This window comes from Diadema setosum, chromosome 11 (genome assembly GCF_964275005.1).
Source record: "Diadema setosum chromosome 11, eeDiaSeto1, whole genome shotgun sequence".
NCBI lineage: Eukaryota > Metazoa > Echinodermata > Echinoidea > Diadematoida > Diadematidae > Diadema > Diadema setosum.
In genome coordinates, this window is record NC_092695.1 from 12,925,438 (window position 1) to 12,981,420 (window position 55,983).

Below are 55,983 nucleotides of genomic sequence, written 5' to 3' on the forward strand. Positions count from 1 at the left end.
CAAGTTTCAGTTTTCTAAATAATGTATCATCACTCGTTCGTATTCCCTGATACAAAAACAAACAAACAGAGTTCTTCATAAAAAGTAAACAAAGATGAGTGAGACTTATTCGTTTCTAGAAAGCCATGAAAAATCATCTCTGAATGATAATGTCATTGTCTTCGCCTGATATGCTTATCAGGATCTTATATTCTTGAGTTAAGATATCTTTGCTGTGTTTTGGAATCAACTAATAACTAATAAATTACTTATGTGATATCTGAATTACCTATGATTGAAATGTGCTCACTGAGCTGAGATGACGCAAGAATTCCCATTGTATGGATATTTGATTTGGCTACGGACATCTTATTCACCTTGTAGAATTTTGGTTTTGCTGAGTGGACATCAGGTCTTGATTTCCCTATTGACATTTGAATTACCTAATGTGACACTTGCTCTGATATTGCGGATATTAAGGGGCTTTCCCTTCAAGTCCTACGAACTGTTTGTTACCCTGAATCCTGGTGAAGAAAACCTCAATATCTTAGAGCCATTGCCCTGACGAGATATCAATAAACAACGAAGAGGATTTAAAAACCCTCACTTTCAAAGGTAGAGAACATTGACCTATCGCATCATGTGCGTCATCGGTACCTGTGCTTCACTGTTGTTAAAGCCAAATGACTACGATTATTAGGCAATTTCAGGAAGTAAGCCTAACAGGTAAAGGGGATTCGCGTTTTTGTTGTTCTTTCCTTGGTCACCATAAAGCAGAAATGCACGAGTACAAATTGAACTTGGATGGGCGGTCCTTTGATTTGGTTCCAACCAATCAGAGAGTGAGGATTTTGAGCGAAATTAGAGATCATATTGAACCAAAGCCAGATTTAGATGAGCGCTCCGTTGATTTGGCTCCAGCCAATCAGAGCATGAGGATTTTGAGTGAAAGTTGAGATCTTACTAAAGCCACGCCCAAGCGTTTCGTTATAAATCGTGTGAACTTGAAGTGTCGTTTCATCAGGCAACTGAACGGTGAGCAACCAACTCCTTCAACACTGTCGACCTTGAAACTTCTTTCAACTATACGATTTCACCATGGAGAAATCAGGATCACAGGTGAGCTTTCTAGACTGATAATATCACAAAAATGATTTTACAGCATAATTCGCACTTTTATGTGTGTGTGTGTGTGTTTTGTTTTAAAAAATTAAATTACTCAACTTGTGGACCCCAGTTGGATGCAGAACGATTTATCAAGCTATTACACAAACTTTTCCGTATAAACAATGCATAGTGCAGTGCGGTCTCATTGCAATCTTTCAAGAAATATACAATTCCCCTAAAACAAACAGCACTATAGAATGTTCAATTCCTCGCAACTGTTCCAGAAAGTCAGCAATGAAGTACCAGATTTATATACAGTGGTATCCTCGGCAATGAACATAATATTATTGTCATGATATCATGATCAACGTTGATATTCATTTATCTAAGATCTTCGCACAGTTAAAATGATGGTACAGTTAAGTGAGACCCACCATTTATTAGGATTGCTTTGCTTTTGCATTTCTAAGCCATTTCAAAAACAATTTTTATAGAGTAAACTTCGATTTCCTCTTAGAATTATAAGCTCTTTAACATTTCATCTCAAGTCGTTTCTCAATATCTCGTAAAAAGTTAAGAGCTGAATCACGTCACGTCACGTCAACAAATACTATACAATCACTTTGATATCTCCGGAGTTCATTTCTGTTTATTCAAACACCTCAAAACTAACTATCGACATCTTCCATGTCTTCTCTGGCCTATTGTTAGTGCGACAACTCCTCGTCTCTGCCAGCGTACTCCGAGATGGGGGCAGATACGGCGTCACCAAGAGCCTCGCGATTCGCCTTCTGGAGGATCCCCTGTACCGCTGTTCTCATAACAGCTCTGCTTGTAGCCGGTGCCATCACAATCGCTGCAGTGGTTCACCAGGGGAGTGCTCAGTGTCAGGAACCAGCCAAAAGTGGTCGCCTAAATGGGGCACGCGATCAAGTCCTCGATCATGATGCAGTGAGTGCAAAGAAACTTCACATACTTTATATAGATTCCATGATGATAATGTTAGATATTATGGTCATGGTGAAAATGGTGATCATGATTTTTCAAAAATTTCGTAGCATTAATTTAACTTTAAAATTATTTTATGTTTGCATGAATAGGCCTTAATAGAATTTGAAAACTTCCACTCTGCATGCAGGTAATCATATTAAATCATCGATGGCATGAAAGTTCTACAATGCAGATTACATATCCATACAAACGCTTTCACGGAGACTAAGAAAGCTTAAAAGACAAAATAGATATAATAGTGTGACTATTACGACTATTTTTCTCCGAAATGAAGAGAATATCTACTCAGAAATTAACCCCAAAATTAATCAATTATGAACTTCATTTTTATCTGATCAAACCGTATCACTTGGTTGATTTTCATGCTGTGGTAAGAGGATCGTTATACAGAAACAGTTATAATATTGTGATGTAGGCTGACTTCTTAATAATTCATACGCTGAAATTGTGCCTCTCAGTCCTCTGTGTAACATTGTATCTGTTCATGCGTTTCACATGAGACTGACTTTTGACAGGTATTGGCTGAACCTCTTAATAATAATCATGCCCAAACACAAGTCACTACGTCATAATACGACTCATCCGAAGAGTTAGTTAAGGCCGTTTAAACTGATCACGTGATTTGCAGGTTAGGCACTTGGAGCTGAGGGGCGGAAACGGGGAGTCTGCCTCCGAAACCGTGACCTACAACAGCGTCCTCAACACTGTTCTCATCAACGCTCCTGGTAACTTCAGCGATGGCTCGCCAGCGACGATCGCGATCGACTTCGATCGGGTGAGCTTGATTTCAGGTTGCTTCCTCTAGAGTTACATTATTTTTCTTGATGTGCAATAACAACATGATGAAGTACATATTACATAATACAGAGCGTGTCAAAAAAAAAGAAGAAGAAGAAGGTAATCTAAATTTGGAGGGCTACCGTTTCATAATAATTGTCAGCTATGGAGAGTGCAATGTTGGTTGTAAGGAATGAAGAACTCTTCCTCTTTCCATTGATACCTAATTATGTTGATAAAGTTTAATTCATGTATGACTGAGAACATGAACTTGAAAGACAGCAATGCCCCTGTGCACTTTCAAGCACCTCCACGCACATTCACCACCATCACACATCAGAGTTTAGTTTCCCCTGCTATCTTCGCAGCAGAATTTGTATTGTTACGAATTTTAATACGTTCCTACCTTTTCCTCGGGCCGGCCATCTTTTCAAGCAATGCTTACAATGGCGGCCCTCTGCATTATCGCTTCTTAAATGTAATATTGTTATTGTAATCCCTGCTGCATAGACATGCATACTGTAATATTATATCATTAATTTCCTTTTATATCGTTGTTTATGCAAGTCAAACGACTCTGTTTCAAATATACTTTGTATGTTTCCCATGTTCATGATTATGTAATTTATGTATATATTGATTTGCAGAAAATAAAGTATCTATCAAACAAACAAACAAACAAAATCGCATTTTTTCCAAGTTTGAGTGTTATCGTGAAGGAACAATTAATGTCCCACTGAAGTGATAGGATCTGTCAATGACGTTTAACAATCTGGCGCACAGTCTAAGGTGAAATAGTCGAACAGTTTTCTGTTTAAAAACAAACAAACGATTTTTGCACATTATCCGCAATCACGGGGGGGGGGGGAGGAAGGGTGCAAAATGATTGTTTTTCCCCAACATTTTCTATGAGTGGGAGGGCAAGGGGCATCGACATCCCCTAATAACTAAGTAATTCACCATGTTGTAGGAAATGGCTATAAGTTCGTCCTTTGGTTTTGGGTCTTTTAGTTGTTTGTTGTTGTTTTTTTTATTTTGTTGTTGACGCATCCCTCATGGAGTTCCTTTGTACTTTTCAACCATATCATTATTGCTTCTATGAATCCCTCTGGCAGAATGTGGTGTTTATGAATATCCATGATCAGAACACGTGCGTGGCTTTCGCCCTTGAAGACAAACTGGCACAGATGGCAGAGAACTTCACCAGGAACAAGGAGCATAATCAGGTATTATTGAAAAGTTTATGTATGCTATTGTGTATGTCCATGTGTTTGCATGTTTACATACATTTTTACATTACATATTTACATACATTGTATTATATATATATATATATATATAATTATATATATGCATACATATATTATATATGTATATATATATTGCATAATATACAATATAATATAAAATGTTAGCGTGCTTGTTAGTGTGTGTGTGTAAAGTAATTCAACTGAAGATGCTCATCACGTGGTTACGTGAAGTGGGGTTATGACTACTCACAGTTTTGAAACTCAATCAGTGTTTGACGTATAGGTTGAAAAAGGAGATCCAACTTGACCTTCTGTTTTATAGTAGGAGAATCTGTCATATTCCAAGTACCTTTTGATCCGTTGGCCCCTCAAAACAAGCGCTGTCTCCATTGTACATGCCTGCTTCTATTTCCATGAACCGCTTAGTTGGTGTCGATTTCAGTTTATAGAGCCGATTTAACGGACTACTTTGATTTTTCCCCCTTGCATTGACCATTTTGTTCAGGTCATCGACTTGGTCTCGGACAAGATGGAGACGGAGAATTACCGTGTCTCAGGAACAATCCCGGAGGGCTACGTCCAGGCCGCAAACGGGCCTATCATCCGAGGGATGTGCAGCGGTCGAACGTCTCAGTGGCTGGAGGTGGAGACCGATGGCGCGATGCCAGGAAGGCAGAGACGCGACCGCACTTACGTCTGCGTAAAAGTGCTTGGCATCAAATATTGCTACTGGCGGTGGTACGGATAAGACGGTCTCATTCGCTCGTATTACTCTGCTGTCTCAAATTGTAAAGTCTGTTAATTAAAGTTCATGATTGTGTGCCCCTTTTGGCAACCCTGAAAATCAGTTTACCTTCATAAGCTGGTATATTGTATAGAGGTAATTAAGAACTTTCCTCAGAATGATAAAACTGGAAATTTCTCTATGATGGAGGGGAAAAAATAGATTTCCATCGAAATTATTTGGACCCCGAAAAATTCAAAAATCCTTGGTTCGAAAGGAAAGCGTATTTTTGAGTGATATGTGGTTATTTTTCATTTGTTTCCCAAATGACTCCGAAGTGAATGATCGTAAGATTTCATTAAAGATGTTATAGGAGACATGTTAAGTATTCTCTAAAACATGTAGACATTCATGCCGTTTGGAAAATGGATGCACGACTCTTTAGTGAGAATGAAATTCACCGGAAACTGAAGATTTAGAAAGATCTGATTTGTCGATTTATCCTGATAGACCCTTCTTTGTTTATTTGCTTTTTGTTTCCATAAACACAGAGAGAGGATGTACACGATCGAAATACTACAAATCTTACTGAGTTGTATAGTGTATACCACTACTACTTCTATATCTATATGAATGATACTATATAATATTACATATAGACTTTGTACGATGTTCCTCTAGGAAAAGGCTTTGTTATCAGTACTCGTAGATACTAATACATAAAGTATACGGCAATTGTTATTGCACTTTCACGTTTCGCTTTTAAAGGGGTCGTATAGTTTTGGTTGAGACCTAATTTCAGATTTCTAACATTTTTTGGTGAGATGATGAGAAACCTCTTATGAAATATGAAAGAGCATGTAATTCCATGAGGAATTCAACGTTTATATGATGAAAATTGGTTTTGAAATGGCTGAGATATCCAAAACAGAGTGATTCTGATAAGTGTGGGACCAACACTTTATTACGATAGCTTTGTTTTACTTTGTTTTTGGATGTTTCAGACATTCTAAACCCGATTTTCATCAAATAATCTTTGAATTCCTCTTAAAATGGGATGCTCTATACTATTTCATATGTGTTTTCTTGGTATCTCACAAAAGCTAAAAGCCCAATTCTCATCTCCACCAATACTGTACCATCCCTTTAAAATGGCAAAACTACGATTGGTAAGATAGGACTGGTATAGTAAAAGTGGTTTATGATGTCAGTTGTATAACCTTTGCTCTGTTCATTTGCCAATGCTTTCGATGTTAACTCTGTACCAAAATCGGCAGAAGATGTACAAATGAGACAATTGATTTCGATATAAATCCCTGAACTAAGATAGTTGTGTCTGTTGGTAGTGCTATTAAGTGTAGATTTGTGTGCAGGCACATTGTTGAAATCCAATGTTTGAAGTTTTCGTCAAATAGTACTTAAAGGTTTCATATAAGTTCCAGATATAACAGCTAAGTAAAATAAATTGGTCGGTAGCTTGTGCTACAGAATCACTTTATTGGAAGCCATATTCATAAACACGATTTACCAACACTGTCCAACATTTCAATCGAATCCTTTACTATAGAGTGGCAAAGTAGGTAAGTTAGTGCTGAGTTTAGCTTGTTATGTTCCTCTGTTTCTGCTGAAATTAACCGGAGTATTGATTAATGCGCCACGTGGCACTGATTACCACGAAATAATTTAAAAGAAAGTATTTTGAGAATGTAGTGTCCCGAATAAATACACAATGACTCGATCTAAAGTGCCGCATTTGTGTCGTATACAGTATTGTATCCGTAATACTTATTCGTAACATCTTGCACATGACGAGCCGTCGACGGGATTTCAGAACGAATTCGTTTTCTTGAAAGGATCGTATTACAGCAAGTACAATACCCATACAACTCATCTGGCAACCAGTGCGGACATTAATATTCTCGACAGAGGACAGCGACCCCTCGATTTTCGACGATACAGGTTTACGGGGGGGGGGGGGGGGGTCCAGGAATTCCGTGTAAAGGGAGGGCGCAAAAACAACAACAACAACAACAACAACAACCCAAACCCCCCCCCCCAAAAAAAAAAAAAAAAAAAAAAAAAAAATCTGGTGCCACTTCCGTACGCCGCTCCCGGATCCGATACAACCCGATACAATGGATGAAGTAAAAGTCACATTCAATGACTACTTGGACGTAACCGTTGCACTCTTGCCTATCTATAAGTATACGTGCATACGAAATCAAATGCTTAGTTGCGAAAATCGCTTGCTTAAAAATGAAAGTGCTTAAAAGCGAGCCCATCATGCATCGCACTTATTTGAATGCACAAACTTAGAATTCCATGCCCAAACACGAAATTGAATGCTCACAACCGAATTTGAACTTATAACCACTAACAATTTGGGTGCCTAAAACGAATTTGAAAGCATTAGACATGAAATCGTTTGACCAAAGTCACTTCACCGCTTCAAACATACGAATGTGAACGCATATAAAATAAATATAAATAACATTCTTACGAAAATTGCCCTGGAAAACCTAAAGTAAAGTCAGACAAAATAGAGAGAAAAGTTAATGCAATTTCGATGTTTCATGTTTTGTTACTAAAGAGTAACAGTAACTGTAAGTTCTATAATGATCACGTATCCAAACGATCTGAGACGAGTTGAGAATTAAATCATTTTTGAACCTGTAAATTGCACTTTGGAGAAGCGACATTTTTGGACCCATGAATATATCACACGCGATGAACATAATGATTGATAAGAGAAACTAAACATTAACTTATTTAAACTCAAAGTAGGTTTGCTACATTTGATTTGATTTGATTTGATGAGTGATTTTCTGCCTTTTTCCAAATCACACATAACAAAGAATACACATATTTTAGAAATTAACGTTACACGACATTTAAGCAAGCATATACTGTCTTGCAAATTAATTCAAGGTACATATACACACACACACACTATGAACATGACAGTATTCGATGTATAAGACGTGTAGCATATCATTCACAAAAAAAAAAGTTCGGAGGCGAATCGTTAAATCAACACTTGTAGAGTATGTAAATAATAATTGATTATTCATTCGGAGTATATCACGTCGTTTCATTAAACGAATTTTAGAAAAAAAGAATATAACAGGGGGGATTTGAATAAATTGATTTTTAAAATTCAATACTTTTTTTTTTTTTGGTTATTATAATAACAGAAAAGCAGGAGACCGCGATCATAAGCAGCAGCTTGACATGGATCGAGGCCTCGGGGTAAAATTCGAGACTTAAAATCGAGTTACATATCTGTATAACGGACGTGTCTACAAAAATAGAATCAATAGTCAAATCCAAAATATTGTAATAATTTATGAAATCAAAAGTAAAGGGGGAATTCAAAATAGTTTTCATTTATTTGTTATCAATAGGCATATTTACCATAATACTGTGCTGAGGTGAGTGCTGTGCTGAGCTGTGCATGCGATGAAATACAATTTTGTTAATTTAATGTTTGGGTATATATACCTGATTAAATTGATTTTGGTTTATTCTTTGTGTCACATGTATGTCTTCTACATACTTCTGTATACAATATCAACAATTTTGATGCGCAGCAAAGTACTAAAACTAATACTATATCAATATAAACTGTTTGTGAGTGAACGTAAAAAAAAAAAACCCAAAACTTCTTAACACTCATACATCATTATATTTCGATAAAAGATATTTTTTTCATAAGTGCCTTAAAAGAATGTAATTTGGTGGTTGTCTTAATTTGCTCGGGGAGATTATTCCAAACGTCAGGTCCATGATGTCTAATTGACTTGTGAGCTATCATTAACTTGGGATTGTGGAGGTGATAATCTTTAGAATGTCGAGTTGGGTAAACGTGGACGCTGGAGTTCACAGTGAATAGGTTGTGGAACGAGGAAGGGAGGGTGTTGGATTTGTATTTGTACATGAATATTGCACTTTGTAATGTATGAATATCATGGATTTTCAAAGTTTTCAATTTAAAAAATAATGGTTCAGAATTTGCAAGATAATGTGAGTTGGTACAAATGCGGAGTGCTCTTTTTTGGAGAAGATGAACTGATTGAATTTTTGTCTTGTTAGAATTTGCCCATACCATATTGCAGTATGTGATGTATGGTAAAATCAGTGCATTATATAAAATAAAAAGAGACTTTTCTATCAAAAAATCTTTCAGTTTGAACAATATACCTATTTTTCTTGATACAATATTACTTATATCATTTACATGTTCATTCCAGGTAAGATTAGCGTCAATAATTACACCAAGAAATTTAGTAGACTTTTTTCTACAAGGGGTAACCCATCAATATATAAATTACATTCAATATCAGAAGAATGAACATTTTTGAAATGTATAAAATTAGTTTTATCAATATCTAAAGATAATTTATTGCATTTGAACCAGGAAGAAACTTTACCTAATTCAAGATTAAATGTGTGAATAAGTATCTGTGGATCTTTATGTGAATAAAATATATTTGTATCATCTGCAAACAAAATGTAAGTTAATATTGGTGAAACATTAATTACATCATTAACATAAATAAGAAATAACAGAGGGCCTAAGATAGACCCTTGTGGTACTCCACAATTGATTTTTAACCTCCTGGAGGAACATGAATCAAATTCAACATATTGCTCACGGTTAGATAAATAATCGGTGAACCATAGAAGAGGTATTCCTCGAACTCCATAATGTTTTAATTTGCGGATAAGAATTTTGTGATCAATAGTATCAAATGCCTTACTCAGGTCCATAAAAACTCCAACAATATGTTCCTTATTAATAAAAGCTTCAATTATCTTATCACAAAGTTGAGTAATAGCGTAATCTGTAGAATGGTTTTTCCTAAATCCGAATTGATTCGGAATAAGAATTTCATTTTTATTTAAAAAAGAAAATAGTCTTTTATAAACAATTTTCTCTATAATTTTTGATATGCTTGGGAGAAGGGATATTGGGCGGTAGTTTTTTAGTTGTGTGTGATCGTCTTTTTTATGGATGGGAACAGTGGCGTATCTAGGGAAAACGGCGCCCGGGGCAAGCACGAAAATTGCGCCCCTAATTTATGAAAAAGTGTTCAACCCCTACCCCATCCGGGTAGGGACTTTAAACCAAGTCCACATGATGCTTTTTCAAGCACTTAAAAGGGATCTTTTGAGGGTGATTTAAATGTAATGAATTTTGCTAGATTTTGGCGAGCGAGCGCAGCGAGCGAGCCAAAAATTTTTGTATTTCAGCTTACAAAACATGGGATTCTTGTCATTTTTTGCTTACGAAATCTTACAATTCTAATCAAGATTATATGACGGCCTTATATAGATAACGATTTATACCAAAACACTGAGGACTTGAAAAAATACTCTAAATTAGTGCGCGCGAGTGAGCTGAAATTTGTATGATATATGTCCTCGTCATCATCACGTGTTGTTCTTATCTTTTTTATATAAATTTTGGCGAGCGAGCGCAGCGAGCGAGCCGAAAATTTTTGTATTTCAGCTTACAAAACATGGAATTCTTGTTATTTTTTGCTTATTAAATCTCACAATTATAGTGACGACCTTATAGATAAAGATTTATACCAACAAACTGAGGACTTGAAAAAATACTCTAAATTAGTACGAGCGAGTGAGCCGAAATTTGTATATTTCTGCGTCATCATTACGGTTTTTTTTTCTTATCTTTTTTGATTTTTTTTTTTTGCGCCCCCCTCCCCCGTATGTTCGAAACCGTTGGCGTCCTCTTTTGATCCAATCGGCGATCGCTTCAGAACGAATGAAATTGCAGTCGCTGCTCCATGTAACATTTTCCTGCTGAATATAAAATGACATGAGTGAACACAATAGACATTATCATTTTGTCCGCGTCATCGTCACGTTTTGTTCTTATCTTCTTCTTTTTTTTATACAAATTTTGGCGAGCGAGCGCAGCGAGCGAGCCGAAAATTTGTGTATTTCAGCTTACAAATTATGAAACTCTTGTCATTTTTTGCTTATTAAATCTTACAATTCTAATCAAGATATAGTGACGGCCTTATAGATAACGATTTATACCAACAATCTGAGGACTTGAAAAAAAAAAATACTCTAAATTAGTACGAGCGAGTGAGTCGAAATTTGTATATTTCCGCGTCATCATTACGTTTTGTTATTATCTTGCTTGATTTGGTTTTTTGCCCCCCCCCCCCCCCATTCTCCCTCCCCCCTCCGGGCGATTTTTTTCTTCTTCTTCTTTTTCTTCTTCTTCGTTTTTTTCTTTTCTTTTCTTTTCTTCTTCGTTTTTTTTCCCCGTTTTTTTTGCGCCCCCAACAATGTTAACTATTTCATGGTATGAAGTTGGTGAGAAAAAAAGAGAAATATCAAATGATTCAGAAAAATACTGCATAAAATCAATATCGGTTTCATTTATGGAAGATGCTAAATTTGATCCTATATTAATAAAATAATCATTAAAAGAATAAACAATATCAATTGGGTCCGTAATTTCATATCCATTTTCAAATACATGAATACATGTATTACATGACATTGTGTGCCGAATTGTATACCTCTATAAATTTGGTAATTCTGTTAGAATCGCAGCGATTGAATTTATTATAAAATCTGGTATAAAAAGATAAATAACAACATTGTTGTTGTCCCGATATGAATAAAATGCTGAATGTGACGTCATCACTTTTAATTTGCATATAGTGATTATGACTATTATTTTTACTGCCCCGTGAAAACTTTTCAGTTGGTGTGACTAAGCTCTAGAATTTTTACTCATCAAAGCGAGATTGAGCATTTTGTGGTCCCAGAACAACTTTCCACGTTGACACGCATGCTCGATTTATGATTAGTCTATATTTTGTTAAAATCATTTTGAAGAAGTGGAGTATACGTCAGACGAATATGCCAACAAACCAAACAAAGACTCCGATGTGTAAGTGGTCCTATATTTAGTTGGTTTATTTGTGTTTCTGTTTCTTATTTAGTTTTTATATTGGCTACATTTCTTATGTTATTGTTTGGTCAATAAATATTCATTTCATTTCATATCATATTGTCATGTCATGTCATTTCATTTCATTTCAAAATCATGTCTTCTTTGGTGGATATGTTTAATATCAGAATCTTATAGTTTCGTGGTATTTCAAAACAGTATAAGATTACTCATGGTTGCGCTTTGATTTAACAACTGTAGTTTGAAAAAGTCTCGAGATTCAAGTGATTCTCAAAGAAGGAAAATGTGATCATTAAAAAAAAAAAAAACTTTAATGGATTGATATTTCAAGAAACCTTTCCCTCGGGGTATACATCTTTTGTCTGGTATATTCTTTCACATGATCCAAATTTTATCTCTCCGAGATAAATGCCCTAGTTTTTATACTCCAATATCATTCCTATGTAACGTGATACAAAAAGTTACATTATTGAAAATCAGCTCACAAGCGATATACAATCATAGCAAGAGAGAGAAAAATATTAAATGGCACATATGCCAATTATTCGTTTATATCCTTGGCCTGGAACTTTGTAACTAATTCTTCAATATTCACCCACAATGTTTCACACTTTAGTGCTTGCATGATCTAAAGCATTTTTCCACGCCCCCCCCCCCCCCCGCCCCTAAAGGACAGACCGATTTGACGTAGAGGGGAAACATGAAGATATATGGGACACATAATGGCGGTGTAGCAAGAAAGACTAATACTGAATGCTTGTGTAAGAATTTATGGATAGTCCAGGGAAAGTCTTCATAGCTAGGCTACTATCAACAATGCCTAGAAGACACCCTCTTCGTATGCACATTCGAGCACTGTGAACCAGTAATGCAAATGCCATGTAAACATACTAGGAGGGGTAGACCCCGGAAGAGCATGGAAACCCTGGACGCTTATTATTTGCTAGCCTGCACCTGCACGCTGGCCATAAGCTACTACAATGTACTTAGTACTCTAATCCGTCATAGTAAACTTTAACAACCACGGTTTGACGAGTCCTGATATCACAATTTAGCCGACGAGTCTGTATTTCTTGGCAGGAGAGTTCATTTTCAACGGCAATGGCCCAAAATTCGAAGAAAGCAGTCATATTTGGCTTGGGAAGTGTCGTATTCGAGCCAGTTCAGGATGCTCTCAGACAGTACGGAGAATCGATTGGGCTCCCCGGGTAAGTGACATGACCAAAAGCATGGATTTGGAGGTTGGTTGTGGTGGATCCATGATAGGATCAGCAGCATATAGCTCACAATAGATTCTGACTTTAGCTTGTTTACATCACGCAGTTCGATTCGAAGGCACACTTATTGCCTCAGCTGTAACACAGAAATCATCAAGGTTGCCATTTCAAGGCCTTGCTATGCCCATAATGATTCAGTCCGAGTTTGTAAGAGAGAGGAAAAAATTATGTTATTTCTAGTAATGTACCAGTATTAATGTTGATTGCCTTGGGCTAATATGTGATATTGGTATCTGCCACCAAAATAAGGGAAACATATCTCAACTTTTCAAGTATTCTAAATTTCTTGCCTTATATGATGTGAAAATTATCATTGTGGTTTTTGTCACCACTACATTCACTGCCATTCATTTTAATATTTACAGTGCATGCACATTTAATTGTGTGGTGACATTTTTCAGATTCATGTCACAGACTATAAAAACCCTGGGGTGCTCCTTCACACACTTATAATGCTTCACATTCGGGCTGGTTGCAGTTAAACATAGACATACTTTTACAGGATGGAGAAATACAATATAAATGTATGCACCTGTACCCAGAATTAGAGGTGACATATTATTTCATGTATTGGGTAGAAGATCTTATGAAATATTTTCACTCTATTTTTTTTTCTCATTTCCAATGTGGTTTTGTATGCATGTGTGTGTATGTGTGTAACATAATGTGGGATGGTTGCCCAACCACACACACAGCACTGCATGATTTCATAATACCCAATGATGCATTGAACTACAATATACTAATCCTACCCATTTCTATGTTTGGGCAGTGGACCAACACAAAATCAAAAAAGTTTTTGATGGATTGCTCGTCTGAAAACAGCTTTGCAAGTTATTTTAGCCAAATATCTAGGCACACAAAAGTTCAAAGCGAAATTTCATCCTGATATTATGTTACTATGTAAGAATAAAAATTAGGGAAGTACTGTATACGTCAAATATTTAGCGAGGTTTTTACTTCTGCGAAATTTGCGAGTCGGGTGCTATTCGCGAAATTAAAGACATGCAAAAATGACGACTCTGATCCTGATATGAACATGACGCACGTGCGTATACATTTCTCTGCACATGTTCAGTACATTACTCCACGATCGCGAATTTAACCACTCGCAAAATCATCGGGAAGTCTCAATTCGCAAAAATTTACTCGCTAAATATATGGTGTATACAGTAGATCAGTCAATTGTGGAGCAACTCTCCATTTGATTTAAATGCACATAGAAATTCACCAGAACTTATAAGTGACTATGGAGATATACAGAACTTATTAGTGACTATGAAGATATGCAAAACATGTTGCCCTTATCTTATATTAAATATACCAAGAACAGGTTTGGAGAAACATTTTTCCAGAGCAAAAAGTGAAATTTACAAATTTCTGTATACAAACCAAATGGAGAGCTGCTGAACAAATTTGTTTGTGACACAGAGTTTGCTTTGCTTTCTATACTTTAAAGGACAAGTTCACCTTCTTAACATAAGGATTGAGAGAATGTAGCAATATTAGTAGAACACATCACTGAAAGTTTGAGGAAAATTGTACAATCCGTTCAAAAGTTATGAATTTTTGAAGTTTTTGTGCAGTCACCGCTGAATGAGAAGACTAACTGCAGTGTATGATGTCACATGCGTACAACAATATGAGGAAGATATAAAGAGAATTTCACAAAATTTCATCTTTTGAAAAAAGTACACATTGTTACTGACATATGTTATGGGTAATATTATTCCCATTGCCTTTAGAAAGAGGCAAGTCAAGTGCTCTTTTATTATGCGAAAAAAGTGAAAATATGTTGAATTTTCTTTACATTTTCTTTGTACTGTTGTACTCATATGACATCATGAGCTTTAGTAGTCTCCTCATCCAGCGGTTCCAACACAAAAATTTTAAAAATTCATAACTTTTGCATCAATTGTCCAATTTTCCTCAAACTTTCACTGATGTGTTCTACTAATATTGCTGCATTCTCTCAATCCTTATGTTTATGAAGGTGAACTTGTCTTTTAAAGGTGCTTAACTTTCTGTAGCGGAGTGTCTGTTCTTCCCTGAATTTTCCCAGATTTTACTTCCCTGATTTCTCAATTTGATACAAAGCAGAATAATGTTAGGAAGGAATTTCCCTGTAATTGCTTTGAGATGGTGATTGGTTCTGTGTAGAGTGTGTTGAAAATTGATAACTGAGTGATACGGTACATTTCAATTGGGGCAAAAAAATTGCAGTCATTGCTGTCATGAAGTGCCTTTCAAAAGATATTATACTTAGAATAGCATTATTGTTAGAGAAAGAGACAGAAATGCTCTCTCTCAGAGAGCCCAACATCCAGTGCCTACTCTACAGCAACAATCTGTCTGCTTTTCTAGAGATGGTCAAGACACCATCATACATACACATTTCTTTCATTTACCCCAAACCACATCCTAGCTCTTCCTTACTTATCAATGTTTACCACAGCAAGACAACAAACACTGCGTCTTTCTCTTTCAGGGCCAGAACAAGTCATTGACACATACCTGCAAAAACAAACGGCTTTGACCAATCATGATTATGTCATATGATGTGTTGGACTTTAGAAGAGAGGAGAATAATCAAGTCCATGAGTGAAAGAGTTTTTCCTTAATTAAATTGCTTGCCCTGTTGATCAGACCACTGTCAACTGTAATCAATGTGTGAACTTGTTACAATAAAGTTGTTTTGTAACATGTCATCACTGAACTGTCAGCATGATAGAGTATTCTTGTATGGAGCAATTCGAGAAAGGGTCCCTGTTGGCTATAGCACCACCCAACTTTGAACAGTAGGCCTGTATCTCAGTAATAGAACCACTATAGTGACTTATCTATGACAAACTGAGCAACAGTGGACCAACATAATTGGCCAACTTAGGAGGAAATCCTTGTTAATGATGTCCATGATTGCAGTATTGGCCTTTGGTATTAAAAAAACAAACAAACAAACAAACAGTGAAATGAAATAAAGTGAACAAACAACACATTTAAGTCTGTCATGAACACATAACGTCTGTCATTTCATATGCTGTGTGTAATGTGACAATCACACAATCAAGTGTTAAGCTGATTTAGATGAATAAGTCTCGTATCATGTGGAGAATGGAGACATCTTGGTAAATATTTGTGATGTAGAGTTTGTTTACAAAAGTGTACTCAGACAATTATCAAATAATCCAAATGAATATGAAATGTACTGCAGAAGGAAATCTGTGATATGAGCAGAGCATTGTGTAAACAAAGCCTGTGTGGTATCAAAGGTAAGCAAACTTTGATCTTGACTTTCAGGCTGTGAATTTAACCTGAAGAGAAAGATGCCTTGAAAAAAATAAAACATTGAGATCTGAATTCCAAACATTGCTCTACCTTTACTTTTAACTAGTCTACAAATGCAGCGTATCCAAGTTTTTTTTTCTGTAATTTAGATCTCCATATCTGGGATTATTAATTCTAGGACCAGTCCAATTCTATGAGTGCACTGTCTCTTTCTCTGGTACTCAGTACTCTGTTAGAACTGTATTTTTTTATATGAACTTCACAAACTAAACTCTTGTGCTGTGAATGCAAATATACTTGTACAGAGTTGAATAAATACTCCAAACATTTGTATTCCAGTTGAACATTAACCCGAGAGGGAAATTTGTATAGAATTGATTGCCATATATTGTTATAATGATCAGGCGATGGAGTGTGACTCATCATAATTGGCAGACTGGCTTGAGTGTGACTCAGCAAAATTGGTAGGAGGTTAAAAAAAATCGAGTTTGAATTGTGTCTTTTCTTCTGTTGATCAGGGGAGAGCTGAAGGTCATTGCTGGCTGAGGTCATGCTACAAAGTCATGGTGTAGTCTTAGTCAAACATGACGGCAAGAATGTCAGAGTTTCTGGACATAATCCTTTTGATATCCTTCTATCTTCACCTCTGGAAAATTTCAATGTTGCTCTACTAATTTTGATAAATGATGGCCAATATGTAACCTGATCAATGAACAGATTCAATCCATGCCATTAATGTAACAAACTTGTTGAAAGAAAATGAGACATTAAAACATATATATATATATATGTAAATCGTCGCTGGGGTGACAAGACCTCGTATCTCAAATTGTCAATTTTTTTTTTTTTTAGCTTAATGGTCAAATAATGGGTCAAGTGATGTCCTGGCCAAATCCCAACTGTCTTACTCCAAAAATGAAGCCACCATGACATGTCAAAGAGAAGGCTTTCCCATTCACTAGTGCTTTGGCCGCCATGTTTTTTCGCTCTCCTGAACATTTGACATTTTTGAGATACGAGGTTTTGTCACCCCAGCGACTATTTATATATATATATATATTACACTCAACCAAAAAAATAAGTTCTCCCCTAGCATTTTTGGATATATCTCAAAAAGTATTTTACCGATTTTCACAATTCAAACGGGAATGGATAGGGAATTTTAATACTCATAACATGAATGGCATATCATTGCCAACAGATATCAATATTAGTGTGAAAAATGCATTTTATGTCAAAATGCATGGGGAAAAAAAGGTTGCACTTTAGTCATTTGCATTGACTTTTACACAAATAATCAAACAATCAGATTTTTTACCTCTCCAGTTTCCTGAAACTTTGCTCTAAGTTTCCTTGAAATGGCATTGGGCGAAACCCCTAGTCTCCTGGCCACCTCCTTAACTGGAACCCCAGCTTCATAGAAAGCTGTAGCTCTCCCTCTTTCAAAAATTTGCTGCGCGGCATGATGCAAAATGGTCATAAGCACATTAATGTGATCAACCCGAATTGGAATTAAAGAGCACATGGCTTCGACCAACATTTTCATATTGAAAAGGCCTATTGTTTAAAAAGTATGCATAACATCTATTTAATAGGGAAGCACATCGTACCTGAAGAAATTCATGAGAATTACATATTACAATTTAAAAAGGTCATTTGCTAACTTGCATAGGAAATGTACACAATATGCTTCATATAACCTTAAGTGCAGCTTTTTTCCCCATGCATTTTGACATAAAATGCATTTTTTTCACACCAATAATGATATCTGGTGGCAATGATATGCCATTCATGTTATGAGTAATATAATTCCCTATCCATTCCCATTTGAATTGTGAAAATCGGTAAAATACTTTTTGAGATATATCCAAAAATGCTAGGGGGGAACTTACTTTTTTGGTTGAGTGTATATATATATATATATATATATATCCAATAATGAAGTGCAGTTGTGATACTCTGTGATTCCTGTTTTTGCCCTTATTTTCCAGTTTTCATCCTTTTCTAATATGATATGTCCATTCTCCCTACTTCCTCTCTCTTAGTTCCCTCTCTTGCCTTCTTCTACCTCCTCTCTGTTAACTGTACTTTCCCCTTCTCTCCCTCCTTCCAGCCCTTATATTACTTCTATTCTCTTTACCGTCTAGTCTTGTGTCTTCTCCTGGCAGCCTTCTACCTCCCTCATCTATCCTTCCACCTCCCAATTCCTACTCCCATTCCCCCTCCTCATCCTCCCTTTGGCTCCTATCTCTGTCACATCCCTATCCATTCCCACCTCCACCTCATCAACTGTACTGTTTTCTTTTCTTTTCTTCCTTTGGCTATAATCGCTGTCTAATTCCTAAAGTTTCATTCTGCTGTCCTGCTTCACCCCAACCGCCTCCTCCACAGTACTCTCTCTCTCTCCCTTTTCCTCTTCTGTTATTTCTTCTTTCTTCTTCTTCTTCTTCTTCTTCTTCTCCTTCTTCTTCTTCTGGTCAAATTTTCTATTTCAACTGAAAGAATGATCCACACGCATGGAGAAAAGACTACAAAATATCTCAAATGTAACAGCTGAGAGATGTTTGCACTGTTTCTTCAATCCAGATCATTCCTGGAGAAGGTAATCATCGGGGGAATGCCGGACAATAGTTTCTGTAAGATGGAGCGGGGTGAGCTGACAACCAGACAGGTTTGTTTCACTCATGTTCCTCTAGATGGTGTCCAGAAAACTTTCTTGTTTTTGTAAATGCAATAAGGATACACAATACATACTCCCTTCATGTGAAATGACAAATTGTGCAACTCAACAAATCAACAATTATTAGCAGTGACTGTCTTTAAATCGACAGACCCTGATTCTGATATCTTTATTGGTAGATGAAGTTGGTGTTTGTGATTATCTATTGTGTGCACCATTTCAGGAAATCCAGGAGCCAACACTGATGTTCACATAATGATTAATAACATTGCCTCACATAACACTATGCAAAGTATGGAGTATCATTTTAAAGTGGAATATTGCAAACATTGCGACTTGATAAGGGATGTTACTTATTTCTCATTCAAACAAAATGGGTCGTGACGAAAAATTGAACCTGACATGAAATTGTTAACCAGTCCTTTTTCATATAATATGCTTGCAAATATATGACAATTTTAGTAGTAGCATTGAATTGGTTTGCTTGTTTCCTCATGCAGTTTACTGAGCACTTTGAGAAGGAGTGTAGGGAGGCAGCTAAGAAAGAGGGTGTGACCTTACCACCAGACTTCAACACCAGGACCATGTTTGACGCCTTCATGGATTTCAAGCTGGTCCCAGAAATCATCAATGCTGTAGCAGTGCTGAGGCAACATGGTAAAAATCTCACCTCGTAGTCAACATCAGCATAGAAAAATTTCATGAAACAAAGAGATCAAGAAGATACTGCTTGGATGTTTTGTTACAAGAAGATATGCATACATCAAGTAGAGCTGGTCCTCATCAACAGTTTTGCATTCTCACTTCCTGATGGTTATCTCTAGCCTGGTGAGCATAGTATACACCAATATACACCAAGAATTGTTTTGTGGATAGAAAGGGATTGTATCATGAGAAATCTCCATGTGAGTGCATGAAAATCTATTAACATTTTTGAGGTAGATTCATTTGACTCTAATTCAGTCCATTTACAATCACAATGGAAGTCATGCCAAATGAGATGATGAATAACTTGCTCTGTAGCAATATTTAATCAAGGAACCCGTGAAGGAAGAGATAGTAATGATAGATCTTGATTTTGTGATAGACATGATGCTGTGTTATTATTTTGCTAATACAAATTCATCAAGGAAGCAAATGTATGTGTACAAATTTTTGAATGATACATCATTATGAATAGAATGACAACTTTTAATGTTAAAATGAATCTTGATATGCAACTTTACTGCTGGGTGGATTGAGGCTACCAAAAAATGAAAAAAATCATAACAAGAATGAATCCAAATAAATATTTGATTGATGATCAATTTTTTTTTGTAAAATTTGAAACTCTTACTACAATGAATTGTTTGATGTTGGGAATCCTCATTACCAATGTAGGCTTCAAAACAGCAGCACTGACCAATGACTACATCGACGACAGAGAACAAAACACTGTGTCAGCTGGTATCTTGACAGCACTGTCAAGTTTTCATTTTGACCACTTCATCGAGTCCTGCCGCTTCGGTCAGCGCAAGCCGGATGAAAGCATTTTCAAAGAAGCAGTGAACAAGCTTCGGGTCATGGAAGAAGCAGTAAGCTTGATATAGTCATTGAAGCCTTCAAAGATATACTGAAGTAGGACTGGCTTTGATACGGTGCAGCACTCGATCACCAGAACTTTACAAAGATGTCGTCATACACTATTGATGAAGTCATTTTGCAAGATATTGCATCATAGATAAGATGTTCATTAGCAAGTTTTGTTCTCTGTTCACCTCAGGTGTGGAACATAATTATGATACAGGGCACTTATTATGCGCCAATTTCACATGACTAATGTGCTCAAGGTGCAGTAGGATAAGTGAATTATGGAATACAGTTTCTCATTACACACACATGTACATGGAAGTAAATGAAACAATTATAATGAAAAAATAAGAAATCACATAATAGTAGGCCAGCCAAGACGATTTTTTTTACTTTGGACGGCAAAATTTGTTAATGCTAAGTTTTCCAGCTGAAAGTCTTGCAAAAATACTAAAGTTTAGCGTACGGCCGGATGTCAAGCGCGTTTTTGCCGAAAAATGCCTTTTTTAGCACAAAATTTCAACGAATGTCAAAAATCACGATTTTTATTTTTTTACCGAAATAAGTAATGGTTGATAAGTACCTTTCAAACTAGAAATGTGTTATCTTCCATTTCAAGTTTAAAACCTGACTAATATGCATTTGAATGTAGAATTTTTACACGCACATATATGGCGCAATGAAACATAAAAACTTGATTTACTCAAAATTGTACTTTGTAAAATCTACCAATATTTCAAAGTTTTTTTAAACTACCTAAATCAATCTATTCAAAAGTTTTTAGTTTTCCGAAATATAATATATATTCTGATATCTTATGCAGCATAGAAATTACAAGATAAGGCGAAAGATAACTCGTTTTATGTTATCCTAAATGGGACGATGTATTTTTACCGGACGCGCATTTTGAATGAAAAATCGAATGTATAGCGTAAGCCCATATATATATATTGTACATGGTATAGTGCGTGTAGGCATGTATCTTACATAATTGGCGAAGTCAATGGACAGGTTGGATAGCTGACTGCAAAACCCTTTGTGGCACCTTGATATGACTGAAATGTGCTTCTTCCCCCCCCCCCCCCTCAAAAAAAAAAATCATAATAATAAAATCAGTAGTGTTGTTACCATGGCAACTGATCATCATTAGGTCATTCCCTGAAAATGTCAAATATTCATAATTGTTAAAACGTACGAAAGTGTTGAAACATTTTGTGTGTGTGTGAAAAATGTATCAATCTAACTAATCTATGTTTAACAATGAAACCTAAGAGTTATATATAACTTGTTTACTATGTTCGGAAATGGTCGTCATGGAAACCGTGATAACAAATCACGTGTTACTGGGAAAAATTACGATACCAAATCTCCCATCCTGCATACTCACCCCTTCCCCCGAGAATGCTTTGGAATTCATAATGCTATATACATGTAGTTTGCATTCTCAGGCCCTGAAACGGAGCCCTGCAAGGGATAGGCACGAAATCACTTTTACTTTTGTAATATTCTAAGGTGAGGTGTTTGCATTTTATTTTGATTTATTCTCCCGCAGAAGACTTATACTAAATGTTTCTTTTATGATGGTTGATTGTTTACATGAACGTTGTTTGGAACGCACACTTAGTCGGCGACATAAGAATGTTATTATGTATCCCGGATTTGTGTGAAAAAGTAAGGCAAATATCACCCTCCAAAGAGCAAACAAGAAGAAAAAAGGAAGTAGAAGTGAAATGCGTACAATGTAATAACAGCCTCATTTCCCCTTCCCATCATTAAGTCGGTTATATCATCGAGTCTATAATTGCAGATTATATTAATTCTTGGCCAAGTTCTATGTCATTGGAGCAGACATGTAACAACTTGTTTGTTTGCAATTCGATTTTTTTTTCTATATTATCACAAATTTGTGAAAAAAAAAATCATTTCAGTTATCACCAACACTCTAAATTCCCAGTCAACCAACAAAACGTACTACACAATGTGCACACGCCCGCAACCACCGTCTCAAACAGCGTTCACGAATGAAATACAGTAAACAGTAAACGAGGCAATTTCTCTTTTTTAAAGCAATGATTTGCCATTAGCGTACATTTACTAGAATAGCAGCACTTGACATCTATGTTGCTGGTTACCAAAATGCTGATTAGAATACCATACACATTAAGAACATGCTTGAATCCTGCAAAATATATATAATTATTTCTCTTCAACAATATTTCGTTTTGAAAGGTAAAGAACCTCAGTCTCCATTTGTGGACATCTAAAAACAAACAAAAAAATCCATCTGAAAGCAATCTTCTTAAATGATTAAAAGCATTAGAAAAGAATGAGTCCTCAGTGAAAATGTCTTTCGTGAACAAATCTCTGTCACATACATCCAAACAGTTTGAAAAACAATACAAATTGCGCTGACTATTTTAACTGCATTGATAGACTCATTTTTTTTTTAAATGTGACATATACTATAATGTGTCCAGCATCACAAACGTTACACCAGTTAGAAAAACAAAATGTTCTCTTTAAACAATATTTCAATATCTCTATCTCTTTAACAATTTGTGGTTACATATCCTAGCTAATTATGACTGTACGCTGTTGCATTGAACTTTCGTCAATGTACAACTAAATTAGAATGGTGACTGCCAAATTTTTAAAAATCTACTTTTAGTCTGATATTATTTTTGTGTTCTGCAGACCAGTGTGATAAGATATCTGTACTGAATACTCGTCTCTCAGTGAAGAAAAAAAATCACCTCTCCAAAATGCATGGGTAATGTTTCCCTCTAATACTTTCCCATATTCCAAGTACCAGAATACATTGCTGGGGCCTTGAATAGCTAACATATATTACAGTATTACCAACATCATGACAATTATGGCACATGTGAAAGAAACCTGGCAAAACATACATCTTGACCAGCACATTTTCTTTTCACTACTTCTTGTACTTGGCATTTGGATTGAAGCATTTTACTTATGTTCGTTCCTTTAAGCTACATACTATTCTTTTATATCTTAAACTAGAAAAGAAAAAACATGCTCTATGCTATTTCCCTTCAGATTCACCAACTGTTACTTTGTGAAATTTTCTCTTTTTAAGCACTTCAACGTGCAGTTTTCTTTTTTTTCTAACATGTCACATATTTTCCTCCATCTGATGAAGAAAGGCAAAGTTCACTTCCCTTTTGTTCCCCCCCCCCATAAAAACACAAACAAAAGACATTCCAATCTGACAGAATTAAAATGTTGGCATTTGGGCTTCAAAGGAAATAACAGGATCAATTTCCATAAACTACTACGTAGTATGCGGCTTGTAACTCTGAGTCTCAAAGGCATGGTATAAAGTAGAATAGTTTTGGTTGAGATGGAGATTCAGACTTTAACTTTTTGCAAGCAAATAAAAACAACTTATGAAATATGAAAGAGCATCAAATTCTTTGAGTAATTTGAGGTTTGTTCGATTAAAGTTCTTGGTTTTGAAACGGCCAAGAATTTTTTTTTTTATTAAGTGACACAGAATGATAATAATTAGAAGTGGGTGCCACCTTTATTAGGACCCCTATGTTTTTGTACATCTCAGCCTTTTCAAAACCAATTTTTAACAAATAAATTTGGAATTCCTCTTGGTATTGTTTACTCTTTAATATTTCATAACAGGGTTCTCATTATTTTACAAAATCTCCATCTCAACCAAAAGTAGACCATCCCTCATCCCTTTAATGCTGCCATCAAAATTGGAAGTAGATCTATATCAAATCATATTGTAAATGCTCTTTGCCAAGTAGTGTTGTGCACATTTTGATATCAGGCCTTGTTTTACTTCATCACTTAGGAAAAACAAAAGAAAAAAAAAGAAGCATTTAATCTGGATTTTTTCTAATATATACACATGTCTTTTATATATTCAACTTCTATAATAGTCCTGAAAGCACATTGTGATTATATTTGAGAAGTTTAGATGGATGCATTCCACATGTAAGTTAAGGTTCTGATGACATCCTTCATACGGAATCTGGGTGCGGACCGGATAGCCTGGCAGGGTTGTTTCTGGAGAGAGACAGAGAGAGAGAGAGAGAGAAAGAATGGTGTATCTGTCTTTACTTGATGAGGAAAGTGACGTAGGCATTTTCATCTTTGGTGAAGACACAGTGACATATATGCTAATAAAGACATACGGTTACTTGATTTCCTCTATATGTAGTGTTTCCTTGAAACTGTAAAGTATATTATTTTATACAGTAGATCCTAATTGTAGCAATTTAACCGTGAGTACACGATGAAATATAAAATGTAGGAAACTTTCATGATCCAAATATCCAATTCTTTCCATTAAGCTTTTTATTCCATTCAGAAGAATTTCAAGGTAGTGCTTGCCTGACACTGCAACTGAATACATTCAACACTTTCGTGCATATAATGTCCCCGTGACCTTTCACATCAATACCCTCATAACTAATCAAAGTCAAATTGCTTAGAGGTTATGGTAACTTTGCCATCCGAAGGTAAATATGTCATGGTAGCAATGCTCTACAGTCAATAAAAATCAGGGTTTCCCTGTAATTTACAATCAGCAGCAGCAACAATAACTAAAATGCTACTTGTACAAGGCTCAGCAGGTAATCATCTCTTCTGTATAAAACCAAAGTTGAAGATGATCTGCCGAGTAAATGTTAAGTTATTGCAACATGAGAATAGGACAGATGTGCGTGTGAATTGATGACTGCAACAACATAAAAACTCCTGCAACCATCTTTGACAGAGGCTAAAAAAAAAAAAAAAAAATCAGCGTTAATTCATGTAAATCTTGGTTGTTGGAGTGATTGACTACATGCATATGCAGTACTGCATTCATTTAGCAAAACATGCGTTAATTTTCTACCCAATGAACGATCGACAGTCAAGAATTTGGTCAAGATGTCAAAGGCTTGACAAAATATTCCAACATATTTGGGGTTTACATTTTACATGTATTATTGCTTACCTTCCATATTTCCTTTCCAAATAGAGTACAAGATGCACAGATTAGAAGTTGGTAGTCAGGACATTTGTCTCTTTCTTTTTCTCTCTTGTCCGTAGTTGGCTGTGGTTTGCAGGGTCCATTTTGTCCACTTTGTGCTAATTCTGGTCGAAAATACAATTAACAAAAACTTAAATAAGTTATCATTTTTATGAGTGAAACAGGATAATCATACTGCAACAACAAAAAAAAACACATTCATCATGAATTAGAATTAATCATCACGATCTCATGAATCCCTTAGTATGAGATTTTGGATCTTCAGGTCACTGTCAACATTAATTTGTCTTACATGTAATACATTAATCATGTCATTGTTATCATCTTTGATGCTCTAAAGCCATATCTTACTGAAAATGAATTATGTAGGATGGAAGTCATCTTGACACCTGTAACTCCTGTACACAAATATTTGATTGTATCATGCTCTCATTTGTATGTGGATTAGGATATGATTTCCTTGCATAAATCGGTTTGTATTCATGAGATGATATTCCTAATTTCAAATCGTTTACACTTACTTGTGAGCTGGAAAGGGCATTCACATCGCAGTCAAGACATCTTTCTATCTCCCCCTCACTCTAGTGGATGTGATCTCAAACTCAGCATGTCCATTTGCTGCTGACACCTTGATAAAAATAAAGAACAATACATCACAGCATATCACCCTTACGTCGTACTTAACGCAACATAATAACAATGGAAAGTTAATTGATTTGTGACTACAGACGTATTTTCATCTGTGCACACATTAAACACTTGTGCCAATTGACATGGTTGAGAAATATTTCATTACATATACAATGTACTATCTTACTTGATTACATTTACGTTTGACTTTTATATGATCTCATCTTCAGTAGATAGAATACCGTTCTTTCATATGATCCTCTACAATAGAACATGCAATGAATTTACAAGAAAACAAGAATACACATTTGATCATAGATTTGCTCCCCTTCTTATATAAATGGAGATACACGTGTGTAAGATTATTTTGATCTCTTTGTTTGCAAAGTACTTGTACACTGCATTGTAATGCAACTGTCAAAGTGAAAACATGCATGTTACAATTTATTCAAATGGAATAGGAATATTTGACACTCAATGTATTTAGATTTGGCATTATTTTCAGCTTGGCACTGAAGTGATACATTTGGTAATCAAACACTTAGTAAGTTAGTATTTAAAAGATATTTCAAATTAGACCGCTATTTAAGACATTTACCGTTTCTTACCTTCCATGGTTGTTCTGCACTTTGTTGGAGGTAGAAAGAGCTCAGTCTTTACAATTAGATTTGGGCAAGTCAGGATAGGCCTATGTCTCTCTCTTTGGTGAAGTTTGAAGACAAGACTCAGTCTGTCCACTTGTTGGTACATCTAGCTGAAAACAGAAATCAACATGACTCAAATAATTTTTTCATCTTTAAAGCAGAGCATTATAAGCTAACAGTGAAGAAAAAATAAAATCAATTTTAAATTTGATTGTTTTGAAAAGGCATCTTGACATTGACATAATTTTCTTTGTTCCCCATGCAAATCAATTATAACTAAAAATATATCTCTTTTATTATGATGATTTTTTTTTAGCTTTTTAAAAAGTTAAAAAAGAAGAAGGAAGATATTTAGGTTTCAGTGAGTCGGTATAAATGATCCATTAAAAATGTAATATTTACATTTTTTTCAAATGAACCTTTATTCTCTGAGACAATAACATAAGAACTTGGTACTTATGAGTAACGTCATTTCTAAATAGTTCCTCTTTGACTAGATCTATTTGTAAACTAGAAGAGTACATGTAAATGATTCACAGATTAGGAGAGGTTGGCAGTCAGGACTGAACACTTTCTCTCTCTCTCTCTCTCTCTCTCTTTCGGGCATATTCGAATGGCAAGATCACTTGGTTGTAGACTCGCTTTTATATAAAACACCTAGGCCTAAATCCTAGATTTTTTTTTTCTGAACCCACAGGTCTACAAATACCAGAAAGAGAGGAATCAACCTTAGTCCTCTGCTCTAGAGACTAATAATAATATTAGCCTAGCTAATTCACGTTAGAGCTAATGTTAGGATCTTCTAATGTTAGATCTAACATGAACTTTTTGATCAAAGTTAGCCTACATATATAGTATAATTATTATGCATAGATTTTAGAACCTCTAGATGTCTAAACTAATAGGTCTAGCTAGGCCTAGTAAGCTGGGTCTTTACAACAAAACTGCCTAGATATGAGTAGTAGGTCACTAGAAACCTAGAAAAGTTTTAACGTTATGTAGAATCAGTGGCCCAGATCTTGACTAAGGTTAGACCTAGATCCTAATTCCACGCAGACGCCAGCTATTTATGCTTCAGACCCCGGCCCTAGATTTTATATTGTAGGTCTAGCAAATTAGTATATTAGACTCTAAACGTTAGTAGATCTACATCTACACCTTCTGATCTGTAGACTACAGCCCCTTGCCATGGACCTGGCTCTAGCCCTACAAATACATATCAACCAGCTCAGTAACGTAGTGGGCCTGTACTGTCCACGTTTAATACAACTGCTAATGTGCTAACGTTAGGTGTTAAGTTCATCGTGATTATACTATCATAGGGCCTAACCCGATTGAATTGTTTTGGCATAATAACAGGCGTAGCCGCACATTCTAACACTGCAACACTAACGTTAGAGTAACACTACCCCTACTACTAGCTAAAATGTCTAACACTAACGTTAGCATTAACAGTTAGAGAGAGTGTAACCGTTAGATAGATTGCATGTGATGAGGCCATAGATTACAAACCTACATCGAACGAACAAGACACCTAAATCTAGACGTAGACCTAATGTTTGTTAGGCCTCTTTTCGCACCGTGTCAAGACGTGCTTTACGGAATAATCGGTGTTCCACTAACAAGCACCGCCGGCACGGTCGGGTGGCGGCCCGGGGGTTGGTAGGCATGCCCGCGCCCACGGGATCGGTGCGAAATACAGTAATTAAAGACATCGGCCTAACGTAGTACTAGTGCTTGAACCTTGATATTAACCAAGTCTCAGATCAAAGTTGTATATCTAACTGTTAGATCAAAACAGATTTTTAAGTTCCGTTATGCAGTGCAATAAAGAACTATGTATTTATTTACTAAGTTACTTACATTCGAAGGAAATAGTCCCTTTTCCAGTCACCACGTTTCCAACTCAACGACCGAAACATGCAGCTCTCGCGCGAGAGATTTTACCTGTAGCTAGCTAGCTAGCTCGTAGGGGTAGACATACGCACACGTATTAAGTATTCGCGCGCACACAAGCTGCGCGGGGCTCCTGGAAAATGCTCGAAAATGCATTTTCTGAGTTCCTGCAAGTTCAGAGTTTTGATTAAAAGTAAAGATTTCTTCAAGAAAACTAGAAATAATATTGACACATTCAATTAAAGAAGCACTTGTAGTTTTATAAAACATTAAATTACTTTTGGAAGATCATCTAATTAGCTTGGAAAAGCAAACTTTGCTATACAAATGATGCACAGGATAGAGTGCATTAGTGTAGGCGTAGTGCACTCGAGGGTATTTACAATTGTGAAACATGCACGAGGCGAAGCCGAGTGCATGTTGCACTACATTGTAAATACCCGAGAGTGAGCTACGCCTACACTAACGCCACGAAATAATCCTGTGCATCATTTGTTTTATAAAATGGGTCGAAAATTCGAAAACTAACATCGTTTTTCAGCGTTTTTCACGTACCTTTGTGGGTCAAGACGTCCGAAGATGTTCGTCCCAAACTTTTACGCACGTCGCACTCGCGGAAGTCCCGCACATACAGTATAAGTATAATGGGGGGTTGGGTTTCCGGACACCCGCATGAAAACTTACTTATTTTACATAGAATATGCACCCTTTACCTTAAAGACTTGATATAGACTCCTCATATAGGCCTACTAGACAACATACTCTGAAAACGGCGTGAGAATTAACCTGCTAAATCGTTGGATTTGCTCTTCAAAGTGACTCCATGTACGCGTCCGGTCCCATAACGCTTGGTCTACTGTACTGTACAAAGTGTACGTATATGTATAGTATAGTACAGTATACGTACGTACGCCACATATGTTATGCACAAGGGAAGACAGGCCGGCCGGCCGGCAGCCCGAACTAGAAGTTGTTTACAGGATTGACAGCGCGTACGCGTATGCATGCAATTCATCAAAGGAGCCGCCGCGCGCACAGACGATCGGCAATCTACCATAGGATTACAGGCAGTGCAATAGTACTGAAGTAAAGGAAGGAGGTGTGTCTCATTTCAGAGCTTCCTATTGGCTACATTCTTGAACCCATTTTATAAAGAACGTTAATTAATCTGTGAATATGATTTCGAGAAAACAACACCCAAACATTTGAGAGCCCCATATATGGCTGTACAAAATGACTTTTTAGATTGCTAAGAAAACACATTTAAATTGCAATTTCATTAAAAGGGACAATTGAAACTCATGATCATTCAAATATCAATTGAATGCAAGCAAAAAATAAAAATCGTGATTTTTGACATGCTTCTGAATTTTGTGCTAAAAATGACATTTTTCGGCAAAAACGCGCGTGACATCCGGCCGTACGCTATTCCTTAGTATTTTTGCAAGACTTTCAGTATGAGAACGGAGCATTAACAAAAAATGCCGTCGAATACTTATCTAGAGCCTTTTTTGAGGTTTGGCTGGTCTACTATAATGTATAATTCTACTGGAAAGCAGGTAATAAACAAATGAGTCTTGAGGGCACCTTTAAAGCAGTCAATATTTCAAATGTAACGGATAGCTTGAGGCAATTGATTCCACAAGAAATGTCTAGCATGTGCAAATGACCGATCCCCTCCCTCCCCCCCCCCCCATGATTTCTTCGTTTTTGGAACAACAAGCAATCTACAATCAGATGATCTTAAACATCTGGAAGGATTATAAAGTGTCAGCAAATTAACATTGTACTCTGGGGCAGATCTGTGTATGCAATGAAAAACAAACAGTAAAATTTAAATACAATGCAAGATTCAACGAGATTCAATAATTGTCCCCGCCGAACGAGTTCAAGCAGGGGACTATGAAACGGGCTCCGTACGTGTGTGTGTCTGTGCGTCCGTCCGTCCGTGCGTCCGTCCGTGCGTGCGTGCGTCCGTGTGTGCGTCCGTGTGTGATCAAAATGTTAAATTTGCTACTTCTCTGTCATTTATGAGCCAATTTTGATTCTGTTTGCTTTATATGATAGCACTACATGGGAGCTTTGAAACTTCTACACAGAATTTCAGTTGTGACCTTTGACCTTGACCTTTGACCTATATTGTACATTTTGCTACAAAATGCCACTCCTTCGCCATTTCTAACCCGATTTCGATTCCGTTTGCTTTATGTGATGGCACTAGGTGAGGGCTTCAAAACTTCTACACAGAATTTTGACCTTTGACTTCTTTTACCTTTGACCTTGATTTTTGACCTATATTGTACATTTTGCTACAAAATACTACTCCTTCGCCATTTCTAACCCGAGTTCGATTCTGTTTGCTTTATGTGATGGCACTAAGTGAGGGCTTCAAAATTTCTACACAGAATTTTGACCTTTGACTTCTTTGACCTTTGACCTTGATTTTTGACCTATATTGTACATTTTGCTACAAAATGCTACTCCTTCGCCATTTCTAACCCGATTTCGATTCTGTTTGCTTTATGTGATGGCACTAGGTGAGGGCTTCAAAACTTCTACACAGAATTTTGACCTTTGCCTTCTTTGACCTTTGACCTAGATTTTTGACCTATATTGTACATTTTGCTACAAAATGCTACTCCTTCGCCATTTCTAACCCGATTTCGATTCTGTTTGCTTTATGTGATGGCACTAGGTGAGGGCTTCAAAACTTCTACACAGAATTTCAGTTGTGACCTTTGACCTTGACCTTTGACCTATATTGTACATTTTGCTTCAAAATGCTACTCCTTCGCCATTTCTAACTCGATTTCGATTCCGTTTGCTTTATGTGATGGCACTAGGTGAGGGCTTCAAAACTTTACACAGAATTTTGACCTTTGCCTTCTTTGACCTTTGACCTTGATTTTTGACCTGTATTGTACATTGGCTACAAAATGCTACTCCTTCGCCATTTCTAACCCGATTTCGATTACGTTTGCTTTATGTGATGGCACTAGGTGAGGGCTTCAAAACTTTTACACAGAATTTTGACCTTTGTCTTCTTTGACCTTTGACCTTGATTTTTTACCTATATTGCACATTTTGCTACAAAATGCTACTTCCGGCGAGGACATATATTACGCACCGCGTAATTTCTACTTTTCCTTGTTGAAATGTAAATCAAAATCTCAAATGGGGAGACTGCAGCTGGTGCAAAGCACCTGCTGTGCCAGATTATTTGTGGTTGCGCCAAATATTCATGTATTAGGCCTTCTCCTCTCTTAAGAGACTTGCACTTGCTCCCCATACAAAAAAACAACAACATAAAAACAAAAAAAAAAAGATCTCAACACATTCAAATTTTTTTGTATTATTCATGAAGCTTTTTTTGTTGATCTCAGTAAGACTATCATTACAGAACTAAATTTGAAATCCCAGAAACATGCCCCAAATCCCCAAAGCTCACCAGACACCCTTTCATCGGAAATCCCTTTTTGTCTGCAAAATAAAGATATTGTGAAGACATTGAGCATTTGCATGTGCAGTCCAAAATTTGTGGAACAACTTAACTGTTAGAATTAAGAAAATAAATATTCTTGAGCATTTCTAAATATAAGCTCTAAACGCATTTTATTGGTCTAAGTAATTGTATTACTCTAAGCATGTCAGGAACTCTTGCATTATGATATATGTGGATAATTTTTGCACTTTATAGATTCATGATTGCAATTATATGCAAAGTCTTTCTATTCTCAAAAACTTTTTTTTTTCTTTCCATTTTCTTCATTTTCATCAATACCTTTGTTGTTGGCAATATAAAGGGGAATGAGAAATCCCATTTCTCGTATATCAAACAAGCCACAGCATTGAGATGTAGGCAAAGCTATGATGAAGCCTCTTCATAGTTAAAGACTAATGATCACCACGTCTTCTGCCAACTTGACCCAAATCGTATTGAAATAGCAAGTGTCAAATTTCATCCACAGTATTCATAGTTTTGTTTGGAAGATGAACAGCTTTCTTGCATTATTTTTATCGTGTTGTAAGGCATCTTCCATTCTGGGTAGCATAAAGATCTAGACTTCCATGTCAATGTTACATGATATTCACAAGTCAAATGATTGTAGTCACACACAATGGCACCTCTCCTGACAGATAGTTCTTATTGATGGCACTAACGCAAATGTGAAGACAGCCAAGGGACTGGGTATGTCCACCATCCTCGTTAAGGACAAGAATGCTGCCCTCAAGGAGCTGCAGGAAATAACCAATGTAGATGTGAGTTGGGAAATGTACAAACCTCAGGGCCACTAAAGTATTTTCTTTAGTCTTGATTATTTTATAGTTGCAAATAGCCTCAGGTGCACACTCTTCAAATTGTATCTCAATTAGCAGCTGAACAGCTTCAATAGAATATGGATATGTGTACACTTTTACAGAAGATAGAAAGATGTGATTTTGTCCATTATTTCCATTAAATTGTAAAATGCCTTTGTGCAGTTGCCTATTAAATCTGAAAATTACGCTTGTACAGGTGTACACTATATATAAACATGAAATGGATGTTTAGAAATATGTGCTAGTTTTGCAATGTAACAATTAAGTCAAGCAGTTAGAATTTACACAGTTTGTAGCTCATAAGGGTATATTTTAGAAACATAAAACACATTTGTTGAATACAATGTCAGTAGCCTGGTCAAATGCACATTACTACATAATCTGTCAATTTATTCATTAAGGTGTTACTTATGTTGTCTTGATTGTGATTGTGAAATCATAGGAAAATTAATTTATTTTGTTGTGATTAAGTCACATATATCCATATGCTGGAGATAATGACTTAATTAGATATTAATGATTTATTTTATATTGGATTTTGTGGAGTAAAATTAATAAATTGTATGGCATTGATGGCAACCATATTGACTATCTAACACAAAAAAGGTAAATGTCTGTCAGAAAACTATTACACACACATAAGAAGATCTAGAAATATTATGGCTATATGACTGAGGTACTTCTTTGATGACCCAGTCTCCATTTCTGCCCCTCCCAGGTTTTCCAGGAGGCAAAGCCCGTTAAGGTCCATCCAGACAAAGTGCCTCACTCCTTTGCAGTCACAAGGGTAAGTCTAACTTCTTGCTTTCTCTGAGATCCATTCTAAATGTCTGACTGAAGCTTGACTAAAGATGATATCACTAGGATTAAATATTGTTTCCTCATGGCATGGAATCAGTTCAGATGGAGGCATTCCAGCCACAACAAAAGATGCAAAAGTCGTTGACGGCTGAGCCGAGAAAATCGATTTTGAAGTCAAATCATCAAAATCTCTCAAAACCATCGGATTTCCGTTTTGGGCATAATTTTGTAATCTTATGAATCGTCTATCATCTGCCGAAATTTTGAAGCTAAATGATCAAAGAAAAAGCAAAATCGTAGTGTTTCTCTGGGCTATGATATTCCAACTTTCAACGGAACAGAAACCTGTCCGAAGAAATGGATTTAGAGCTGCATGTAGACTCCACCCCTAGCAATAAGGGAGTGATATTATTGGTCAGTGCATGGCGTTCTGGTTACTGATTGGTCGTGCAATGACCACTGGCGCTAAGCTTGAATAAACATCGTGGAGGTTGCTGGGAGCATACCTTCTATTGTCAAGAGGTAAAAATTGTCTTGCCTCCCCATGATTATGATTGCATCGGATGGAAAAATTTGAAGGCTGTTCTCTCGAAACGCTGATTTCCTAAACCACTAGACATGCTCTAATATAATCATTGATATCTCCACAACCGAGTACTTTTAGGAGTCGTGTTATATATGAAATTTAAGTGGAAGAGGAAGGGAATAATGTCATGTCATTTTCAAAAAATTGACCTCCTCAACTTTTGGATACTTTTGTTGTGGCAGGTCACAAATGATATCATTAGCATTAATATTTTTTCCTTATGGCATGTAATCTATTCAGATTGAGACAGTCCAGCTTCTAACTCTTTTCTAATCATTAAAAGTGTTAATGTTTCCTTTGCTTCTTCCAGAGTGGTGTCAAGTTCCACTATGTGGACATGGGAACCGGTCCCCCTGTCATTCTGTGTCATGGATTCCCAGAATCTTGGTACGAGTGGAAGACCCAGGTCAGTGGTGAAGATTCCTCTCTGGATTGGGGTTTATTGTCAAGGATGTCAATCATTGTCAAACACCTTTGATGGGCTTTCTCAAAAAATGACAAATCATTTGTTTGTGATCATAATTTGTTGTCAGAAAAGTAAACTTTTTTACCATCTTAGAGTAGTGTCCTCAAGTATGAGAGATCCTTTTTTGGTAATCATCATTGATTTTCATGGTTAACCCGAGTTCAGATATGTCTGTTTTGGATTTTATTAGGAGCATCCTTCGCATTTCTTTAATGATCATCCAGATTAAACTCTCGTAGATACACATGTAACTGATTTTTTTTTTTTTTTTTTTTTTTTTTTTTTAATGGTAATCTTGCAATGACATCATTGCTTTTCTTACTATGATTTTGATATCTTTGTCTTTAGTTACTTTGCTTCTGATTTTAGTTTTTCTCCTCGTTGTCATTTCCTCTGTAGATCCCGGCCATAGTTCAAGCAGGTTTTCGGGTCATTGTCCCAGACATGAAGGGATATGGGCAGAGCAGCAACCCACCAGGTGAGAGGATCACCTACTCTCCTCCGTCTTCTCTTCCTCCTTCGTCTCGTTCTCTTTTTCATTTGTTTCTCCCACCCCTCCTCCACCACCTCTTCCTCTTTTCCCTCCTATTCCTCTCTTCTCCCTCTCTCTTTTCCTCCTTCTGCTTCTACTTCTTCCTTTTCTTCTTCATCCTATTTCTTCTTCTCTCTCTTCTCTTGATGCTACTTTTTCTCTTCTTCTACTCCTTCCACCTGAATTCTCCTGCCTCCTTTCCTTGTTTTCTTCTTCTTCACTTTTACCCTTCCATTTTTCTCCTTTCTTGTGGATAATGCTACATGGTTACTGATACAGTCTCTTAAACTACTTTGTATGTACATCTCTAGTGATATTGGGGTGTCTGTGTATTTGCTGATATGTCTGTGTTTATCAACACTTAAAAAGCTCAGCACCTTTCTCCTGGTGAGAATTGAGATAAGATCTAGCCACTGACCCGGGAGGTGTTTCACAAAGCTGTTCTTAAAGTTAAGAAGGACTTAAGTGCGACTGGTGATCGGTTCTTGTGTGCTGCACTTATCAGAATTTCAATAATTCAGCACAAGAACCGATCACCAGTCGCACTCAAGTCCTTCTTAACTTTAAGAACAGCTTTGTGAAACACACCCCCGGCGCATATGCAAATTATTGAACATTATTTGCATACATACGTATGCTTTCACACACTCATACCCCTTTGCATAGGAAACAGATGTGAGACACCAGTGTTTTACTGAGATCTTAATTCTTCTCACTATGATGTTTGTGTTTTATTTCTGCAGAGATTGAAGAATACAGCATGGAGAGAATGTGTAAGGTCAGTTTACTTCTGATTTCATTGTTTTTATTCACCACAGAACATTAATTTGCTTATGACAATAAAATATGAAGTTGTAGTGTCCTGTTATGCGTAATGTTAGTCAGAGCGCAAAGACTTACATATCTACAAACCTATTAGAATAACTGCGGATTTAAGTTTTATTTGTTTTCATTACAGGATGTAATAATTGCTCTTTGGTGATGCAAGTCAACAACAATGAAAATGATGCAGCAGAAAGGGGCAGAATCAACTGATATGCTACAAAGTGGAACAATTCAATTATGTTCCTTTCAATTACTTTAAGTGTGAAGGAAGCAGCTTAAAAATTGCTGCCATCTTGCTGTCATATTGAAAAAAAGGATAATACGGAGCTTGGCACTCATATTACCCAAGTAGTTTGGATAAACCCCAGAAGAGAACTCTGATTTTCTCTCAAGATAAAAAAACCTCACTATAATTGTATATCTCTTTATCAGAGATGTAAGTGTTACCGTATGAATATTTCATATTGGTGATGTGTGAGTGAAATTTGTGAATTCAGTGATAGATGCAACTTGAAGTCTTTTTTATGTTGATTGTTCTGAACCTCTCTGGCACTTGTTCATTTCAGGATATGGCTGAGTTCATGGATGCTTTGGTGAGTTATCACTTAGTGCAAACATCTAAATGTTCCAGTGCTGTGCTATTGCAACTGATTGACAAATTCTGTAGCGCTGTCATTTCAATAATTGACACCAATGTCTGTTGACAGAAATCTGTAGGAAAAAAGAAAACAATTTTACCTAAAGTTCTCATTTTGTCTCTCATGAATAAATGACACACACAGCACAAATTAATTTTCCATTTTTTTCAGTGTTAACAACACGTATCATTGTAGACATTATTGTATTTTCATCCTGTTTTTTATTTTGCAAATTTCACATTCCTGTCGTATGTAATTACCTCCGCCAAGGAAGGAGGAGGTTAGTGATCATGGGGGTTGGTTTGTCTGTTTGCAAAATAACTCAAAAAGTTGTGAACAGGTTAAAATGAAACTTGCATGAAAAGTCGATATTGGCACAGGGAACACCTCATTCAATTTTGGTAGTGATCTGGGAATTTTTATTGATTTTTGAAGGATTTTTCATCTTTTGGCATATAAGGTCAACAAAGTTGGGGTTCAAGCTGCGCGTACTGGAGGTTTACATACGCGCACTAAATTGCATGCTGTGCTCGAGCAAGGTGCCATGCAATGACATAAATAAAAGTCTTCTATTTTGGGAAATTGCATGCATGTAATAAGGGTACCGGATGAAAATGAGTTGCTGGCTTAGCGGAGGTCTGTGCTCGATCTCCAATTTGCTTTTCTTGTTTTGTCATGAAATGATTGTACTGGGTTAACTTTCATTTTTATTCTGTGGATATGACTCGATATCAATGACTGACTATTGCTGCTGTCTTGTTTCAGTGCCTACCACAAGCAACAATCATCGGTCATGACTGGGGTGGAGTCTTCGTGTGGACCTTTGCCATGCACTATGCAGACAGGGTCAGGTAAGGTGAAGAAGAATAAAAAAAATGTTGATCAGCTAGTCTCTTTGTTTGGGATTTGATAGGACTTCATATATCTAAAATGGTTCTTCCTATCCATAGGCAAGTGTACCCACTGATGTGTGCGGGCAGTTGAACCCGTCGAGTCCCGAGTATACTCGGACAGGTGTCTATGGGAAGTGCATGTTTAAGCAAAATCAAACCGTCCTCAATGAGTTAAAGAGGAGCAGCAGTCTAGTGGATCATACCATACACTCTCCATGCGCAGGCCCCCCCCCCTTTATTTTTCGTTAAAAACAAAAGAAATAAAAAGAAAAAAATGAAATGAAACCCCGGAAGTGGCACTAGAAATATGCGTTGTGTTCCCCCCCCCCCCCCTTTACAGAATCCCTGGTTCCACCCCTGACGAAATCTGTGCTATAAAAAAGCAGCCTGTCTGGAATGCTACCCAGGGAGCAGACTAAGTGTTCTAAAGGTACTGGTTGGATTGTAATGACAAGTAGGGTGATATGTTGTAGACAAATGAGAGCTTTATGATTTGGTAGAAAGTGCTTAAGAAATAAATATGTATAGAAGTCTTCTCACATTCATTGCAACATCTCATTCGCTTGCAGCCATGTAGCTGGGATCTGTACCCCATTGATGCCGCCTGATGATAAAGTCAATCCACTGGATAAAATGAAGGAGGATCCAGGTGTCTTTGACTATCAGCTCTACTACCAAGAACCTGTAAGTCCTTGATAAAGTTGGGAAATAATATATACAGTTAAATTCCTGGTGTAGGCCTAAAGGCACTGCGCAATAAACATCATTTATTACCATTACTGTACATATAGAGCAATATGTTATAAAGCCATTAATGTGTATTTTTTGTGTGTAATGTGAAATCAGTGTGTGTTGTATTACTTTATGCATGGTCCCATTCACCAGTCACTGAAGTCACACTCTGTATTAAGTCTTTGACTCAAATCGAGCCTTACTTTTGTAGATACAAGACATGGTGTGTATGACTTTAGATGTGGATCTTAGGTTCTACTTCTTTGAATGCTGATCAAATGCTGCATATCTCATTTGTGACAGGGAGTAGCGGAGGCCGAGTTGGAGGCAAACCTTGAGAAAATGGTCAAGACATTCTTCCGCCGTGCTCATGAGGTGAGAATTAGTGTACAGGTGCAGAGACTCCAACCCCAAGCACCTTCTGATCTGGAGATTCTCCTGCCTGAAACCCCTAGCAAACGGGAGACTCCATCTTGATGTGCACGAAGCGCGAAGTTCCTTTCGGGCGGGGTCCAGCTCGTAAGGTTCTAGATGCTCTCTCTCTAGATGCTATCTAAGGCTTATATTTCAACATACGATGGCACTAAGTAAGAAATCATTTCAAGCGGGAGACACAGAGCCAGGGTGGGAGAAATTGAATTTCAAGTGGGAGAGCGGGAGATTTTGCAAAAATGGGCTTTCGGCAGGAGATCTCCCGTCGAAAGCAGGAGAGTTGGAGTCTCTGCAGGTGTATTCAGTGAATTTTTTTTTTCTTGTAGATGATGGCAAATTCAGTTTGTTTTCATGTAATTATTCTTTTTTTTTTCTGTTTGTGATTGTGATGATTTCATTCTAATGTCCCTTGTAGTAGAACTTGAATTATGAGAGCAGATTTGCCTTTATGTAGCAAAGTTGAACTTTTTCTGAAAGATAAAACCAGCATGAGAAGTACTGGAGAGAAGACAGAGCTACTACATGCTTCATGTTCTGTAAAATGATGCAGAAATGTGGCTGAGTGGTTGTATTGCATTATGCATGACAGGCTGCACTCCTTATGAGTCTTGAAACAGTTGCATGGCTAGTAATCCATGTCCCCAATTTGAAGCATTGTAAGATCCTTGGCAACTGCATGATGTTCACCATTTTCGTGATTTCTAAAAATTCTATTTATAGTCTTCCAATGCTGTAGTATGTATTACATATCATCACTGTTATGTTTTACACAGCTTGGTGATACTGGTTTCACCATGGTGGACATTAGAAAGAGAGGTATGCAGGTTTCATTTATAGTGCTTGTCTTTCCTCTGCGTTGTTTCACTTGTCACTAAAGTGCTTTGAAGACTGAAACTTGTCACCTTTGCTGTCACTTTAATACCAACATGCACACCAAATTTGTTAGAAAGTATACACTGTATATCCACATTGCTATATGATATGAATGTCTGAAGTATATATAGATGAATGCTATGTGCAGTGGTTAAATTTCTAGATTATGAAAAGTAAAATATGAACCATTTTATTTAATGTTTGTATTTGTATTCTCAATATTTGCTTTTATTGTCGTGTGATCTGTTTAATTATCTTAAAATCTTTGGTATGTAAAAATTGTTACCTGATGTGGTTATAATGAAAATGCAGATCTTGGCATACAATATGCTAAAAAGCATAATTAATCTCATATCAGCATCCATGTTGTTTTAGTCATTTCTTTGCCAATCTTCCCACAACAATTTTAATTTTTCCAAGAAATTAATACTCTGTCCTTTCATTGTTATTATTATCAGAGCTGAGATTGCATGATCTCGTTTGTGAAATATTTTTATTACCCAGAATTTTGACCTTGATGTATCGGCATCCATATTGTGTACATGTGTGTTGTGATGGGAGGTGCAGTTCACATAGAGCAGCCAACTTTGATTAATGTCATGTTCATATGAATTTGTAAAATTCACACAATAGTCATAATATCTTCCAAACTCTCCAAATGATACTGTAAACAGTGAATTCACATCTTCCCCTCTGTGGATGAAAATGGAAAAGCTCATGGCATCTTCAAGTATACTTCATGATGATATAGTGACAGAAACAAGTTTCTAAGCAGACCAAACACTTATCCAAATATCAAAATCAGAACTGACTGTTGGTGTCAAAATGTCACTTCCTGTCTACTTTAGGAGGATTGTTTGTTGGTGTGAGGGATGACATCACACTCAGCAGTATTCTCACCGAGGAGGATTTGGAGTACTATGTCAAGCAGATGAAGACTAGTGGAGTGAGGTATGATTTCATAATGAGATTATTTCATAAGGTTTTCTCCCAGCTCTAACACTGGCTTTCAACTTAATTTTCCTCTGGTCTCTTAAAGTCGCATATGATTATAGTTTTTATTGTGGGTGTGGCACTTTAAATCTTATCAGACAATTTTCCGCTCAAATCTCCGTATAATGGAAGATGACCCTAAGCCACCCTCCATTTTTAGTAAAGATGCAAACCATCTTTGGTGCACAAATTTCATCCGTACATGTTTATTGACATTAGACTAGTCAGTCCAAAATGAAAAAAAAAAAATGTATTATAGTAACAAAGACGTACCTGTGCTTTAATGCAAGCACATAATAAATTGACATTATGAAAAGATGAGTTGCAAAGATATATTTTGATATATTTTAATGAGTGAAAATTGTACCCTAAGGAGAACTTTGCAGTTCCTTGCAGTAGGGAAAAACAGATAAGTGAATATGTTGACAATAAGAGACAAATGATAACTGATTATCATCTTGTATTATGTTTACATTTGTAAGAAATACAGAATGGAAATTGATATCTGTCATTAGTCAATCATTAAAACGTATAATGACACATAAGTATAAACTGTTGTGACATTAATTCATGTCGTGACTTCCAGTTAGAGCAGTGGCATGATGGAATATAAAGAGTATGTGAATGTTGATCAAAACATTTGTATTACTATGTTGCTACAATTGTTGTGCTATGATTTTAGTGTAGTCAGTATTCAGCATTATGTTCTGTTTCTTATGGAATAATCAAACAATTTGCAGCTTCAGGAGATTACTCTTCTTGCAATGGTCCCATGCTCTACTTTTCTTCTCTTTAAGAAATTCACCTGATTAGAATATGATCAAAGCTAAAAAGAGAGAAAGAATTATAAACTGTTCATTTCATTTGCCAGAGGGATGCTAAACTGGTATCGCAACATTGAGGAGAACTGGAAGTTCAACCAGAGAGCTATGGGCAGGAAGGTAAGGCATTCTGGATTTGCAGATAATCACCATTGATAGAGGGGGAAAAATATGAGGTATGGATATAAGAATGATACTTTGCAGTAGTATCCAGCTGTCTTGGTTGAATTGTGACAGCTGAAGTACTGAAGTAAAGTGACTTGGTAATTTTTGATATGATATACATTTATATCTCATACAATGATACAATGAAACATGTTTTAGTTTGGTTTGTGTTTTTAAAGTCCAATTTAGCATCTCTTTTGTCATTCTGTATAGGCTTAAATCTCTAAACTTGTTTTGTTCAAGAATCAAAAATTGTCATTAGCTCTTTGATCGCTTCCATTGCTGGATGAAAATGTTGAAGCACAAGTTTGCTTGAATACACTAGATTCAGACCCCATGGTATAAAACTTACAAGACGGTACTCCTTTCACAGCAAATTTTAGAGTCCGAGATAGTTATCCAGCTGTTGTCACAAAAGCTGACTCTTACCACTTTGGTTTTGGTAAGGGAGATTTTGGCACAAATGCAAGTAAGGTACACACTGAATATTAAGTTCATGTGTTTGTTCTTTTTTTATTTTAGTGCATTGTATGCATACAAAGGCAGGTGCACAAGATGGAACAAATTCAAATGTGTCACAGCTATTGAAAACAAATTGTGCTACTCTGCACCACTGAAAGCATGTGTCCTTAAAATTTATTTATCAGTCTTAGGATTTCATGCACAGTGCATAATTGATCAGAGTTAGATGTCATATCGTCTAAGAGTCATCCACAGATAAGTGTGTATTGGAAACTCTTTACCAACATTTGTTATTACCTGTCCCTGTTGCAGCTCTACATGCCAGCCCTGATGGTGACTTGTGGATTAGACCCTGTTCTTTCACCAGAAATGAGTAAAGCAATGGAACCCTGGGTATGTTTTCACATTCACATTCATTTTTCTCTTTTTTTTTTTTTCTTTTGGTCAAACATTGCAACTTTAAAGGGAACGCAAACCCAAAGAGCAATGTGGATTGAGTGAAAGCAGCAACATTAGTAGAACACATCAGTGAAAGTTTGAGGAAAATCGGACAGTTGATGTAAAAGTTATGAATTTTTAAAGTTTTGGTGTTGGAACTGCTGGATGAGGAGACTACTAGAGGTTATGACGTATGAGTGGACAACTAGATAAAGAAAATATAAAGAAAATTCCACAAAAATTCATTTTTCATGAAAATAACAAATTCCATCAACTTGATATTGACATATGTTAAGGGTAGCAATTATTTCCCTGCTATCTGAAAGCGGTTAGTCAAGTGCTCTTTCATAATGCTAGAAAAGTTAATTTTTGTTAAATTTTCTTTATACTTTCTTTGTATTGTTGTCCACTTATATGTCATAACCTCTAGTAGTCTCCTCATCCAGCTGTTCCAACACCAAAACTTTAAAAATTCATAACTTTTGCATCGATTGTCCGATTTTCATCGAACTTTCACTGATGTGTTCTACTAATGTTGCTGCTTTCACTTAATCCACATTGCTCTTTGGGTTTGCGTTCCCTTTAAAGGTAAAATAGGAGTCACAGTTCAGTTTGAATTTCCTGACAGCAGTAGATTGGTCCTATAGAGATGATTTTATCCAATTCATGGGAGTTTACTCATTAGTATTTGTTAGCCCAAATATATATGTAGATTGAGGGAATGCAGTAAGCAGTATCAGGAGAACTCATCAGTGAAGTTTGAGGAAAATTGGACAAACCGTTGAAAAGTTATGCATTTTAAAGTTTTGGTTCTGCCATTGCTGGATGATAAGACTACCCCCTGCTTTCTGAGAGAGTTAAGTCAAGGGTTCTTTCATTATGCTAGAGAAATGAAAGTATCCTAACGAAATATAACTTTCCTCAAACTGTGCTGATGTATTCTACTAATTTTGCTGAATTCCCTATCAAAAATTCACGAATATATTTCAGTTCCAATCTCCTTGAAGTACTTCTTAAGTATACACAATCCAAAGACACACAATATTGATTACTTCACTGTAGGTAGTGTAAAGCATGATTAGTTACCAGTGGTACTGATTTATTTAAATAGGGTATTTTGAAACATTATATCTCATGTTTGAATATTATGAGATGTAATATGCAGTAGACAGATGAGATATGAATTTGGTTTCTCTGTCCATGAACACAATAATTTGTATGTATGAAGTATTGATACTTTACTTCAGAGGGAAGTAGGCATAGGAAGAGTGTAGTGTATTATCGCTATGTCAGACAAGGTGTACATGTATCAACATATAGGCCTACCAGTTGTGACAAGGAATTGTTGGTGGTTTATCTTTGGCTTACATTTATGAGTGTCTTTGCAATACATTTCCCCCCGTATGATTGAAACTTTTAACCCCCTCCCCCAATCTCATTTCAGTTTTGGCCCAAGTCAGCTTATTGATACAGGTTGTCCATGACATGAGCAGTAAGCCTTACTGTTTGATTGACAGCTTTGGTGTATGTCCTCACGTCTATTATGCTTGCATATTCTGAAACTAAGTTATCCGCTCTTGAAAAATTACTTTATCACCACTGTGACACAAGTGTTTTGCTAATACTATACTTAAAGGGATCGTACAGTTTTGGTTGAGACCTAATTTCGGGTTTCTAACATTTATGGGTGAGATAATTAGAAACCTCTTATAAATTATGAAAGATCATGTAACTCCATGAGGAATTCAGCATTTATTTGATGAAATAAATGGCTGAGATATCCAAAACAGAGCGATTCTAATAAGTGTGGGACCCACACTTTATTACGATCGCTTTGTTTTACTTTGTTTTTGGATGTTTCAGTCATTCCAAACCCGATTTTCATCTAATAAACTTTGAATTCCTCTTAAAATGGTATGCTCTGTACTACTTCATAAGTGTTTTCTTGGTATCTCGCAAAAAGTTAAAAGCCCAATTCTCATCCCCACCAATACTGTACCATCCCTTTCAACTTTCTTACTTGATCAATCATTGTCTGTAACTCATAGTTCCTCTTCAGTCTTTTATTGTCTTTTCTGATGGATGAAAAGTTGAGAGTGATCCAATATCTCCAGGAAACACAAAACATTTACTTTGTGCTTTTTCTTCACCAGGTGGTCAATCTCTCTAGAGGCCACATTGAAGGTAGTGGACACTGGGCGACTCTGGAGAAGTAAGTAAACCAAGTTGAGCCCAAGAGCACTCACCATGTTCAAGTGAACTATGCATGCTATAAAACGTAGCCTGTGGACCCGCGCGGCCCGAACACAATTGGGCCATTCTCACATAAAGTGTTCAATTTCAGTCAGAGTAAAACCCAAAAATCAACCACGAAATATTTGTTCAAAACTTGTCTTTATATAAACAACAACACTTGCTGGATAAGAAACAAAACACAGTAAATTCCCAAAGGAACGCATTTACAATGTAACAATGGCACAAAGTGGGGCATACATTTCTTTATATAACTCTATGACAGATACGTTACCGATAGGACACACAGCATGGTATAAAACAGTTTTAGATCAATATATCGGACTATTTGAAACCGAACTTCACCCAAGAATGGCGTCTGATCCTGTACAACAACACGAATTGCCTTTTTAAAGTAAGAATAAAGACAAACTCATTATATACTTTGTCTTCTTGCTGGATTGATAAGGAGTCCACGCAAAAATTTGTATATATTTCCTAACTTTTTTTTTTACTTGACTTCAGTTAGACATGCAAAGAACAAAAATGCAAATATATTTGATTAAATTGGTTTCAACTACATGGATGGCCAACACGACCAAAAATGACCATCTTCCAAAAGGCTTTATTGTACACTTTTGGAATAACAATCTCGCAAATGAACACATGTCCGTGGTAACGTATCTGTCTCTGCATCTTTTTCGTAACTCGTATTGATATTGATACCTCTTTTAATGAATGTGCTCTATCTGTTTTTGAATTTTGAGCTCAGAGCAGGAAGAGTAACACTTTCTCTCTCCAATTACTATCAAATTTGACTGTATATATCAAAATTCAAAGGTATTGTGAGTATCTGTATATCAGAACTGTACATTTATCCAATAATCTAATTGTTAATTTTCCGTAAATTCTAAACCATGTGTTGTGAAGAGCTCAAATTGTAAAGGCACACAAATAGATTTAAAACAATGTTACAATTATATTATTTTGCATAGTTACAAACTTTGGTAAATGACTGAATCACCAAAGGAAGTTTTTTGATAATCTTATCATGGTAACGTATCTGTTGCAATAGTAACTTGTCGGATATCGGTGTAAATCACATCAGAAAGACTTTTTCATGTTTTGTATTACTTACGCTCATTGTAAAAGAGTAATAAGACTGAATATGCGAATCAGTGAATTCACATGCTTCTTCATTAACATATCAGTTTCACGGTAAAAGTCATGGTAACGTATCTGACAAAAAAATAATTATCCATTTTCTGCCTAGCAAATAAATCATGTAACCTTCTCTGGCACCTGGCAGAATCGAAACATCATTGTAAGTGTATCTATTGTAATTCCTGTGTGTAATAAATGATAAAATGCAGTATTTATGTGGCTGTCGTAATTATTCATATCGAGGTGACACATTTTAGTAGCCTGTTCTGGCCACATATCATAGAAAATCCCTTTTTGATACGCATCCAATATTAACATTAGATCTGTCTCCATAAAAAGGATGCATGATAGTACACTGTATAATGCATATTCGTCGGCTACATTTCAACAGTGCCCGGATGAAAATTCAATTGATATTCAAGCAGGCAATCGAAGTATTTTCAAGCAATGTCCTAACATACGCTTAAGATATGATTTTTATGATAAAGTTATGTAATTAACACGTATTTACAATAGCATTTTACACGATTTGCCATAAATTAAAAGCATGTAAATATAACTCCACATCCATGATTACAGATGTTAGTCCATCAAGGTCGAAAAATTAATTTGAGTTTTAAGGAGACAATTTTCATATTACAACTTTAAATTTGCAACATAGAAGTCTTCATTTTACAGAAGATTCCTTTAAAATGCGATATTTCAATGTTTTTTATGCAAAAATATTTCAAAGGTCATGCTGCTGGAAATGGTGCCAATTTGGATGAGAAAAAGTGAGATTTCAATTTTCAAATGGTTTTCAATTTATTTGAGCAAATCGGAAATGACTTTCATGTACTGTAGTACAGCACGTACTTGATGGGTTAAAGAAAATGTGAAATAATGCCTTATTGTTACTTTGTACTGTAGCGCTCTTTCTCTTTGCCCTGTAATGACAGCACATCATATATCCTATATATATGATTATTATATATTGATTTATTTATATATTCATTTATTGAGTTCTTATTTAAACAAGTTTATTAATTTGTTCATGACGTATGATATTCTCTCTATCACCATGCAGAAAACGGTTTTCTCTGTATAGTTGCAAATTTTGTAATTTCTGTCTATTAGATTATCAAATTGAATAAAATAATTTTGTTATGGACCTTTGTTTTACTTCTAAACAAACAATTAATTTAAGCAAAAATGAAAATATGATCATCATGATATATACGCCAATACCTGTACTTTCGAGTGTGAATCCTGTTTAATGCCCGTCTTTTAAATTGAGGTGAGCTTGACAAATCTGCTACAGGTTTACGATATCTCGCCTGGCTATATCTTTCATTTTGTAGGAAGGATGGGTCATTTAATTTCTTCCTTTTCCTGTACAGGCCTTTTGTATTTGTGCTTGTGTTTTCCCCATTTTCTGAAGAAGAAATGAAACCAAGAAAATGATTATAAAAATAATTATGTTCATCATAGTAGTGTAAAAAAGAATTCAACTAGTCATAACTAGCCGATGTAAGATGAATACTGCCTGCATTAAAGAATCTGGAATCAAAAACTTCATGAGATCTAATCTAAATATAAACAATGAGACTAAACAGGTGACAAGTAAACATATACTGTACATGTAAGGTAAGAGAAAGAGCGCAAAGTGGTAAGTGAAATATCTGAAAATGCAGGGCTCTACTTTATTAAGGAAAAAATAAAGAAGATAAAATATGTAATACACGCACACACGTGCATGTATACATGTATGTATGTATGTATGTATGTATAATGAAGGACAGAGATGGGTGGATCAGTATTAAGTTCGGTGCGATGTCGACCAATAATAATGTATTATTAAAGATAGATAATATAGTAATAATAATAATAATACCAATAATAATGATAATGATAATAGTAATGATAATCATAAGTATCATTATGCTTCATTTCAAAGCAGTTAGGGAAGAAATGATTCGTCTACCGGCACAATAACTTATTAAATAAACCACCAGATCTTAACCGACAGATACGTTACCGCACCTGTCAGATACGTTACCAGCTTTATGTGGCACAACACACAATGTTAGATTCATGATCGAGTTACTGACAACTGAATAAATGTATAGCATAGGTGGTGCACTTGTACTAAATTAGCATTAAACATAAACTATTGATATAATAAACATGCCAAATGTACCGTTATTATCTAAAGATTATTTTGACAAACGCATTTACGAGATGTCTTCCGAAGAACGGTGAAAATTTACTGTAAATGCTCCGTCGAAACGACTACCGAGAGCTCCACACAGGGTAGCCATGAAAAAAGTGACTGCAGCACATGATAAACGAGACGCTCTCTTTGCAAAATTTGCGTAATCATGAGCGGAAAATTACGCTCACAGAGCGCGCATATTTCAGTAACGTATCTGACGTAACGTATCTGACGTAACGTATCTGATCGCGCATTTTTTCAAAGCGCAATAACTGTTAAACATTTGCAAGGAATGGGTAATTATTTTTTGTGATGATGCATAATCTCAAAAGGTCTTAATCAATGTACAATTAAACAATATTACATCAAACACTTTTGTAGGGGGTCGTGATTTATAGGTAACGTATCTGTTGCGAAAAAAATGTGGAAAATGCGTTTTCGGAGATATTGGTCTGATTTTGAAAACCGAAATTTAGAAACAGAAAATCAAACTTAACTGTATTTGATAAAGTATATCCTTCTGATATTAAACATGTATTGTCGTATCTCACGTCTGCTATTTTCACTAATTTATCAATTAAAATATTTTGGTAACGTATCTGACATGAATTTTGGCGACACACCTTCAGTGAGCTCCGGAGGGAAATGACGTGGAAGATTTCAAATTTTGGCTTGTTTATGCATAAATATATCAGACGTTAATTATATTTACCAATATCATGTTGGGTTTAAGCTCATTTTGTATGATTTTTTAGCATAATACAAAAAGTACATGATTGCGGCGACATTGGGTTTTGGGATACTTCTCCAACTTTACCAGTGGATATTTCAAAATTTACGCATGCGACAACAATATTTTTTTTTTTTACTTTTCTCCTCAAACCCTCAGGTGTTACATAGACAATTCTGGCAATTCAATCCAGGCCTTTAGCAATGGAAATAATCGTGGGAACGTTGGCGACACATATTTTCAGTTTTTGAACGCTTTAGCAGAGAATGGCCCAATTACGACGGGTTGATGAGATGAAAAAAAAAAAAAACATTTTTAGACTTTTTTTTTATTCTTTCTCTAGCTTAAAATGGATAATTTTGGGTTTAAAACCATTCACAAATTTGTAGAAGATGAAATTTGTGGAAAAAAATTAATTTGAAAGAGAAAAAAAAAAAAAAAAAAAAAAAAACGCTACCCGAAATTTCCGTGATTTTCGGTTGGTCGCGAAGGGCAAACAAACCATTTTTTTTTTTTTTTTTGGGGGGGGGGGGGCCTTATCAAGAGATCTGTGGGCAAATTTCATCATGCTGAGAAATTGTTTGCTATTTTTGAATAGTTTATCCTGACACCACTGGGAAATACTGAGTATAAAAATAAATTTTACTCATGTAAAGCATTTAGTTTGAACACTTTTTCTTTATAGCTTCCCACACTGGAAACATTCTTGAACAGTTCCTGTAATTAAGGTGCATACATCATTTTTCCAGTGGTGACCTTGTTTATTTTCAATTCATTGAATACAGATATTTCTTACAAGATTTAGATTTGATTTTTTCCCTGATTCGAAAAAAATGATTTCTTGATTGAAAAAGATACCCGAGTGGCCTCATTTGAGAGAGCTGATGCTGTAGAGCTTCATGTTAAGGAGGGAGATGGATTTTATCAACATTTTTCAGGTGAAAATGTCAGCCTTGCTCTTTCAAGACATCTATTCATTCTTGCTCATTTAAGAGATCCATCTGTTATTTCACAGGCCAAAAGAGCTGAACAAGATCCTTGTTGATTGGCTGCTCAAAGTGCATGGTGACGCCACTCGACCAATCATCGCTGCCAACCCATAAGGAGTAGACATGTATTTGAAGCTGTAGAGGACGGTGGATGACTCATTTGAAGTCACTGTTCAGAGGAATCAGCTTCAAAGTTACAGGAATTTTCTCCTTTTTTTAATGAAAAGCAGTCAGCTGCTAGCAACAGAGAAGATTGGATTTGGGTGAAATTATATCAGCAGTGATGTAATGTTCTCAATACATGTATCTTCCTCTCAGTAAAGCTGTTGATCATGACATCCTGTGAGGTCTTTAAAAGAGTAGACATCCTTATAGTCTTATGACTCTGACTGTGTTTGATCATGAATTGTCTTGGATTTCCTGTCTCCTGGAAAAAAACTCATGACTAAGATTAAGATTTATGTCACTTTTGTCTTCTTTGAGACAGAGGAAGTCATTTTTTTTTTTATCACAGTTTTTCTCTTTTACATTCCATGTAGGTGAGAATCACAAGTATATCTTTGTCTAATTTGATTACAAAATAATGGAGTGCCAAGCAAATGACATTGCCAAGGAGAGTGTGAGGCGTCCAAGTGAATGTGTGAGTTGATTTGCAGAAATTTGTTACAGTTGTAACAACACTTAAGTTTGTAAGCTCATATATTATTGTGCATAAACATCATTTTTCTAAACAGATATTAACTCAAATCCCCAGTACTGCTCTTTTACACTCAAGGGCAAAGGACCAATATGGATGTTTGTTGCATGCTTATAAATTGGCAACACTTAAATGTCTTAGGGGATTGAAGACGATGCGTAAGGTATGGAAGTGACAACACATAATTGATTCTCAGAGACCAGGTGTAAAGTGAAATGATTTTGATGACTGGAACAAAAATGAGAGTACAATTGTATTACGTGTTACTTCTCTTTATACACCATAGCCTACTGTTGCACTGAATATGCCTTAGGCATATTTTTCCCCATCACCATGGTCACTGGAAGCAAGCCCACACCTAAAGTGCTCTTACAATGGTTTTAACTCCCTTTGTAGGAAGCATTCCAGGGCTCCGTTTTATCAAAAGATAAAATCGAGTAAATTTCCTTAACACACAGGCTGCCATAGACTTATGATAGAAATCAACTATATAATCAATTATAACTCTTCATAGAACAGGGCCCAGTTATGGATACATGCTGCATGCATGTGAGAAATAGTTTATAGTATTGCTGATATAGCAAAAGTCGCTGTTGGTACCTTAACCATTTTCTCTTTTTTTTTTAAATCATTATTCATGCAACTAGTAAACCATACTTGAAAATGCAGGAACATGAAAAAAAAAAAGCAAAACAAATGGATTTCGCTTTCACAAACTTCTCAGCTTGCTTCTGCTTGGTCAGTACTGACAGACAATAATCAAAACCGAACTTCCATCAAATAAAAAAATGTTGAATGACAGTGTATGCCAAATAACCAAATGATGCATATATTGATGCCAGGATTCTGCACAAGAATGCATCAAGGATTTAATTGTTGGAATGACAAGTTTTTATCTTGCTGTAATTTTCTCACATGCTACACATATTGCAACATTTCCTCTTGTTTGTAATACCCAGTCACAGTCAAGCTGTAGATTCACAGTTTGTAAGTGGAAGCATTCCATCAAACCTTTAAGTGTTTTACAAACGTGCAACATATACTGTAGTCTTTTGCAGTTATGATTTTATAAATACTTGTTTGAGTGATTGTGTATTGTAATTTCAAGGTGTGCATGATTTTACAGGAAGAATGGTGATTCTGACATAAGGTGATTTTCTTCCATCAATTCTTCTCACTGGTGTTTTACTAAAAGGGTTCATAACATGAAAGGAACAGCAGAATATTATTTTCTTGTATTTCTTTCAAAGAAAATTATTGTTTTAGTGCCAGAGGGCAGTTTTGTCATAAACAGTAATCTTGTTCTGTAACAGTATATCCCATCTTCCACTTCACTTGTGGTGAACATTATCCAGAAAGGGGAATTTACAGTGGCCTTTGAAACAACTGAAATTAGTATTTGCTGAAATAGCTCACGTAACTATCTGCTGAAATCACTGAAATAAGTAAAGAATTATTTTGCACTTGTTTCTTGGTCACTGTAGCATTTTAGACATCCATCGTAGCCCTACATTTATGTTGCAGTAAGCACCGAGTGGAAAGTTCCAGGGCTCGATGCATACCCATCTGAAATATTTACAATCGAGTGTCAAATGATCTGCAGCAGATGTACTGTGTAATATCTGCTGTAGAATATCAAATACAATTCGTATACCAATTATATTTTATATGAAAATATATATATATTTCAATAAACTTTGGGATTGATGAAAGGGTGACAATTCATTGCAATAAGTGCATCATTATATTTGTGAATTTTTGTGAAGCTTTTTGTCACATTCCTAAGATGAAATCAAAATGGAATCAAGCATTCTGAATACAAATATGTCCTTACCAGTGTGTGTTTGTTTGTGTGTGTGTGTGTGTGTGTGTGTGTGTCCCTTGGATATTAAGATTTTTACCTTTTTTTTTTTTTTTTTTGTTTGCAATATTGTATTTCACATCACAGCAACAAAAAGAAAGAACAGTGACAAATTTCCATATTTGAATTATATCCAATTTATTTTGCATCAAACCAACTCTGGATTAAAGAAAAAAATGCCAGATTCTATAAAAATTCCATATTCATTTCATTCCTCTCCAACCTCATGCTAAAACACATATACATGTATAATCTATATTCACATACACCTGATAAAAATATATATGTACCTAGCTGTCCTACTGGGGTCACACCATGTCAAATGCCACATACAATGAACAAAATAACAAAGTTTGATAAAATCCCGAACATCATTTCATCTTTAAGAAAAACATATCTTGGATAGAAAGAGCTACTTGTAGGGAATAAAATAAGAGAAACCTAGCCATACATTGTGTTGATGTAACATAGCTAAAGACTTTTGCTGCAAGTAAATAATGTAATTACTTCATGAACTCAAAAGTTTTGTAATGCAACCAGTACTGAACTTCCTAAAGCCATTATTCATGAGCTTAGCTACACATAATCATAAACAATTGCTTAGATTTTCAGGATAGCCCTGTTATAGTTTCATCTTCAGTTAAAAAAAAAAAAAAGTTAGTCTTCTTAGCAGGCCCATGCCCTCTTTAAGTGCATGTGCAGATGACATTTTGTCAAAAGAAAATTGCTGATTTCAGGATAAGGCTTTAGCATTGGCAAATCAAAATTTACTTTGAATATCAGTTTATTTCCAAGGAATTGTGATATCTTCCAGTCATAAAACAAATAAGTAAACCAAGGACAAAATGGTAAAATTTCCATCACCGATATCACCTAGTGATTGTACGACTCATCTGCTGAATGTAAACTTATCTGTTGCCTCAGTGAGCTTGAAACGGTTCAAAGCATTGTGGTATTCTCCCACTTGGGAGCCATGTACTTCTCTTAGATAAGATTGTGACCTTTTGAATTTCTACAAGAAATTAATATAATTTTGTCCATTTACAGATGCTTTCTTCATTATTGTCATTATTTAAGGTCCATAAATACAAACCATACACAGATTAAATGCAGCTTACATGATCATCAATTAGGAAATAATGATAAAAATTCTGATAAATACAATTGCCATTACAAGAAATTACATAACACGGTACACAAACAATAAACACGGGATGTATCAACAATAATACTAGTTACGGTACTGTGACCAACTGAATACAATTTTCAAAACCATTTAACACGAAACATTATCAACCTGCATTAGTGAGCATGCAGCAAATAATACAGGGCCATGATTTTTACGGTAAAAGAAAGTCTGGAATGTTTCTGCCTCCAACTTTGACAAAACCTTACCCGACCAAGTTTCCTAATCCATGAAATAGTCCACACTAATGCATCTGGACCTTCCTGCTTGAAGAAAGTTCTTATTTTTTTATTTTTTTTAAACCATTGACTTACAAATGGGGTGATATTGCAACCTTTCTCTGGCAACTGAAAGATTCACCAATTAACTGATAAAGCCTCTGTTGTTTAATGAAGTATACATTTGGACATTACAAGCATAATGCATTTGCAGCATATACTACAAGTTTTCCAATACAAAACAGACTCAGTCCCTGGCCTAACTCAGTCAATTATGATTAATACTGTATTCTACAAATTTGCAATCAAGAATATATGTGCTTTTGAGAGTTCAGACCTTTTGTTCGTTTGGGGGTCAAACTTTGCCATGACCATTGTGATTACAGTAATGACTACAGTGAAGTCACTTATGGTAAGGACCTTACAATACTGATGCTCTCTTCTGTGTTCTGGGGTTCACATCAGTATTTTGACTGAAGTATATCTTAAAGAGACAATATTGTACCTTGAAATGCTGGGCTGCTACAAGTTGACATCACAATTGTATGTTACGCCTGAAATGAGTTACACTCACAAAGAACAGCAAAAAAGGATGGGGAAAAACAGCAGGAACAAAAAAAAAAAACATAAAATAAGGCAAAAAAGACTGGAGAGAAAAATCTCACCATGTGCCTCATGACATTTCAAGAAACTCATACTTTGTGATACGTTAGTCCCAAGCACTGCAACTATCAAAGCAAAGTGTTTCCTGTTACACAATGTTATCACTGGACTAGACAAATATTTATAAACTTCTTTTTGTGCATTTGTAAAAAGAAGATATTACTGCTTGTAAGAGGCTGAATTTATCTTTGGTAAATGATATAATCTTTTCACAGACAACTGATACATTTGTGGAGACACCTTTCCATGGCCAAGTGAAAACAACTACTATATACGATATAAGTAGTACACTGATTTAACATTGGCAAGAAAACTATTTGGTGCAAGAAATACACCACATTCAGAGACTTCAATCCCTAGCATCTTTTGAAACTGGAGATTCTCCTGCCTGAACCCCTAGCTGATGAAATCATGAACAACTAACATCTCAACTTGTCAACCCAAAGATACTTCTCTCAGAGGATTTAAATTCTTTTTAACCTTTTTAAATTATCAGAAACACATCCTCAACTTTGACCCCTTTTATTTCTTGCCTGGCATTGGCAATGTGTTGTGTTGCATCCCAAAAAATAAATCATTTCCATTGACAAGAACCCCCATTACATCTACGGCTGTATCCTGTTACCTTTGTTACCCACGTCCTCGATTACGATTATGTATTTCAATCTTCCTGGAATCAACATTTTCTTACACACACAAAGACGCAAATCATCAAAGAAAATAATTTTAGTTAGAAAAAAAAAAAGAGAGAGAAAACAAACAAACAACAGCAAGATGTGTCATGAAATTGTAAATAAACCATTTCCATGGCTAAGTATAGCGATGACAGAGGTTGATCACAATGTTAGTAATCAGCCTGTCACCGTGAAAGAGTGAAACATGCTCACCTGAGCTGCAGAAAAGTTAGTGACTAGTGATCACTTTCTGCTCAAAAAATTGAAGGCTATTTACTTTGAAAGCATTCACCGACTATACACATTGTTAATTACTAAAATGACCATCTACTACAATTTGCAGCTGTTCTCTATCAAAGCTACCCATCGTCTCAAAAGGAAAAAAAAAAAAATCACAAGCAATAAAGTCCACTCACTGCATCAACATGACAGATCTTACTGTAAACTTTTGTGACAAATTGGCAAAGTACAAAACAGATTTTTGTATATTCTTGATCACTCTTGTCATACTGTTCCCAAATTTTACTATTTTCCAAAAATATAACTATACAATATCAATTGCAAGAGTATATACAGAACCATTGTCGAAAAATC

At 35.9% G+C, this 55,983-nt stretch overlaps 2 protein-coding genes across 2 annotated transcripts; both read left to right on the top strand.

The window, feature by feature from the left end:
- Nucleotides 1–1,077: 1,077 nt before the first annotated feature.
- LOC140235299 (uncharacterized) lies at nucleotides 1,078–4,872 on the top strand. The gene is made up of 5 exons (XM_072315326.1): nucleotides 1,078–1,098; nucleotides 1,798–2,037; nucleotides 2,726–2,872; nucleotides 3,990–4,100; nucleotides 4,630–4,872. Exons 1-5 carry the CDS (start codon nucleotides 1,078–1,080, stop codon nucleotides 4,870–4,872), a joined length of 762 nt encoding a protein of 253 aa, XP_072171427.1.
- Nucleotides 4,873–12,812: 7,940 nt separating this feature from the next.
- On the top strand, nucleotides 12,813–50,720 carry LOC140234958 (bifunctional epoxide hydrolase 2-like). Its single transcript, XM_072314995.1, has 19 exons — nucleotides 12,813–13,014; nucleotides 18,955–19,039; nucleotides 19,549–19,705; nucleotides 20,429–20,622; nucleotides 32,942–33,064; nucleotides 33,843–33,911; nucleotides 34,822–34,917; nucleotides 35,377–35,455; nucleotides 36,253–36,287; nucleotides 36,901–36,927; nucleotides 37,738–37,823; nucleotides 38,435–38,549; nucleotides 38,901–38,972; nucleotides 39,803–39,845; nucleotides 40,751–40,853; nucleotides 41,767–41,836; nucleotides 42,656–42,736; nucleotides 44,935–44,993; nucleotides 50,117–50,720. Exons 1-19 carry the CDS (start codon nucleotides 12,908–12,910, stop codon nucleotides 50,202–50,204), a joined length of 1,689 nt encoding a protein of 562 aa, XP_072171096.1. The 5' UTR covers nucleotides 12,813–12,907; the 3' UTR covers nucleotides 50,205–50,720.
- The last annotated feature ends 5,263 nt before the right edge of the window (nucleotides 50,721–55,983 follow it).

Excerpts from the sequence above, each read along its gene's own strand:
- LOC140235299 (XM_072315326.1), top strand. The coding sequence starts at position 1,078 with ATGGAGAAATCAGGATCACAG. Across the intron at positions 1,099-1,797 it reads TGGAGAAATCAGGATCACAG|TGCGACAACTCCTCGTCTCT; the intron begins GTGAGCTTTCTA and ends GCCTATTGTTAG. Across the intron at positions 4,101-4,629 it reads GGAACAAGGAGCATAATCAG|GTCATCGACTTGGTCTCGGA; the intron begins GTATTATTGAAA and ends CATTTTGTTCAG.
- LOC140234958 (XM_072314995.1), top strand. The coding sequence starts at position 12,908 with ATGGCCCAAAATTCGAAGAAAGCAGTCATATTTGGCTTGGGAAGTGTC. Across the intron at positions 41,837-42,655 it reads AGAGAGCTATGGGCAGGAAG|CTCTACATGCCAGCCCTGAT; the intron begins GTAAGGCATTCT and ends TCCCTGTTGCAG. Across the intron at positions 44,994-50,116 it reads CACTGGGCGACTCTGGAGAA|GCCAAAAGAGCTGAACAAGA; the intron begins GTAAGTAAACCA and ends GTTATTTCACAG.